Source organism: Triturus cristatus, chromosome 3_2 (assembly GCF_964204655.1).
Source record: "Triturus cristatus chromosome 3_2, aTriCri1.1, whole genome shotgun sequence".
Lineage (NCBI taxonomy): Eukaryota > Metazoa > Chordata > Amphibia > Caudata > Salamandridae > Triturus > Triturus cristatus.
In genome coordinates this window covers 10,837,672-10,909,760 of record NC_140584.1, presented here as the reverse complement: position 1 = coordinate 10,909,760, position 72,089 = coordinate 10,837,672, and the positions used below count along the sequence as shown (strand labels likewise).

Here is a 72,089-nt window from a genome sequence, read left to right as displayed (position 1 = left end):
AGCGCCCTCCGAGGTCTAAAATTGGCCCAGAGAAATTTAGTAAACAATTGGTTCATAGTTCTAAACCAAGTGTTATTAATAGTCACAGGAATTGCCCTAAAAAAACAGCTAGTGCAGCGGCAAGTACCAACCCACTAACATCACTCCAAGGATGGGATCAGGGACAAGATTTGGACCAGATATTGCTGGAGAATTGTTTGCAGGGCCACAGCGGCGACAACCTAATCTTGAACCCTCTGCATCCGGCCACCCCCGGTGACCTGATTCTTTCCCAAACAGGGGTACTACCTGTGGGCAGTGAAGACCCAACGGACGAGGTATGGCGCCGCGGCCAGGGCGACTGACTCCGGAATCTGGGGCTCACGGTTCGATCCCCGGCGCCAGATTAGCCCGGCACCATGTGACTCTGGGCAATAGCTTGCTTAATCTTCCTGACGGCCCCAGCGCCTAGAGACCCTTACGGGTGATAGTTTGCGCTTTACAAATGTGGATTATTATAACTGTGCAGCCAGCCCCACCAGAGGTTCTACCAGCTGTGGCACAGTCAACGCATGTAAGTACTGTTTCTGATATCTTTCAACAGCCCGGGAGGGATATGGGCACTGACGGCCTGCTATGCCAGGTCTATGGGTAAGATAAGGGAGTCTGGCTGTGTTAAGGCACCATTCTAAGGCTGGGGCAGAGGTGGATAAAAGGCAGTTTGCTGAGAGTGAAAGTACTCTCCAACCTGCCCCAGTGAGCTCAGAGGCACCATTAATACAATCTGAGAAAAGCATGCAGCAGGTACCACAAGCAGATGTTGTTTCTACCCAAGGGACTGTGCCCCACAAAAAGTAGAATACAGCTGCACAGTCTAAGTAGAGAAAACTTGTGGCTCATGCTACCACTCAGCCTTTGTCTAAATCTACAAAGCATCGGCTGCCTGGCAAGGCTAGTGCTCAGTGCATAAAAAGCAGCCCACTAAGGAAGTGGGTGACTTCTAAGGGGGAAGTTAAATCAATTATTACTCGAATATCTGCTCCATTCTCAGTCTCTTCTGGTGAGCTACAACACTCCAAGCAACAAAGTCAATGCCCGCAGCAAACATACTCCACTCCGAAAATCGACCCTCCCTCAGATATAGCTCCGGGGACATTCTCCGATCAATCTCCTGTGCTTATGACTCGGGGCTGGTGGGGGAGATAGAAGAGGCTGCACAAGAACCCTCTTTAAATCTATTATGTTGGTCCTACAGGAGCAGCGGGTTGAGGCACAGGCCTATTACACTCAGGCGAGAGCAGATAATGCACAGATATAAAAGTCGCTGGAAGTGTTCTCTGGGCTGATCAGTAATCTTATGTTAGAAGTGAGTGATCTATAGCAAAGAGGGGCCTGTAGTGAGGAGACAGCGACGATAACAACTAAGTCGGTAGAGAGCCATGAGAGCCAGCGCAAATAACTTCAAGCGAAGATGGAAGACATCGAAAATCAGAATTGGAGAAACAATCTGAGGGTTTTGGGATACCAGATGGCAAGGAAGGTGCTGATCCTCTGCAGTACATGGTGCAATTATACAGAAGGGCTTTTCCAGGTCTGAGTGATTAGAAGTGGGATTCAGAAATACAGGGTGCTCATCGGCTCCCCTTCAACCGTAATGCCAATAGTGCTAAGGGGATACAACCCCGGCCTATGCTGATATACATTGGGAATTTTCTTCTGAGGCAGGTCTTTTCTCTTACTGTTCGTCCAACATCTCCAATCTTAGTTGACAATATTTAAATTGTTGCTGGGTCACAATTATGCAGATCTACAATGGACCGGAGATGGAAGTTGCAACAGTTTATTGCTCCACTGACAGCCACCAGAGCACAAGTATTTCTACAAGAACCTGACCACTTAAAAATCATTAAAGACAAACACTCTCAGATGTGCTTCTCTGAAGATGCTGCTGCACAGGCTCTCGCTTGGATAAAGGGGACAAATAAGCATACTTGTGAAGTTCTGTAAAAGGAAATGGGCTAGATTTTCTATGTGTTTTCTGGATGGGGATATCATATAAGGGGGATAAATGAAGAGCGGGAATATTACTCTCTTGCTATTTTTTTTCTTTCTCTTCTCTTTTCTCTCTTCTTGGCTTAAGACATTTGTGCTTCTAGCCTCTATCTGCATCTTTTTCATTCTTTTTGGTAATTTTGTTTCACTGGGTAGTGGGGTTGTTAGCGGGGTTTCAAAGAGTGGGCTGGGGCTCTTGTGTGGGCCTCTTTTCATCAACGGCCCAGATGGGGGTGATTTTTAAGGAACTGAGGTTGGGAATAATGGGTGGTGTGGGAGGAAGGGCCAGGTTGGGAATGAAAGAGTGTGTTTTGCTGCTAATCTGGCTCATTCATGAAGGGTTGGGGTGAGGTGCAGGGGTGGGGGAGGGGGGTGGAAGAAATTGGTAATAGATAGGAGTTTCATTCAGGATCTATTCAAAGCTTTTTAATCAATCTGCAGAGTCTGTACTCGATTGTCAATACAGGGGAAGTTAGATTTTGTTTATAGTCTATAGATAGATAAAATGGCCCAGATTTGATGTTTGTGTTGGAATGTGTCAGGAATTGGCCCAAGAAGAGATTAGATATTACAAACCTCATTTGGTTGCTCTGACTGAGGCCTACCTGGCATATAAGGATAGGGCCTTACTCAGACAGCGGGATTTTGATATTGTTGCTTGTACATCCCAGACTACATCAATTCAGGGGGTGGCTGTTCTTTCTTCTAAAACATTTGCGGGTCTGGTATTCAAAACCTCGGTTGACTCTAGAGGTAGATGGATTTTGGTACAATTGATCTTACATTCAGTTACATTTGTGTTGTGTGTCATTTATGGACCAAATTTTGATGACCCCAAAATGCACAAGTTACTTACCTTCAGTAACGATAGATCTGTAAGAAACATTAGTAGTGATAGATTCCTTACCTTAGAATTACCCCAGGCGTCAGACTGGATTCGGAAAGTTTTCATCAGCAGTACCCCTGCGCGTCGGTAGGCGGCGTCGTGCGGCTCCACGTGCGTTGATGGCGTCGTTGGCGCTGGGATGACATCGCTGGAGCTACTTAGACGCGCCCACGCGCGCTGATGTCAGTTCTGTACACGACTTTCCGAGTCAGGAACGCAGAGCCATGCAGGAAACTGATCACTGGTGCCATGAAACTAGGGCCCTGAAAGGGATAACCTTAACCCTAGAAATCAGTTTGCAGAACGGGGAGGATGGGTGGGGCGGTAAGGAATCTATCACTACTAATGTTTCTTACAGATATATAGTTACCGAAGGTAAGTAACTTGTGCATCTGAAAGAAATATGTAGTGATAGATTCCTTACCCTAGAATAGATACCCCAGCAATACCAACCCCGGTGGTGGGTCTGCGAACCAAGATCACACCAGAAAGTCCTGGAGAACAGAACGGGCAAAGAAGCCGTCCCTCCGGACTTGGCTGTCCAGGTGGTAATGCTTGGTAAACATGTGCAGCGAGGCCCACGTAGCTGCCTGACAGATGTCATGCAAGGGAACTCCCCGTCCCAAAGCAGTAGTGGCTGCCGTCGCCCTGGTAGAATGGGTGTGCAGCCCCACCAGAGGCTCCTTTTTAGTCAAAGAATAACAAGCCTTTATGCACAGAACGACCCACTGAGAGATGGTCCACTTGTACACAGCCCGACCTTTCTTGGCGCCCACGTAGCCAACAAAGAGCTGGTCATCCACCCGGAACTGGTGTGTGTGGCTCAGGTAGAATGAGAGCACACAGTTTGGGTCCAGACGGTGGAGCCTCTCTTCCTCTTTAGAGGGATGCGGAGGCGAAAAGAAGGTAGGCAAAGTGATGGCCTGCCCGATATGAAAGGCAGTGACAACCTTCGGCAGAAAAGGTGGATGAGTTCTTAGAACCACTTTGTCCGGATAGACAGAGAAAAGGAGCTTTAGAAGAAAGAGCCTGGAGCTCACTCACTCTTCTGGCAGAGATGATGGCCACCAGGAAAGCTGTCTTTAAAGTGAGAAGATGAAGAGGACAGTTTTGAAGCGGCTCATAGGGAGCACACATCAGATATGTTATAACCAGAATTAAGTCGCACTATGGCATTATGAACGGAACAGGAGGGAAAAGATGAGTAATGCCTTTCAAGAATCTATTTACAACCGGGGACTTGAAAAGGTAAGGTTGATCTGGAAGCCGTAAAATGGCTGCAATGGCCGAAAGATATCCCTTGATAGTGCCCAGAGCAGAGCCCTGCTGAGTAATAATAACGGCCCAAGAGGCATGCGGTATTCACCGACCGCAGCCCTAAGGTGGCAGATGAAAACAGCTTCTTGCCAAGCTGTTCCAGCTTCTGGGATTCCGTATTCGGAGGTGCAGAAGGGAACACACTCTGGGAAGCAGAGGCTTGGACAACCAAGCTCTCAGGAGTGGGGTGTTGGGAGAGAAAGAGGGGGTTGCCCGGAGCCGGGTGATGGCGGCGGGCCACGTTCCTGTCCACAGGAGCCCCTGTGTTGGGCCTGGACCAAGTGCCCAAAAGGACGTTAGAAAGTGAGTCATTAAAAGGCAGCAAGGGCTCCAAAGAGGTTGCCTCCGGCTGAAGCACTTCTGTCAGGAGGTTAGTCCTGACGGCCACCGTAGGGAGTTCGATGTGGAGGGCCTTGGCTGCCCTACGTACTATCACTGCGTAACTGGCTCCCTCCTCTGTAGCCAAGGTAGGAGGAGGCAGCATGCCATGGTCAGGTGAGGTGTCAAGACCACTGGCCTCCCCCAAATCCTCTACCCAGTCCGATCATAATCACATGTTGTGTGAGAGGGTCCTCAGACCCCTCCCAGTCCTCCCCCGCCTCCAAAGTCTGCGAAACAGGCTGAAAATAAGGATGACGGACATAGGGGAAAAAGGGCCCCATAGGAATAGGCGCCAAGCGGCACTGTTCCAGCACCGTGTCCGGTTCAGGGCTGAAACTGGGGACAACATCGTCCCGAGGAGCAGGTGATGTCAGAGGTGGTGCCGGTGGGGTTGACATTAGTGGAGGGGTTATAAGGTCAACCGGCGTCGACCGGGTCCGATCCCGGATGGTCCTGTGGCGCCAGGGCCGGAGCCACCGGCGATGGAAGAACAGGACCCTGAGTTGGGCCCGCAGGCCCAAAGAGTTGGGCCATGGCAGCAAGAAACTCTTGCACCTGACCAGGCGTCGCCGACGGTCCTGGAAAGGGTGGGTAGGCCGGCGGAGATGCCGCGGGCTCTGCCGGAGCCGCGGGGGTGGCACCACCAGCACCCTCAGCCGTGTCGCATGACGGGCGAGGGGAAGTCGAGGAGCGATGTTGCTTCTTCGATTTCTTTTTGCAATGCTTTGACTTACCTGACCACGAATGCGAAGACTTAGATCCAGAGGAATGATGGTGACGGCTCCCCGACCGGTCCCTCGATCTCCCACGGGACCGGGTCCTTGAGCAGCACGGAGTCGACTGCCGGACTTCCAGCAAATTTCGGGACCACTCCCGCAAAGTCTTCAGCGCCATGGCCCGACAGTCGGGGCACGACTTGGAGTCGTGGTTGCGCCCCAGGCAGTATAGACACATGTGGTGTGGGTCCATCACCGACATGCAGTGACAGTCCCCACAGTTCTCAAAGCCGGGCAACCATACGACATCAGGAGTCGATTGAAATTGAGACAAAAGCCTCGAAAAAACTCAGTCAAAAAGTGACTGGGGGCACTTGCTCTTCCCGGATCTGCGATAAGTAGCTTCAGCGACGTCATCCCGGCGCCAATGAGGCACGCGGAGCCGCACGACGACGCCTACCGACATGCAGTGGTACTGCTGATGAAAACTTTCCGGATCCAGTCTGACGCCTGGGGGTAATTCTAAGGTAAGGAATCCATCACTACGTGTTTCTTTCAGATATTTGATGTTGAGGCGCTTTCATTAGAACTATTGGATTGGGCAGGTAAACTGATCCTTATGGGTGATTTTAATTATGTAATGAATTATAGTATTGATTCTACTAACTGTAGGGCTACATCTCGCAAACCCAGAACTAGGGCCTCCCTTACTGATTTGATTAAACTACATGGCCGATGTGATGCTTGGGGGACCCTCTACTCATTGGACCCAGGCTACAAATATTACTCTTACCCACACAAAGAGTATTCAAAGATTTACATGGTTTTCTCTAAACGCACGCTGGTAGATGATATTGAAATGATGGTTCGCCCAAGGGTAGTTTCAGATCACAACCCCATTTATATTCACTTTTTATTGGACCTGAGGTGGAATAAGCGCAATAGCCCCCAGGTTCACCTTCCCTCGCCATTTACTAACTAATAGTGAGTATATACAGTCTACCTCGGGCTTCCTTTTGAAATTGTTAATTATTAATAGAGATCGACTCTCCTTACAACAGTATGGGATGCTATGAATGCATATGTTTGCGGTAACGCTCTAATACCTGATTAAGCAAAATAGTGCTGCCAGCGAAGAAGCTTATCTACTACTTCAAAATGTTCGCCAGCTCGAGGTATTGCATGCTACTAAAATTACACACGTTGCTAAAGATGAGCACCAAGCGTTTGGATAACTGATAGAAATGCAATTGCGTCCTGGACGCTTTTTAAAGGAACAGGTTACAGCTAAATTTGTGAAGTAGAAGAAACTTCAGTATGAATATGGGGAGAGAGTCGGCCTTGTATTAGCATATCAAATTGCACAAAAACAAATGAAGGGCAGAATTCGGGCCATCAAGGGATTAGACGGTAGGTTTTATTCTGAACCTAAACTTATCCTGGATCAGTTCGCTTAGTTTTATGGTAGGCTGTATAGTCAGTCACAAGTGTTTGATATTGAGAGGTGTCTGGAATATATCCAACACTGCCATTTACCCTCTCTTACAGAGGAGCAGGCATCTGACCTGCAGACAGACCTCTTAAGACCAGAAATCGAGGCTGCACTTATGGCCCTGGCATCGGGTAAGGCTGCTGGGGACGATGCACTCCCCATAGAGTTTTATAAAATATTTTGAGAAATACTGAGTGCAGACTTTTGTCATGTTATACAATTTATTCGGACTGAAGGGACTATCCCAGACAGTTGGAATATGACTAATATTGTGGGTTTTCAAAAAAAAAAAGGATAAACCCGCCGACAACATGGGTTCTTTGTAGTAATCAAGTCCACTCAGTTGTGATGATTTATGTAGGTTTATTGGAGATGGTACAAGATCACAGGTAGAAAAGGATAGGACCAGATGAGGATCTGTTCAGGTCCAGAGGGAGACCAAGTCTAGATCAAATAAAGACCCCACCAGGAGCAGCCAGCAGGCAGCTCAGCCCCAGTCAACTGACATTACTCACTGGAGATTCCCAACATTCTGACTGCATCATCACATGAACATTCCACTGGTGGTAGACTGGCATTGCATCAACATTAGCAGGATATAACATATCTCCCTTTCTTTACCGAAAAACAGAAAACTAGAAACATAAGAGAAAACCTGAGAATGTGACAGCAAAGTGATTATAGAAAACAAGGAGAACAACGATCATAGAATGTGACAGCATAGTGATTATAGAAAACAAGGAGAACAACGATCATAGAAAACAGTGTGAGAACAACCATGGAGAAAATAACCTGAAAGACAATAAGAAACAGAGAAAATTCCAACATAGAAACCAACATAGAAAAACAACGATAGAAACATCATCCCATCTTGCAACGAGAAAAGAAACAAATATAGAAACTCCAAAAGACTGCCCCAATACATACCCACTGGCCAGAACAGGAATGTAAGAAGGCAGAAGAGGAATGAACCAACAAAACTTAGAGCTACAGGATGTGGAAAACACAAAGAAAGAAAACACGGTAAAAACCTAGAAAATGCAGAATCCACAAAAAACACAAGAACTCAGAAGGAAACAGAAAAGAACATAGAAACAAGAAAGAGAAAAATACAAGAGTAATTCCCCTTCTAAACACCACCATCTTAAAGCAATGACAAAAATTGTAATGCAAAGATAACAGTGCAAAATAGCAAATAAGATATAATATCAACAAAACATACTTAGCATTGAAAATATGAAATGCATTCAAATAAAGTATAGACCTAAGCTAAGTATGTGAACTAAACTGGATGGGAAAGAACCCTTGACAAATCTCTTCAAAATAGCGATGTGTTGTGCACAAAACTGGAAACACTACCTACACTAAAATAAATGTAAAAGCAAACATTGTGTGGGAAACCCCACCGTGCACCGAAGACGTAACTGTGTTCAGGTCGAAACCCACACTTATGCAACAGGACTGAAACCCTTACATAAAATTGACAGTGTGTGAGTCGGAACCCTCACATATGCAACCGGACTGAAACCCTTGCAATAGAATTGACAGTGTTTGGGTCGGAACCCACACTTATGCAACCGGACTGAAACCCTTGCATAAAATTGACAATGTTTTGAGTCGGAACCCATAAAATTGATTCATGCAAAAGGACTGTAACCCTTGCATAGATACACCTTGTAGACAGGTAGATTCGAAAGCGTACTGGTAAAACCCGTAAATTGATTTATGCGGAAACACAGTAACCTACGCATAATTGCCCGTGTCATGGACTAGTCGAAAATGGAACAAAACCCCTTTACAACATGTATGACAATAAAAGCTAGTAGTACATTTGTTAACGTTCCATATGACAGTCTGTCAAGATGTGTGCAACCTCTAAAAGAACTAGTGACAATGCAAAACCTGCATACCTTTGTGACAAAAGGATGGCTGTCTTTGACTATGCTTGATGTAAGAAAGAGAACGTGGATTAAAATACATTCAATATAAATACATAAGCGTCATATTACATTTTGTCAGTAGATGGCAGCACAACACATGGCAGTGTATATAGAAAAGCTTAAAAGGAAGATTTCACAATGTTTAACATTACACGCTGCACTCGAGTACAGAAATGCCACCACCAAAAAAAAAACAAGTCACTGTTCATAATCGAATGAGACTTGGTTCCGATAACCCTTGCGATAGCAGGTTTTTGCCCATTACCTTCATGTTGAAGAATATAAAACGCTGAAAGAACATAAAACCTCTGTCAGCTGATAGAGTTCAAACCTCCAACCTCACTGACATCCACGAGCAAACAATTGTTAAACAGAGCATGTAATTGCTGCTTCCACGATCGCTCTACTAACCACATAGAGCTTGATTTAACTTTATTAACACACACCAACTGACAAACGTGGTTGGCAAAGAGAAGATAGATGGACATTTCACGTTACGAAACAAACACTCTGTATGGTTGAATACTCCAAGTCCAAGATGGCGTCACGTTATCCACGTTGTGCAGGGTGGTTCGCGGCACACCTTTGTCTCCAAGCGCCGGTGGAAAACTAAAAAAAAAAACGTCATGAGGGTTCTCGTGCAGCTCCGCGGGGCATCAATAAGACGGTAAGATTGCGCACGCTCACTATTTTAAACTTTGAAAAGCCGCCCAACTGTTTTGCCAGCAAAAATGTAAAACAGACATTTTATCTTGTTAAAACACATTTTAAACAGAAAGTGTCTCACAGATCCTCTCACACACAAGGAGGTAAACTCATTCAAGCAAAATAGCGTACATCCAATTCACGATGAGTGCAGCTCCAGTATGATTGAAAAGTCAAGGAGAGGCATCAAAGTGTTAATACAAGAACAGCAGGTCCACTGCAGGTTGAGGTAAAATAACAGGCTGGCAATAGGACAGACAGGCGGTAACTTTCTTTTGAAAGAAAACAGTTTGGCCTCACAAGAAGGCACAGCAAAAGACGTGTAGATAGCTGTGATTCATTGAGTAGCATAAGAAGTCTTTGTTTTGCTAGACCATGACCAAGACATGAGTTCGTATCACTGGAAGGCACTGGTAGGCAAATTACCTTGTTGCATACATGTTGAAACGTTGTGATGCTGAGAGCAGGAAGCAGACAGGAACTGGTACATAGATTTGAAAACTCTCTGCGCTGTGTAATGTGGAACTGGCACATTGATTTGAAAACACACGTACTGTGCTGACAGAAACTGGAGTTTTGAATTGAAAGTACAGCAAAAGACACGTAGCAAAAGCTGGAAAGTAGATGCCCAAGACTGAATGTAGACTTCACAGACGGTTTTCCTCACAGGAACAACTGGCAGATAACATTTCCCAGACGTTAGGCTTACCCTCACATGAAGGCGCAGCATCGATAGAAGACGTTGAAAGTGTTGGCAGGCTTACTCTCACTGAGGGCACAGCACTTGCGCAGACACAAAGGAACAACTGGCAGACTGGTAGTGGGCGACCGATGGGAGGTCACTGGTGGGGTCAGGATGCCAGTTGAGATGACTTGAGTTGAGTTGATATTTTGAAGTTGCTTGAAGATCTTGTAGAGGTGACAGGAGTAGGTCCTTGAAGTAAAATCGTCGCCAAAATTCTGTAGTAATCAAGTCCACTCAGTTGTGATAATTTATGTAGGTTTCTTGGAGATGGTACAAGATCACAAGTAGAAAAGGATAGGACCAGATGAGGATCTGTTCAGGTCCAGAGGGAGACCAAGTCTAGATCAAATAAAGACCCCACCAGGAGCAGCCAGCAGGCAGCTCAGCCCCAGTCAACTGACATTACTCACTGGAGATTCCCAACATTCTGACTGCATCATCACATGAACATTCCACTGGTGGTAGACTGGCATTGCATCAACATTAGCAGGATATAACATACTTATAGACCCATCTCATTGATAAATACAGATGCCAAAGGGTTTGCTAAAATCTTAGCTTGCTGCCTTGCTCCATTGATCTCAGTATCCCCCCAGCAGCTGTGGTTTGTCCCAGGTAGGGGCATTACGGAGCATATTAATATAGCAATTACTGCATATAGTATTGTGGGGAAATGTAACATGAATATGGGCATGATATTACTTGACGCAGAGAAGGCATTTGATCGTGTCGTCTGGGATTGCCTGTGGGTTTGTTTACCCTCCGTTGACATAGGGGAGGGTTTTGTTAAACTGATTCAGGTGCTTTTCAAGAGCCCTTGTGCTCGAGTTGTGTACGCTGGGCGTTATTGCCCACTTTCACCCCTCCTTTTCCCTTTTCGCTCTATATATAGAGTCATTTTTGCAATACCTCCTCTGGAATATAGGAATCCAGCCATGGGCATTTGAGGGTCGACAACTTAAATTGAATGCATATGTCGATGACGTTACAATTTTTTCCACCAACCCGGCAACAGCCATCCCCCAGATTTGACAGGGAGCACGTATTTTTATTGGATTTTCAGACTACAAACTGAATTTCTGTAAAACACCGGTTCTTTTGAATTAGACCCCCAGTACCCCAATACAGGGGGCTACTACATCAACAGTTTCTTTAGGTATTAGGCTGTGCTCTGCGGTTTTTAACATCGTAAAATTAAACTATGATACTTTGCTATCAGCTACAGTTACCACATTTAAATCTTGGAATAAGCTCCCACTCACTATTATCGGTTGAGTGATTATTATTAAGATGAATATTTTGCCCACATTTCTTTATTTATTTAGGGCAATTCCGTTGATTGTCCACAATTCCTTTTTTAGGTGATCGGAAGGTGCTATTAACAGCTTTTTTGGGGGGTATAAACAAGCTAGGCGTGCTAGCCAGCTTCTGAAATCTTCCTATTGAATGGGGCTCTCACTTCCACATTTTAAGTTGTATTTCTGGGCCGTTTTACTGGTCACTTGCATAGCCTATTGATATATGGTGAAACAAATCAAATACTGCTTTGCTATCAGCTTGCCTTGGGAGCAGAAGCTAGCCTTTTTTTCATCGACTAGATGATCTTAAGTATTTCAAGAGGGTATGCTTCAAAGTACTAAAGGATATCATCTATACTTGGAGAGGGATTTGCAAGCAATTCTCTGTTGGGTTTATTAATAAGGAGACTCCTATATGGGATAATCCTGATTTTTCCTGTATCCTTCAAGATCTAACCTATAGGGTTTGGACAGATTGTGGGACTACAAAAATGGCCAACTATTTGATCTTAATGGTTTTAGATCCTTTTCGGATCTACGGGCAGCATACCAACTGCCTCATCACTCTTTCTTTGAATATCTCCAGCAGAGGGACTACATAGGAACAGTTCACCGACATGTGGAGGGCATCGACAGTTCAGAGGCTTCCTTATATTACTTCAAACCTGGTATTAAACCTACTATAAGCATGATGTATCAACTATTTTCACAGTATGCTATGGATGATACCCCGTTATTAGCTGTAAAATGAAGTGGTCTGCTCTCATCAGAGGTTTCAGCCGAAGAGATTCAGATGGCTTTAGATTAACTGGATTGCTCGGTACACTCCATTAATCTTAAGCTGCAGCAGTGGCATATGCTGTGCTTTTTAAACTATACTCCAGATGTAATTCTAAAGTGGGGAGTACCCCCCTCTATAGACCGTATGTTCAGAACAAGATGTCCTAAATGTAGGCCCCTGGCTGCAGATGTCCTTCACATGTTTGTGTTTTGCCCCTGCTTACAAACATTCTGGGAAGGGGAGGCTAATTTTTATGTCGCTTAGCCTCGGCTTTCCGGTACAACTATCGGCTAAAGAGAAGTGATGGGTGGTAAAAATTAATTAGAAGAAGGTTTGCAGAGATTAGCCATGATTCTATGGCAGGACCGGAGGCTTCAGATTAGGCTTTTCTTTCTCCGTTTATTTTGCTCCAGCAGCTTTAACAAAGATATGTAAACAACAAGAAAACTACATGATGCAAGGGTACAATGTGAGAGAAAAAAGTCCAACAGTCATGAGCCAATCCTGCACCAGGAACACCAACAACTTCTTTTATGGGACTCTCTGTACTCCTCTTTCTTCACGGCTCCAGCAGCATTCAGATAAGTGTTTGACCCTCTCTTCGTTTTGCGATGTAAAAGGGCACTTTCCAGGGTTATTGTGTGGTTCCGCTGGTGCGCACGCTATGTAAAAACACAGGATCGCTAACGCGCACAGTTTTGTTTTCCCTTTCAGGTTTCACGGCCGTGGGAGTGTTTCTCCCTCCTTCGCAGCTGCGTCTGTGGTCTGAGGCTCTTAGCGTGGTTCGGCCCTCCCGCCGCTAGGGGTCCACGCGCTCATCAGTTTTCGTGTGCTTGAAGCGCGTTACCCCACCGTGTAGCCCGCAAGTCAGATTCAGAAAACTTTATTCGATTCACAGACTCATCAAAGCATAGTTAAAACACTAAAAACATTGCTAAGTAAAGCAAGTACAGTACATGAATCCTCATAATATTTACAATCGGCAGCAGCAAAATTATGTATAAGTGTGCTACATTTACATAGTTGGAAATCTTCTATTGTTTTTATCACTGAAGTTTTGTTTAGTACCCTATGTGCAAAATTAAGCGTACATTCTATAAAGTGTCAAGTGCAGGTTTGTTCAACCTTATAAAAAACAATTAAAATACATTTTCTATCATATTATTCACAATATAGGCTGGCACGGTTATATGGCATGGGCTACATTTACATAATTAAACTTTGGTTAGATTTGTAGTAGAAATTTTATTCACCATATACAATTTTTAACAATAAATTTCACAAAGTGCCAAAAGCAAATTAGCGAATACTCTTGTTTAAAAGTTCACTATGAAAATATTTGACAACGCTTCGATGATACCACAGAATTCATTATAATTAAGTCTCAGTAAAATATGCCTTCAGAGATCCTTGTTTTGAAATACACATCCTAATACCAGGATAGTAATCCCTGAGGCTACTCATATTTAAAAATAGCATATAATATCTTTAACATTTTTGCCCTACCTTCATTCTTATAAAATTTGCAGTCAATAAAAATCTACTAACGCCGAAGACAATGAGTTTTGAGGAATCAGTTTTTAATATACGCAATATATAATTACATTTTCTAATATTCATGCTTCTGCCTAAGGGTTTTATTCACTTTCTTCTGGGGTTTGTATATTTAGGACAGAAGAATAAGACATGAGCGATATCCTCCCTGGCCCAGTTAGAATCTTTGTCTCCATTCTGTTGCTGTCCCCATTTTGATGTAAAAGATCTTATCTGTAGCATACCGTACCTGAATTTCAGGTATAACATTTTTGCTAGTTGGGGTTCAATATCGTCTAAAAATTGTTCGAAATAAGGAGTGGTTTTCGACATCAGGAATTGGGTTGTGAGGGTTCCTGATGTACTATTTGAGGTGAGTCTATGCCAAATGAAATTCTAATATATGGTTTTAATTTCCCGCTTTGAATCAGGCGTCAGCAGGCTCGGGTTTTCCCAGAATCTGCTCAGACTTAAGTTAGAGAACCACTTGCGAATGTGCGCCAACCAGGGGAAAGTAGTATGAGTGTCAAGAGTCCGTAACTCACTCAATGTTTGTCTATATGTTACTAGTTCATCTGTGGTCCAGATTCTGATCCAATATGACAGGGTCATCCAGATTGCCTTGTGTTCAAGTCATTTTATACCCAGGTCATATATTAGTGGGATCGGAGGAGTATTTTGGGGAAGTGCCACTAATCTTCTTAAAACCTTATTTTCCCCCACAATTAAAGCAGAGAGATTTTCCCCACCCCACAGCTCTGAACCATATAGTGCTGCAGTTTGCGCTCTGAACTTGTAAACTTCAAGGGCTGGCGATACTGCCTTTGTCATAGTTGCATACTGTTTTTTTTATAATTGGAGCAGAATTTTGCAATAAAATTGTTTTCGATTTCATTATCTGTGGGTTCCATGACATTTTTTAATCAATGGTTACCCCTATATAAATAGAATTCGAAACAAGCTCTAGGGTCACTCCGTTCAGGGCTATGTTGTTTTTAAAACATTTGTGAGGTTTTATAGCCAAGTATTTTGTTTTAACAGGGTTGATTTCCAGACCTTTTAGTATGCAATATTCATGTAGTGAGTTTAAGAGATTTTGCAAGCCATTTGGGGTTTGGGATAACAGAATTGTGTCATCTGCGAATGTTAGTGCGCAAATGTGAGTCCCTCCAAGTTTTGGGGAATCATGTTGTGATTTTTGGAGAAACTTGACCATGACGTTAACATATAAAAGAAACAAGGTTGGTGCCAGGACGCATCCTTGACGCACCCCTCTCTTGACTGGTATTTACTCCGTGAGTTCCCCCCTTTTGCCCCAGTGGACTTTTGCAATGTTACCATCATGAAGCCTAATCAATTGAATTAAAAGCTCCTTAGGTACTCCCTGCTGTAACAAATGTATCCATAGTAGGTCTCTAGGTATTGAATCAAATGCGGTCTTTAAATCGATAAAGGCGACATATAAGTGGCCAGGTCTCAACTTTGTATATTTCCACGCTATAGTTAAAAGTCCAAACACTTGGTCTATCGTGCTACTTTTCATTCTAAAGCCCACCTGGCAAGATGAAAGAACATTGTTTTCGTTCATCCAGTTGGCTAGCTTATCCAAGATTTGCTTAGCGTAGACTTTTTGTAATACTTCTATCAGAGTTATGGGTCTGTAGTTGGCGGGATAGTCTCTACTGCCCTTCTTATGAATCGGAACGATTTCCACTCCCTTCCAGGACTCTGGAATTGGTTGTCACCTGGCAATTGCGTTACATAGAAGGTTTATATATAGCGCCCACACCTCAGGTGCATGTTTAAAAAGGTCCCCGGGTATCTTATCGGGTCCTGGAGCTTTTGATGACTTGATGGCCGCTATCGCTAGTCTGGTATCTTCTATACTAAAGTGTACTGGTGCAACCTCATTTAGAGTCAGCAGTCCCTCGGCACTACCTATGGGAACTTTATCTACCAATTTTGGCGGTGCATACAAATTAGAAAAGTTTCTTTCCCATGTGGAGGGGTCTAAATGGTAGTCATGGGCCAGTTTGTTTCTTTTGCTACCGTGGGCTATGATCCTCCAGAACGTGGACTGATCGCCAGCCTTTGCTGCTACTATCAGGTCCTCCCAGCTTGCATCGTTCCAGTTTCTTTGAGCTACTTTCAAGGTTTTATTATATATATTTCTTTCGTATCTGATCACAGCTATCGCTTTAGATTGAATCGCCTTAATGAGGCGTTGTTTAGCCGCTACGCATTCTTTATTAAACCAAGTATTAGAGGGTCTGGTTTCAACCTTACGGTTAGTTTTCCCTGTTTGTGCTATGGTTAAATAAGGATTTATTTGTGCTTTGGTTAAATAAGGATTTATGTTTTCTATCAGCTTTTGGTGAATCTGGGTTATAGTTACATTTTCAGTACTTGGGTTTAAAAAAGAGGCTAGATGATCACTAAAGATGTTATATATTTTGGTGAGGGGTTCAACTTGGTCAACTATAGTTGGCCATTTTACTGCCCGTCTATTATTGCTTACTAAGGGCACTATGATCTCATCGCTCATTTCGGTTTGTGGCGACGAATGTGTCAGAAACCATTTTCCCACCAAGTCTGAACATAGTGGGAAGTGATCACTTTCTCTTCTGTCATCTACTTTAAAATCCTGTACACAAGTCCAGTGCACTACGGTTATCATTATGTAGTCTATTCGGGATGCAGAGTGACCTCTTGAGAAAGTATTTAAGCATTCGAGGTCAGAGGGGGATCTGCCATTGCAAGACCTTAGGCCTTTCTCTATGGTGAAGTTGAATATTTGCATTGCAGAGACACAGCACCCCACCATTTTTTCCACTCTGAGTGGCAGGATCCCCCTTGCCAAGTCTTCTTCCTCAAAGATGGTGTCTAATCCTAGTAACGGTTTGTAGCAACAATTAAAGTCTCCCCCGACTATAGTGGGCCCATTTGGTACATTAGAATCAAGGATTTCTTCCAGTTGTTGTATTATTAATGATTCTTTAGAACGCTCCCTTGGTCTTATATATATGTTAAAAATATACATCTGGGACCTATTTGGCAAACTCAATTTTAGACCCAGGATGTCATTCGAATTAGTTGGGACGATTTCTATAGCTGCATTTAAGTGTTTTTTTACCCAAATTAGTAGCCCGCCTGACGGTCTACCTTTGCCTAGCTGCTGGGCCTCTATGCTGAATGTTCTGTAGCCCACTTTCTATAGTGGCTCCCTCGCCCCCATGTCTCCTGGAAGAGGCAGAAGTCAAAGTTATCAATATAATCCTGCCAATCAGGCTCAAAGTTTTTTGGGCAGTCCTGCTATATTCCAAGAGACCAACCTCACACCTCCAGATGTTGAGCAGCTTGGTGTGTTAGGCGGGCAATCGATAATGATTGTGTGATCCGACCCTTGTGACTCAAAGATGTTAATTACTTTGCTTTCTTCAAGATCTTTTCTTTCATGATGTTGATCCTGGATGGATCGGATGTCCGGGTTTGTTAGACATTGGTCCCGTATGTCGAAATGGGAGTCCCCCCTCCACAGAATGTGATCTTGTGTGCAGGTTCAGTCAATCTACAGCTTCAAGATTATTTGGGCCCTCTCTTGCTTTTATGGCAAAGTTGCATCTGTCTGAACTGGTTCTGTTCTGTCTGAGACTAATTTTGGAAATGAATCAAGAGTGAGTGCGTAAATTCATGGTAATTACATTTTCAGAAATTATTTTTGAGTATAGCATTAGTTTTATGTCATCCAAGCCCCCCTCCTCCTGATGCAACCGCTCTGCATTATATATAGCGGATCTTATGACGCAGAGGCACTCTCGTTTATTTCTGATCCAATTAATTGCCTTATTTATAAGAGAGTCCTTGTCTTCCCTGGCACCCTGCTTTAGTCTTGGGACATTAGTTAAAAAGACATTATAGCTGCTCGGCTGCCCCCTATTTGCATGATGGCTCATTGGGTAAGGTTCCTGGTTCTGTTGGGGGTCCCTATTCTCCTGCCTGATATTTGGGTACAACTCAGGATTCCCTTGGGTGGCTTGTGCTTGCCTCCTCACTGATTGAACTTCTAAGTGTGCAGTTTTCTGTTGTGCGTGTTGGTGCAAAAGGGGCAATCCATAATAATGATGTGTTTTAATCGCTTGAGGCCTTAGTCTGGGTGGGGAATGTGATATATAAGTCCTGGGATTGTTCTGGTTTATTACTTGGTTTGATGGAAATTTCGGTCCACCTCGGGGTGGGATTCTACCTGGAATATTGTCTATCTGGGTGTTTTGAGATTTGCTCTTTGTATGTTCTACTACTTCCAATACACTGGCCTTAACTACTAGATTTTTGTGTAGGTTCGTTGTGAGCACCTCAATCATGCTTTTAATTACCGTGACCTCTTCCTGGACTGCTTTAAGTTTTGCACAAAAATCCAACGCAAGCGTATGAGTGTCTAGTTGTTGCATATGTGTTTCTTCTACACTCTTGTTGCCTAGGATGTCCGTGACCCTCTATTTCTGTAGTTTGCTTTTCTTTGATATCCTCCAAATTGTGTTCTAATGGTAGGTTTCTATTGGAGCACTCTATATTTGGGATCTCTCTACAAGTAGGAGTTCCCTGTATCATGTGTATATTACCCAATTCAGATGAAGTTGGCTCAGAGCAACTGGATGTTGTCTCCACTAAGGGTTTAGTTAATAATTGTGAAGTTGTCATATTTTGAGCTCTGTGAACCATAATAGTAGGAATACTTGAGTTTAACGCAGTTGCTCTTTCCCTTTTTCTAAAGAAAGATGGAATTTTGCTTTTACCCTTGGTACTAAGCTCCTTTCCACTGGACAGCATGGTTTCCACTTCTTCTATTAGGTCATTGATAGCCGCTAAGGTGCAGGTGTCGGCTGCCGACTTAGCAGGTTTGTGGGTCCTAGCTATCTTCTTCCTATCCGACATCACCACTGCTGCTTTCCTTTTCCCCATTGTTATCCACACACTTTCTAGTGATCCTAATAACTTAGGTAATAAATCGATTCCTAATGAGCTTTGTAAGAGATGAATAATTTTAAGCTTGAGAGCTGAAATGGACCAATAGTGAGTAGTGGGAACAATATTCAATCTATAGGCAACCTTTATTAGATGCTATAAGTAAATACTAAAAATACAAGATGCAACAGGGGCCAAAGCTCCTAATGAGCTTCCAGAGCACGATAGGTGTAATAAACACAGGGTTAATCGTTTTGATTCTTGTATGGGTACTGCCCTTTAGCATTAATGCTTAAGACGATCCTTCGTCCAGTTTACCAGCAATTATATAATAAGTCCATGGACATTAATAGTCATCTTGCTGCAAGGGGAGCTTGCTAAGAGTCGGGTTGAAGAATACTTGACAATTATACAAAAAGCATGCGGGCTATGCAGTGGCACTGAAAGTTGTTTGAAAATCTTACAGCAGCAACCCGCTTCCGGCAGGCGAAAATCAAGAGGCTGGCCCTGCCCGGCCTCTTCTGGACACTGACGGGCAAGGACGGGCCCTCACGGGCGCGGCCCACGTGCATCCCACGCCACGGGGGGAGAGGCTGTGCTTTGAGCACGATGGAAGTTCAGGCGCCTCCCCCTCACTCGCGGCACCTGTGGGTCTCTCGTTACACCCTGGGAGATGTAGTCTCCAATCAGGGTGCGATGGTGTCAGCGCGGGATTCCCGTAGTCCTGGGTCTCCTGTCCCACCAGGGCAAGATCAGCGGGATGGCGGGCGGCAGTACGGGCACAAGGACACAAGAACAGGCTAGTCGTTTTCCTCAGTACGGTCAGAAGAGGAGACTTGCTCGGCTGCGCCTATCGATTCACGCGGGGGAAGTTAGTGCTTTATGTGATATAGCGCTGTTAGCGCTTGGGCAATATTTGCAGAGAGACCCTGCCTGGAGCAAAAACACCCATAAAGCGGGTAAGATCTAATCTACATAAAAAGGACTGGCCCAGGCAGTTATACCCCTCAATACCAGTAGGGAGCGGTGGTCCCAGGGTTCAATTCCCTTATAGGGTTTTGGCAATCTTTTATTGAAGGGTTTTTATTCCCTACCATCACCCCTATTGTGTCTCTATACTGGTGTATAGCTTTAGCTATGGAGGATTATGAGGAGTATTACGAGGAGGAAGAGGAGGAAATCACCTATTTGCCCATAGATGATCAATTCTGTAAGGTGATGGACTCCTCTATCCTGAAGGTGGTGTCTCAAGTGGGTGCGCCACTGGAGAAGACATTTTAACAACTTCAGGCCCAGTGCCAACAACCCCTCCCTGCGAGGGAAGATTCAACGGGGTCTAAGAAAACCCTACCTCCAGGTGGGTCCTCCACTACCGCCTTAGATTCCAAAAGGAAGAGCCCTGAAGAGGATGGTGTAGATTTGGATGCTTTTGTGCACCTGAAAAAGACGTTCATGGATGCACAATCCCCCTCAGCGCCCAGTCAACCAGCGAAGGATCTGGTGGGACCCTCTGGGCTCCCGGTTGCTTCACATGTGGGTGACCCAGATGAGTCCACCCTAGACCTCTGATGGGGATGGCGAATCGAGTAGGCCCTGGCGCCCCACAAAAGGAGATCAGTTACCCCTTCCTGAGGTAGATAGCGACATTCTTAATCCTGATGACCTCCTCCACCCGAGGACTGCCACATGGGTTCCAGCCCCTAAGGTTGGAGCCTATATGGCCGCCCGGTTACATAAACCGTTAGATCAAGAGGTTAGAAGCTGCCTGAGGGTGGAATGTCCGAGATGGGCCCTGGATGGCAAAGTGGCGGTCACACCGGAAGTGGACCCTAAGATGGCCACTTTCCTGGCTAAATTAATTTGTGACCCCAAGAAAGGCATTGATCGCTCGTGGATAGCGTGCCAAGATAAGCTCTTGGACACGGCGGGCCCCTTGGCGAAGATCCTAGACATGGCCGAGGACGCCAAGGCCTCTGGTACGCTCATCTTCCCAGATGTACTATCTGGCTGGGCCCAGAGGGCGATCATTTTTCTAGGGAATGCCAATTCGGCAATATCTACAGAAAGGCGCAGGTCTCTATTCATTAAGATAGACCCTAAACTTGGAGAATTGGCCACCTCAGAGGCTGGCCCTGTAGCAGAGGGCAATCTCTTCGGAGATCCATTTGTGAAAGAGTTGGGCAAGTTCGTAAATATCATCTATTAAGCGGATCTTCACCCCGCGTGTTTTTGGCGCAGCCGGTCGTGGTAGGGGGTGCTCGACCGGCCGTCCTTACAACCGAGCCTCCTTCAAATCATCAGAGCCGCGTAGAGGACAGTGGCAAGATCCAGAAAAGTTTGGTAACTTCTACCCTACCAGATCCTACCCACGCCATAGAGGTGGCAGAGGCAGAGGAAATGATTCCTACAACAACCAACAAGGTGAGACTGCAGTACTTGGGGGATGTCAGGATCGGGGGTAGATTGCAATATTTTCTTCACAATTGGTCTTCTCGAATCTCAGATGCCTGGGTCTTACAAACTGTCGGCCCAACCGATTTGACCGCAGCCCTTGTATTTTTCAAAAGACCAGACGGATTTGAAAGACAAGGAGGTCTCGGAACTGTGGCTTAAGGGAGCAATCCTCCCCGCAACCTTGCACCCTCGGGGCTTTCTCAGCAACATTTCTCTCGTGGAGAAGCGGATTGGGGGTTACCGCCCAGTTATAAACCTCAAGGAGTTCAACGAGTGGCTCTTCTTTAGCCACTTCAAGATGGAGGGGATTCACCTCCTTCGGGATCTCCTACAGCCACAAGATTGGATGGTGTGTCTGGACTTGAAAGACGCCTACCTAATGATTCCAATATTTCCCCCTCACACACGTTTCCTGCAGTTCCAATGGAATTCACAGGTTTTTTAATTCACGTCCCTTCCTTTCAGTCTGTCCTCCACTCCTTGGTGCTTCACCAAGGTACTGAACCCAGTGGTGGAACGCCTCCGATCGGAGAACATACGGCTGATAATTTATTTGGACGATATACTCCTTCTGTGTCAGTGTCCCCATCGGTTACTCACCCAATTACAGAAGGCGGTAACGCTTCTGGATTCCCTGGGGTTTGTGATCAACAAGTCCAAGTCCGACTTCGTTCCCGCGCAGACGATGCAGTTCTTGGGTTTCACAATAGACTCAGTCACAGCCACTTTATCCCTTCCGTCTTTCAAACTTTCCAAAATTCGACACAAGTTGAGACAAACATTGGCGAAGCCCACAATATCCTTACAACACCTAGCCAGGGTGGTGGTGCTTCTATCATCATCAATACAGGCCATCTTCCCGGGCCCCCTTCACTACAGGGCCCTTCAATGCCTAAAGACATTTCATTTGCGCAAGGGACTCGCCTACTCACAGTTTGTACCCCTCTCAGAGGAAGCCAAAACCAAACTTCAGTGGTGGATCTCTCACATGGAGACCTGGAACGGCAGGGCCATCTTCGGATCTCAACCCGACCTGGTGATCGAATCAGAGGCCAGCGGCTCCGGTTGGGGCGCCTGCTGCGGGGATGTCTCTACCGGCAGAAAATGGTCCTCCTCCGAGCAAGATCTTCACATCAATCGCCTGGAATTAATGGCAGGTTCTTTCGTGGTGAAATGTTGGACCAAGGACAAGGTTCAATCCTGCGTCTTGCTCAAGATGGACAACGTGGCAGCAATACACTACATCAACCATCTAGGGGGCACAAGGTCCAGAGCGCTATCGGACCTTGCTCGGAATTTCTGGGAATACTGCCTGTCCAATCAGATATCTTTGTTGGCAGAACATCTCCCAGGTTCATCCAACCTGGTGGCCGATTGGAGCTCCCGCCATTGGAAAGACACCAGTCAATGGAAACTCCATTCCTCAGTCCTTCTGGAACTTCAGGCTCCTTGGGGCCCTTTTTCGATTGACCTCTTTGCCTCCAGACTGGATGCCCAGTTGGTGAGGTACTACAGTTGGCGTCCGGATCCAGATGATCTGGCAGTGGATGCCTTCCTTCAGGGTTGGAGCACAGATCAGGGGTACGCTTTTTCCCCCTTTGCAATGATAATGCAATTGGCAACCCAGGTGAGGAGACAGCAGGCAGATCTGGTGGTGATCACCCCGATTTGGAGATCGCAAGCCTAGTTTCCGGTTCTGATGGAACTTTTCTGGGATTTTCCAATCCGTCTACCCCTAGGTCCTTCTCTCCTCTCAGGGGAATCTTCATCACCTCCTTGCCACAGGCGGTCTTCACCTGATGGCTTAGCGGGTTTCCGGCAACGTTGGCAGGTGCCAGGCCTTTCGGCAGATGCTGCCTCGCTTCCTGCCAAATCCTGGGCAGAAAGCACCAATAAGCGATATCGCTCTGCTTGGTCCTGTTGGTGGAGTTTGTGCCTTAGACAACAGGTGGATCCGATGGGAGCACCCGTTGTCTACGTCCTTAATTTCTTAGCATCCTTGGCGAAGTCAATTAATACCTTTCGCTCAGCAATATCGGCAGTCCACAACCCGTAGGATGGCCACTCTCTTGGTGAACACCCTTTGGTGTGCAAGCTTTTAAGGGGTATACGGCTATCAGTACCCCCCGAACCTCGTTACTCAGTCCTCTGGGATGTTAATAAGATTCTCGACTTGTTCAAATCTTGGTTGTCTAAGTATTTATCTAGAAAGCAAATGTCGGCAAAACTTGCAACTCTTTTGTGCCTAATATCATGCTGCAGGGTTTCGGATGTACAAGCCCTGGATCTTACGGGCAGAGTCTTTACTCTGGACAGAGTCACTTTTCATATTTCTAGACAAACCTAGACTAATTCAAGGTTAGTGTCCTATCCTGCCTTTTCTGATTACCCGAAACTATGTGTGGTCAGGGCACTTAAGGCCTACGAGGTAGCTACAATTGACATACGTCCACGGAGCATCAACCAACTTTTTATAGCCCTCACTAACGAACACGGGCGGTCTCATCCCCCACAATTGCAAGATGGGTTTGTTGGGCTATGCAGGAGGCAGGTATAGATCCTTCGCATTTTGGAGCTCACTCTGTGCGTGGTGCGATGGCATCTAAGGCTTTTTCCCTAGGAGTGCGGCTGGAGGACATCCTTAATGCCACAGATTGGTCCTCTGACTCCACCTTCAAAAGGTTTTACTTTAAACCTGTGGTTTCCCTGGCCTCTTTGGTGGTGGATAAGCTTTAAACTAGCCTAATCTGAAGCCTCTGGTCCTGCCATAGAATACAAAATTTCCTAGCTATCGTAAAGGAAAGTTTTGATTCTATTAAGGATGCGGAGGCGAGGATTAGCCCATCCTTGCACTAACGCCCTCCCAGAACACTTCTGTATCTGTGGTGAGTAAAGTGTTTTCATTTTAAATGATCGTATATATCATGGTGTTTGATCTTTCTGGATTATGATTGCCAATGTTTTTTCTTTTGAGATTGTACATAGGGGTTACATTTCTCAAATTTACAACTATCCTTCGTTAATTTAGGATCGGACACCGCCAAACAAGAGTAAACGGGAAAAGGCTTAATGTAGTCGCAGGAAGAAAGAGGAGTATAGAGCGTCCCACGAAGGAAGTTGTTGGTGTTCCTGGTGCAGGATTGGCTCATGACTGTTGGACTTTTTTCTCTCACATTGTCCGCTTGCATCATGGGAAATTTTGTTTTCTTGTTGTTTACTTATCTTTGGTAAAGCTGCTGGAGCAAAATAAATGGAGAAAGAAAAGCCTAATCCTCGCCTCCGCTTCCTTAATAGAATCAAAACTTTCCTTTACGATAGCTAGAAAAGTTTGTATTATTCTGGTATCTGCCCGACTCTATATAGCCCTAACTTAGGTCTCAGAGGAAGCTCCCAAAGATGCAGAATGAGTTTACCTTCTCAAGCAAATTTATGAATTAGAATTTGCCTTGAATAAAGTAGAAGCCTCCCTCTCATTGAAAGCTTGATAGGATTTGGAAGAATTTTAGATGGGATGTTATTAATGCTGGTAGTGAATATTTGGATTAATCAAATGGTATAAAACTATTAGGCAAGCAAGCTTCTGTTATTCATTATAATCCATTAGGCTGTTAATTGACGAATCTGTGTGCTAGAATCAGATTTATGTTGGGAATCAATTGGTTTTATTCTCCCTGTGTATATGTATTCTCTCATGTTTTATCTGGTACGGATTGTATCTGCTTATTTATTTATCAATTTTGTACTATGACCTAAGAAAATTCTAATAACATTTTAAAAACAAAACAAAAAAAACAATGCAAAGGCAGGCACGGTTGAAAGGCATTTTCCTACAGATCGAATTAGCATGTGCAGAACAGCATCAGACATTGCCATTGTATCATGATTGCACCTTTGCTGGTTAGAATGGTAATTCTGTTCATCTGGTCTTCTGATGGATTTCTCTTCAGCCTTCTTCATATGTTGCGAATAACAATAAAAATAGCTTTTACTGAATTCAAACTTGTGACCAGCAAGTCAAACCAAATTTTGGAAGTGAGTGCTGAATATGCTGAGCTTTTGTGCTGGGGAGGCGAAAGGACTAATCCCTGTGTTTCCCTGTTTCTGACAAGCCGGGGTTTGAAAGTTACTGCATCTAAGCATTTGTTCTTGGATCTCTGTTGGGGAAGGATTAAAAATGTACAAGACTGGTATCCCCATTTGCATTTTTGGATGCTGTTTCTTATAGACTTAAAAGGGATACATCACAAAATGTGGTTTTATCATCTTTTCTGCTTGAATCAATGGACAATACTACCAGTCAGCATCAGAGACCACTAAGAAGTGAAGTCAATTCCCATGTTTCACACCACTAAGAAGTCTACTTGGTAAATTATAACTTTAACTTTGTTAGTATAACCATCTACCCATTATACTCTTTCTGCATGGATAGAGAAGCCCACACACAGTTAGTTTGCTTTATTTGGTATCTATTAAAATGAACTATTTGAGGAGAAAGGTAAAAGGGGAAAAGGCAAACAAGAAACCCGGAGCGCCTATGGAGCATGCCTGATCCTCTCTCTTTTGAGAGCAGCATTTGTCTATCAAATCATTTATTCTGGTGGAAAACAGGTCTATTATCAGCGACCCTCAACTCTGGACAATCTGCAAGAATATTGATAGAAAAAGCCAAAAGTTCTTGCACAGTGGAATCCTTCTGTTTGGGTATACTGTGTCAATATTCAGAGATACTTAAATGTTGACTGCTGGGATAGTCGTGATCTTATTTTTTTTATTCAGTGTTGTATATAGCGCGAACATGACCCAATTAGGTATCAGAGTGCTTCACAGTAATATAGTATTCACTGTTGTAACAGTTCGATAGCAGGCATTTATACATAACTAGAGAGCGTAAAATTATAGTCTAAGAGAAAGAAAAGACATTTACAATTAGAATAATACGTGAACCTAAAGGATACATAATATAAAAAAATTAGTACATTCGAATGAAAACAGCAAATAGTCTATATTTTACAGTTATACTTGGCATATGTCTCTAGCTAAACTTGGTTAGTCTCTCTGAGGTAAATTGGGATTCTTCGGGAGCAAGCAGATTACATATTCGGAGGGATTATGCGATAATCTCTAAACAGACATTGAAGTCTTTGGTCTACTGGTGGTTATGGCAGGAATTTGCTTACTAGAAAGATCTTAGCTTCCTTTGTGAAGCTTGAGGTGGTAGGGATCCTTCTAATGTTTGGAGAAAGTGAAATCCAGATTCTAGGTGCGGCTCCAGAGAAAGCTCTGTCGTACGGTTTCTTATTTTGAAAGAATAGTGGTTTCTGCACTAGATACCTGGTGCTCTGAGAATATCTGCCTCCTCAGGATATCTAAATTTTCTGAGCTAGATACATCTGTGTTTTGAAGTGTATCTCTTTGTGTGTGATACACGCCAGTTTGAGTGAATTCTGACCTCATGTGGCAGCCGGTTCAGAGCCGTGGAGAGACGTAGTCAAATTTTCTAGAACCTGCTATGAGTCTCGCAGCTACATTGAGACAGGATTTTAGTGGAGCTGCTAAGATCTTGGGTAGTCCTGATAGTGTTGTACATCCGTATTCAATCCTCGAGATGACTAATGCCTGGACTGCCATTTTGAGGTTTGATGGATTGATGAATGGTTTCAGTTTTCTAAGATAGCTCAGGTGAAACCGGGCACTTTTAGCCAAGGAGTTGATGTGGATTTGCATGTTTACGTTCTTATCAAGAGTGATTCCTAGTGTTTTGGTTGACTCCACTAGGTTCGAGTGCAATTTAGCATGTGATCATCTCGGTCCATTCCCTTATATCAGAAGAACGGGATATTAGTAGGAGCTCTATTTTTTGCGTGTTTAGTTTAACCTGATTGCTTGTTAACCATTGAACGGTGACCTTTAATGCATCATTCATGTCTTGATCTCCATTAATAAAATATAAATATAAATCTGTTTGTCACCTAGAGAAACCTAGCAAGCCTGTACATTTTTGAAAACTAGACACCCGGGGAAATCCAGGATGGGGTGACTTGTGTGGCTCTCACTTGGTTCTGTTACCCAGAATCCCTTGCAAACCTCAAACTTTGTGAAAAGAAACACATTTTCCCCACATTTCACTGATGGAAAGTTCTGGAATCTGCGGGGTGCCACAAACTTCCTTCCACCCAGCATTCCCCCTACTTGTGTGGGTAGGCTTAGCGCCTGCGAAATAAAATGTCCCAAAATGCAATGTGGACACATTTTTCAAGTGAAAACTGACCGAGGGGACTGCTGGATGGTAGGAAATTTGTGCTGCCACATGATCCCAGACAGAAATGTGAGGAAAATGTGGGGGATCAGAGCAAGCCATACCTTGCTCAACCCCCCCGGGTGTCTACTTTTCAAAAATGTATGGGTTTGATAGGTTTCCCTAGATGGCCGTCTAGCCCGGGACCTAGAACACAGGTGTCATCCTTGCAAAACCAGGTTGTTTTGTGATACATAATTTTGATGTCTCCATAATATGTTTTGGACCCTTCCCTGTTGCAGATACTTGACCTACCCACACAAGTGAGGTACCATTTTTAATGGGAGACCTGGGGGAATGCTAGGTGGGTGGAAATATGTGTCTACCTGGGGATCCCACATCTTTATTGAAAAGCAGGTGCTAATGCACCTGTATACCGGATGCACAGCAATTAGGAAACTACAGACTGTTTCACCATGTACACTTAATAATTAGCATAATCATTACTTGGACAAAAGTTGAAAATTATTTCGACTGTGTGGTGTCGTCATTCTGCGTGGAAAAGAGAAAAGCAGAAGCCAATCACCCAAAGAACACGCACCCTATTTTTTGGTGACCAGTGATGTGCTCAAATGAGGAGAACACGGAAGAAGGAAGAAGAAACAATCACATCCTCCTGGCACTGTACCTCTTGTCAGACTGTGATGTTTGTACAGAAACGGCTGACTGCGGCAAAACCTGGATCGAAAAGAAACGACACGGGGAAAGATGGTTATTGACTCAGCGGTCGCTGAACCTTACTGGTTGTAGCTCGCAAAATACTAACACTAATATTAACGGCACAGAGTGTCCCTTTTACCTCAAATAAGTAGAGAAATCTCGTCAAACCTGTGCGGCAAGGCGATGCGAATGCACTTGTTGTAGAACGGCGGCGAAGGTCCGCGTACGCTGTTGTTTAAAAAGACGTGTGGCTGTATCGCGTCTGACGTCACCCCGTGTATGCTAGCTATAGACAGTGAAAAAAGACTGGCGCAATTCCTTAATTCATGTAACTCCGTGAAGAAATGGATAACCTGAAATATACCCCGTACTCATCATCCGACGGCAACTAGTAGGTGCCGGTCACTGTGGCGATAATATACTCGTGTTGTAATAAATGTCCGTCTCACTGCTCTCAAAAATCAAGGTGAATGAAATAATGTATGCACAATGGAGATCTGCTCTATCAGTAAAATGGAATAGATCATTGTTCACACCTTTAGGACAATTTGTGGATCATTTCCTACAAAAATTTGTTCAGTCATGGCGCAGTTATGTCAAACATATTACGCATTTTTTTAATCTTTTGAACAATGTGGCTGAACAATTTTTACCTTTGTGGCTATTGTGTACTATAGGTGTCACAGCACTTTACACATCAATACCATTAAAGGAAGGCATTGAAGCGTGTGAATGGACACTTCTTCAGTTACCAGAATTATCAACTAACAAAGTGTTCATTCTTGAACTTCTGAAATTTTGTCTCCAGCACAGTTACTTTCAGTGGCAAGACGAGTATTATTTATAAATCAGCGGCACCAGCATGGGTTTTTCTGGGGCCCCTGTTTATGCCAATACTTTCATGTCTAAGTTTGAACATGATCATATCTTCAACAACAGTCAATGGAGTACTAATCTGGCTTTCTACGTACGGTTCATTGATGATGTTTTTTTTCATTTGGACGAATTCACGAGCATTACTTGAATCCAACATCAATGAATTGAATGTCAAGAATGCCCGCATTAAATTTACACACAATATTAGTGTGGATTCAGTGCCATTTCTGGATGTATTAATCACCAAAAATAGCAATTCTTCGACCTCAGTCTACTCCAAGCCTACAGATAGGAATAATTTATTGAAGTATTCCAGTTTCCACCCGCCTTCTTTGTTACGGAACTTGCCTTTCTCTCAGGCGTTACGTACCAAAAGAATAACATCAGATCCCAACCTTTTAGATGAGGCATTGTTGCAACAAAGCACTAAATTCAGAGCCCGTGGTTATCCGGATCATGTATTACAAGCAGCAGTGGTTAAAACGCAACAAAGAGATCGTATAGAATTGCTATCACCCAAACCGGTTATGACCCAGAACAGACAAGTATTTGTATCCAAATATTCCACCAATTCGTCAAACATCAGTAGAATTATCAAATTGAGGTGGGAATTACTTCAACATGAACCGGATTTCAATGGTTTATTCTCTGAACCACCACTTTTTGCATACACACGCAGTAGGAATATCAAAGATTGCTAAAAAGACCACCATCAGTTAACACGGTACCCTTCACGGGTATGCGCAAATGCCACAACTGCATCAACTGCAACAATGTGATGAGTGGGAACGTCATCAATCACCCACATTCCGGTAAACCTATTTCACTCAAATACAATGGAGATTGCAATAGCACCAATGTTATTTACACCATTAAATGTCCCTGCGGACTTCTGTACGTAGGTAAAACTTCACGCAAAATTAAAATGTGCCTCTCCGAACATAAAAGTTCCATCCGGACAAAAAGTCTCAAGTCAAACTTGGCTACGCACTGGTTACAATATCACCACACCAATGCTCAATTGAAGTTCATGATTTTAGAAAATTGTTCCATCTAGACTAGGCACTGACACTCTAAAGGTTTTAGCTCAAAGGGAAGTTTGGTGGACAAAATTCCTTCACACACTGGTACCAGCAGGGCTCAATGACAAATTGCAAATGCTATGTTATATTTTAATTAAGTAGTCTGTAAGTACTGTCCTTTCCATTCATCTATCAACCATCAGTTCATCTACGATTTAAATTTTTGTCTCTCGCTGGCAATTTTTTCTATGGGCACACTTTTTTCCAGGAGTCATTCTTGATCATTCACTCTGTGGTTTATATCTTTGCATGTTTTTCTATTCATCTTTATTGACAAGCATTATTCATTGGAGCACCACATACCTTTTTAGAACATTAGGAAAGACCGTTGTTGATATACCAATTCCTTCAGTATGTTCAGCAGTAATCATCATTTTACAGTCAGCGACAACAAATATCTAATCTCTCCAGTTCATTTTACTTCCCACATTCATTTACAATTTTTTTTGTCAGTGTTTCCGTCTCAACCACGTATCCTTCATCTAGTCCGTTTTACTGATAGAGCGGATCTCCATTGTGCATACATTATTTCATTTACCTTGATTTTTGAGAGCAGTGAGACGGACATTTATTACAGCACAAGTATATTATCGCCACAGTGACCGGCACCTACTAGTTGCCGTCGGATGATGAGTACGGGGTATGTTTCAGGTTATCCATTTCTTCACGGAGTTACATGAATTAAGGAATTGCGCCAGTCTTTTTCACTATCTATAGCTAGCATACACGGGGTGACGTCAGACGCGATGCAGCCACACTTCTTTTTAAACAACAGTGTACGCGGACCTTCGCCGCCATTCTACAACAAGTGCATTCGCACCACCTTGCCGCTCAGGTTTGACGAGATTTCTCTACTTATTTGATGTAAAAGGGACGCTCTGTGCCGTTAATATTAGTGTTAGCATTTTGCGAGCGACAACCAGTAAGGTTCAGCGACCGCTGAGTCAATAACCATCTTTCCCGTGTCGTTTCTTTCCGATCCAGGTTTTACCGCAGTCAGCCGTTTTTGTACAAACATATGGGTATGGTTGGCACAGTATTATTAGTGCCATTTTTGCCTTTCGAATGAGTTAGAATTCTGGTGTTTATCCACATCACAGTCTGACAAGAGGTACAGTGCCAGGAGGATGTGATTTTCTGAGATACTCACATTTCTAAGGTTGTTGAACAGCGAGTTCAGTTTGTGTTTCTTATATTTTAGCAGACTAGTTAAAGTTGCTGTACTTTACTCAGAGGTGTGCGGGCGATAGCTCTCTATACTGAAAGGATATACACTCAGCATCCAGTTTACAGATTACTGCGATTTCAGTAAGGACCATGAACTTAGTACCCAATCCTTTTCCTCATGTTTTCTCTATTTTTTCTTTGTTTCTTCTTTCTTCTTCCGTGTTCTCCTCATTTGAGCACATCACTGGTCACCAAAAAATAGGGTGCGTGTTCTTTGGGTGATTGGCTTCTGCTTTTCTCTTTTCCACGCAGAATGACGACACCACACAGTCGAAATAATTTTCAACTTCATTCACTATTGTTGATTCTTGTCTGGTTACAGGACATTTACAGGTGTGTTCTTACCACTCTGGTCATGCACGTTGTATCTACGGATTAAGTGTATTCTTGCTTTCAATATTACATACAATGAATATGTGCAAATGTTCTTTTGTTTTATCCCTTTAACACACAGGCCCCTGAAGAAGGGATCGTTGAGAATCCCGAAATGCATTGGGCAAAAAACAACTACTACAATCGCCGTTAATTTCATTGTTTTAAGTTCTATGCTGATGCTCTTTTAAGAAAAATTGACATTGATAATTTACATGTTCATCTGGAACTGCATTACTAAGTTTCGTATCAAATGAACAATTTTTGATTTTGATGATCGATAAAGCTCAACAATTAAAGGAGCATATTTCATGTTACAAGAAATGCCATTGTTTGTTTAATTTTTGTCCAAGTAATGATTATGTTAATTATTAAGTGTACATGGTGAAACAGTCTGTAGTTTCCTTATTGCTGTGCATCCAGTATACAGGTGCATTAGCACCTGCTTTTCAATCACGTTGTTTCAGGTTGGCTACCTTTCCCGGTTTGCACGCACTATGTGTTTTTAGATAGCATATGTAGATAAAAGAGTATTTCGAATTTACAGTTGACAAGTCTACTAATGAGTGCGCTTACTTTTACTGATTTCCGATCCCACATCTTTACCACACAGAAATGTGAGTAACGTCTGGGACCAAAAACGCAGGTGCCCCCCTTGCAAAAATAGGTTGTTATTTCATAGATAGGGGGGCTATCTAGAAAAAACTACTAAACCCAGGCATTTCTGAAAACTAGACACCCAGAGGAGTCCAGGAATGTGTGGCTTGTGTGGATCCCCCAACATTTTCTTGCCCTGAATCCCCTGCAAACCTCAAATTCAGCTAAAAAGTCACCTTTTCCTCACATTTCTGTCTGGGAACATTGTGGATTTCCTACCACCCTGCGTTCCCCTAGGTTCTCACTAAAAATTATACCTCACTCGTGTGGGTGCACAAAGCAGTGTCAGCCTAAAAACGTATGGAAAAATAACTGCCCTTCCGGACCCACTATGGTTCCTCCTCAGTTTTTCATTTTTTAAGTTTTTAGGTTTTCTGCTCAGGGCACCTACACAAGTTATTTCAGGAGACTGCGGGAAATGCTGGGTGGTGAGAAGTTGGTGCTGGTGCAATGATCCAACAAATTTTCCACACCGAAATGTGGCGTCATCGATTTTAGATACAGAGGATTTGAATGGTGGTAATAAAGAATTTATCATGGCTTGTATTTCCATGGTCCTGAAGAACAATGTGTTTTTGTTTAAGGATGAGCTCTCTCACCAAATCAAAGGGACTAGTATGAGGGCCACCTGTGCCCCCAGTCTAGCGTGCCTATATGTGAGTGAATTTGAACGCACCCATATTTACAATGAATTGGCACCCTATTATGAGAATGTTTCTCACTGGCACCGATTCATAGATTAAATCATTTTTATATGGAACGGTGTTAGTGAAAAATTACTCAATTTCTTGGAATGGTTAAACTTAGGGGATGAGAATCTGAGATTCATAGCACATTGAAGTAACACTAGTTTCAATTTTTTGGACATTAGTATCAAAGATGTGGAAGGCTTTTAGAAGTGGAGCTTTTTACCAAGCCCACAGATAAGAATACGCTCCTACAATATGGAAGTAATCACCTGAAGGCGCAAAAGGACAACATTACCTTCGGGGAATTCTTGCGGCTTCGTCGTAATTGTACCGCCCTTAATGACTTCTACCATCTGTAAGACCTGGGGTCTCCAGGCCCTATGGGGCGGTAACGTGACACGAGCGGTCGGGCCACCAGAGGACTGTGTGTAAAGCAACCATACAACCCGCACCTCACATGCGACGAGGGACACACACAATAAGTGACGCCACACTGTAGGAGTTATGTAAATACTCAAGTTTATCCAAGTAGATCACGTTAGATGCAGTTCATGAGGTAGCAGTACATTTCATAAGCTGATAATACAGTAGCTAGCGATGTACATATCAGTCAGGAGCTATAAAGGCTGTTTGTACCACATATGCAATTCATGAAATAACAGTACTGCCTGGGGCACAACTACCACTCACGTAGCTGTACACGCGCGTTGGGTGCGCTAACCGGTGACGACCTCAGAACGGGGCACCTAGCATGGAGAACTACTCGTAATCTCTGGCACATAGCACTGTAATGGGGAATATAAATAACAGAGCGCTACTCGTAATCAATAGCGTTCAACACTTCAATATGGCACAGGAATAATCGCGCGCTACTCGGAATCAATAGCACGTAACACTTCAACATGGCATATGAATCACAGAGCGCTATTCGGAATCACTAGCACGTAACACTTCAGCATGGCATGTAAAAACAAAGCGCCACTCGTAATCAATGACTCTCAGTATTTTGGAGCGGAGCATATAACATGAAGCGCCACTCGTAATCAATGACTCTCAGTACTTTGGAGCGGAGCATATAACATGAAGCGTAACTCGTAATCAATGACTCTCAGTACTTTGGAGCGGAGCATATAACATAAAGCGCCACGGGACTTGAGGAGCAGTCTCCGGGCTCCGGTGCAGTTCGTCGGGCACCGCGCTTCAGTACCGCTCGAGGGGGGCACACGGAAAGGATCCCTCGGTGGGGTCTCTTCCGTCGCGAAGTCAGGGGGGGGAATCCCATGGAGAGGAAACCCGGCTAAGGGTGCGGTGTGGCTCCCAACCCGCAGGGGGCGCACCGGGGGCGATCTCAGCCTCCGGGCTTACCTCGGTCTCGGCTTCAGCAGGCGTCCGCTCCCACGATGATGGGGGAACTCGGCCCCGGCCTCGCACACCTCCTCCCGCAGCTGCGACGGCAGCGACGGGGCCCCGGGCTTCTCCGCGGGCCTCGTGACACGGCAGGGCACTTCTCCAGGCCTCCAGGCCACGGCGGTGAGCGCGCTGGCTTTGTCATCACCGGGGGGGGGGCTTAAATTAAGGATGGGGTTCTGTGCTCAGCGGAGCACGCTGCCGGGGGTCCCAGACCAGGGCAGGGAGCGCAGGGATCACAGCGCTAATTCCTGGTCGATCCCCGGTGGTTCTCCAGTCAGCTTTGCATCAGGGTTCAGGGGTCAGTCTGGACACGCAGTCTCAGTGCTTGGTGGATAGGTTTTAGAGTTCAGTCTGGACACGCAGTCTCAGTGCTTGGTGGATAGGTTTAAGAGTTCAGTCTGGACACGCAGTCTCAGTATTCAGTCTTGGTTCTCAGCTGTTAGATGAAGTCTTATTGGCGCAGATGTATCTGGCGCCCTTAAGGGGTTCAGTTACAGGGGGGTTAGGAATGGAGAGGGCAACTAGATCCTTCCTAGTCAGGCTGGGCAGAGAGTCTCTGGGTCCACCTACTGCTGGGCAAGATCAGTGGGTTTCACAGGGTCCCTCACTCACTTAAGAGGCAGCACCTAGATCCTGTCACTCTCAGAGGCATAAGTCCCTGGCTAGGCCCTACCGCCTACACTCCTGGCGGATTCTTCCAGCTCTGCTTCACCCCAATGGCCAACTCACCACAAAAGTTTCCCTCCCTCTCTTAAGTAGCCCTAGGTCAGGTGACCTCTAGCCAAGGCGGCAAAAGAAAAACCACACCTCCCTTCTAGAAGGTTCCAGCACATTCCAGGAGCTTCCCCACTCTACCTATGGGACAAAAAGGCGGGCTGGAGTCGCAACATTGTTGTGGGGTTCCAGCCAGCTCCTGGCAGCTAGGGTGCTACTATGAAAGACCACTCTGCAGTAGCAGGGGCCTGTGGCAGCCATCTTGGGAGAAGGGAGCACCTGCACCTTAACACTGATTGGCAATGAAAAGGCGCCCGGAGACCTAGTCCAACATAAAAATGAGGGTGGAAAAAATGAGGCACGATCAAAAATGGAAGGGGAGACCACCCTAGGGCTGACGGGTCCAACACCATCACTCTGAGATTCTGGAGAAAAAACTGAAAGATAGAGGTTACACAAAAAAATTGATTAAACAATCATTTAATAGAGTGCGGTTCAATGATCGGGACCATCTCCTAGGTACTTCTAAAAATAAAAAGAAAGATCCAAACACGTCTAGAATTGTGTTTGTTTCCCAATTTTCAGAAAGAAGCAACAATATTAAGAACATCAGAAACAGGAACTGGAAATTTTTAAACAATGGATTACCCAGCCTAATACCGAAACCTCTGTTCTCCTTTAGAAGGAATACAAATATACGAAATTGCCTGGTTAGAACCTATAATAGCTGTGATCATGAAAGAGGTTCCACTGTAACAAGAAGTAAAGCGGTAGGGAATTTTAGGTGCGGTACATGCTCCATTTGTCCGCAATGCATGGAAGTTAGAAACTTGGAGTTCAATGGTAAAATGTTAAAGTCCAATACCCTCAACAATTGTCGAAGTAAGAATGTCATCTACCTGCTTGTCTGCCCATGTGGCTTCGGCTACGTGGGAGAGACAGGCAGGGAATTGAGGGTCAGGCTGTTGGAGCACAAATCAGCATTGAGAAATAAAAAAGAAAATGCGCCTCTAACTGAAGACTTCCACAAGATGAACCACGACTGTGATCAGTTTAGTTGGCTCATCCTTGAAAAAATTAGCAGAAGCCGAAGAGGTGGTAATTTAGAAGCGAGAAGAAACATGAACAATGGTTCATGTGCTTTTTAGGGACAATAGATAAGGGATTGAACACCAGAGAGGAATGGATGAGACTAATCATGGAATAAGTAGGTACTAACTATTTCTCAGGCAGCGGTAGCATGGTACATCGCAAATATCTAAAGAAGAAAATAGGTTGCGTTAGTTAGATGCTAGCTGTAACAAAAGAATATTTGAGTCATAAAAAGCTTTACTTATGTGCCAAATTATTTAGTCAATATAATTTTTCAGGATATATATCTCCCCTCAAGCTAGTTGGAAGGGGGCCTTAGTCTACCATCCCCCTGGAACTTTAGCCAATTTTTCTCTACAATTGTTTGAATTATTAGCCCCTCATGTGACCGCATGTAGTAACTTTCTACTTTTAGGAGATTTTAACATCCATAGCGAATGTCTCTCCAATCCAGATGCACAGACCTTCTTGGCAGACCTATCTCTTTTGGGCCTATCCAAGCTTAATGAAGGCCTGACTCACACAGCGGGTCATACTTTAGACATCATCTTTTCCAATTCTTCCAGGATCCAGTGTGAACCCCCTCAACAACTTACCTGGTCCCATCATTCAGTTATCGAATTCCTTATTCAGGATCCAATAGAACCTAAAAAACCTAAATCAGTCACATTTCATACTCTCAAGCAGTGGCAGAAAGTCTCCTTGGAGAGTTTTCAAACCTCCTTTTCAAGGCCTCAAAATTCTGTATTGGATAATATAGAGGAAGCTTTGGCTGAATATAACTCTGCTGTCTCAATGGCCATTGATCTCATTGCACCTTTAAAATCTTTCCCGAGTTATCCTAAACGCCCACAGGCAGTTTGGTTCTCGACTCAGTGCGAGTCCTAAAACAACTTTGTAGGAAATATGAGAAAATCTGGCGTGCTTCCCATGATGAGAAGGACAGAGAGCGTTTTTTTACCACTCTGTCCAGCTACCATAAGAATAAATAAACAGCACAGAAAACCCATATAGCATCGCAATCAGCCCATGCCTGTAATTCCCCTAAAACTTTGCATCAAATTCTTCAGTCATTCATTAGCCCCAAGGCATGTGAAAGCCTGGAGGCTCCTTCCCAATTGCTGTGTAATGATATTGCTCTTTATTTTTCGCAAAAAATAGAGCTTATCTATGAAAAAATCACCTCGGTAGGAAATCAGTTGCAGATCCCAATGGCTTTTGACCAATTGAATCCTATAAATCCTCAGCTGTTAGAGCACTTTCCCACACTTGCATTAGCAGAGGTCGAACTACTGATTTACAAGATAAAATCAGGATCCCCTTCTGACCTTATTCCAGCTAAGGTTATCCCTTCCCTGGCTAAACATCTGTCTCCCTCTATGCAATCTCTTATTAATCTCTCCCTAAAAGAAGGCCATGTACCGTTGGAATGGAAAGTTGCACAGGTTAGACCGATCCGCAAGAACACTAAAGTCCCGTGGACGGATCTTTCCAACCTTCGCCCTATCTCGCGCTTTCCGTTTCTGAGCAAATTAATGGAGAAACATGTCAACACTCATCTCTCCAGCCATGTCGAACTTACGGGCTGCTTAGATCCCTCCCAGTCTGGCTTTAGGCCCAAATAAAGCACCGAATCAGCAATACTAGTGGTCACGGATAACATCAGGATGACCCTAGACAAGGGCCACTCTATGATTTTGGTGCTGTTGGACCTATCTGCAGCATTCGACACAGTTTCACACAGCATTTTGCTCAGAAGACTAAAAGAGATCGGACTAAGGAAATCAGCCTTACAGTGGATGGCGAGCTTTCTATCCGCTCGCTCACAGATTGTCAATTTAGGCCCGTATCGTTCGGGCTCCTACAGAACTGTCCAAGGGAGTTCCACAGGGCTCATGTTTGAGCCCTACATTGTTTAACATCTGTATTGCTCCCTTGGCCAATCTTCTGAGGATGCATGGGTTTATCCCCATATCCTATGCCGACAACACTCAGTTGCTCTTTCCATTCGACAAATGTACCTCTTCTGTGCAGTTGGCCTTCTCTACCGGTATGAGAGCTATCTCCCACTGGATGAAGAATAATTTCCTCCAGTGTAATGTGGAAAAAACAGAGATTATGCTTTTCGGACAGGCCCCTTTCCTATGGACACCAGAATGGTGGCCGATTGACCTAGGCCCCCATCCTACTCCCAAGCTTACAGTCAAAAACCTGGGTATCTGCCTGGATCAAGCCCTTATCCTAAAGGAGCATGCTGCTCAAACAGCAGGTTCCTGTTTCCAAATAATAGGCCTGCTCCGTCGAGTCTTCCCTTTGCTCCCGGACTCTAGCGGGAAAACTTTAGTCCAGGTGCTTGTGCTAAGCCATCTGGACTAATGTAATGGCTTGCTGATTGTAGAAAGGTGGAATCTGACTATATGGTTGCTCCCACTTTTTTACTGGAGTTTTTGACTAGTCTGGCTGGGATCCTGCTATCCAGGACCCCACCCTATCTGCTTTCTCCCTTAAACGACTTGGTGCGCATATTAGATGCACTAGTGATTGGATACTATGGTACCTTATGAGCCCCTAGTATATGGTACCTTAGGTACCTAGGGCATAGGTACTTCACAGGCCTACCAGGGGCTGCAGCATGTATTATGCCACCCCTGGGAAGCATTCGCAATCTGACACCACAAGCCTGCTCTTGCAGCCTGTGTGAGGTAGTGTTAGCACTCCTCACTGAGATATAGGTTTCTATATCTCACCATACACACACATATACACCTATCAGCCACCCCTATGGCAGGCCCTATCAATCCTGAGGGCATGGTGCTTGGTTTACAATGTGAGGGGGTGCCTCTGCCTGAGCAGGGCCCCTTTGCAGCTACCAGAGTCTATTCTCTATGGCTGTTTGTGGATGCGGTTAAACCATATACTCTTAAGTGCATTAAAATGCTAACTTTGGTATGACTGCATCAAAACATGTCGTGTTTGGTGTCAAACAACTTGGAATCATACCCAGACATCAGTCCATGATGTGGCAGCATGATCCCACCCTTCTAGAGGGGACGACATGTAAAATGATAGAAATCCTATAGAGCCCTGGCATCACACAATAGATGCCACCAGCACAGACACTGGGCTGCCCTCCTGCTGCTGACTGAAACTCGCAGTGGAGGAAGCCCAACAAAAGGCATCCTGTCACAGAGAGGTGTCACCACCTTCCAGACAGGATTTAGTGTATTGGGGCTGGGTGGGTGCACTCCTAGAGTGCTTTGAAGTCCTGCACTGGGGGAGCAGTAGGCTCCTCTGTGCATATGCCAGCTCAAACCGGTTCAGGGGCTACCTGCCCCTGCTCTGGTGCGAAACTGGACAAAGGGAAGTGGGTGTAACCACCCCCTCCCCTGACCCTCCTAAAGGAGTGGTCATAGAGCTAGTCCCTCCCCTATCTTCCCTATAAGATAGCAAACTTTGCCATTGCAAATCAGATAACCCTGGAAGACGCTCTACAAAGAAGAATCCTGGCCCTTCGATGTTCCACTACCTTTGGAAGACAGAAGAATCTCCCTTGGAGTCAAGGAGTGACCCCTGCTTGGCAGGCACCAAAAACCTTAATCAACGGTTGCAAACTTTCCCGCTCCCGCCGGAGTTCGAAGTCCCTGCTGCCCCGGAAGTGGATTTCCTGACTTCTCGACAGCCATTGTGAGTCCCCAGCAAAGCTGTGGTGAGTGGACCCCACGAGTGACGAGGAACTGCAATACCCGGGGACCATGCACTATTGTCGAGTGCAAACTCTTCACGACGTCCTACGGATTTGTGCATTGGACCATTTGTGACCCAAGCCTCCAGCAGGTTTTGCAGCGAAAATTAGAGGCCTACCACGTCCCGAGTGACCGTGGGCTCCTGTGAAGCATTTCCTGAAGAGGCGTCTTCGCGATCACTTGCTCGTTGGCTTGTGGGTCCCCTGAAGACTTTCTCATCAACTAAAAGGACTCCCCTGGTTGCTCCAGGTCTGCCCTCACTTACCCTTGCTGGGTGAGTCCCTCAAACCTTGCTGGTCTGCACCATCGACTTTCTTCAGTCTACACAAGACTTGCAGTTGCCAAGGCTTGTTGGCTCCAATCCAGTTGCCGACATGGCCATCAGCTGCAGACGTCATGGGACACTCTGAATCCAGCTGCTGGTCATCGTCGATCCCTCCTGGACCTCGTGAGCGAAGAGTCAAAACACCATCGACGACCTGAAATCACCCGACATCCGTGGTCAGCCATCTTCCTGGCCACCGGTCACTGGCAAGTGACTTTGAACACTGTCCCTTCAATTTTCAGGTCAACTCCATCTTGAATCCACCTTTGAATTCCACCGAACACTTCTTCAGTCGACGCAAGCAGCATGTCTTCTTTGGTCTCCATAGAAAACAGCGACGCGACCCGACATCAAAAGACACCTATGCACCCGGCTTCCCTGGGTGAGGTAACTCGTGCACTCGGGTGCCCTAGTGTGTGTTGGCCCTTGAAGTACTTACCTTGTAAGTGGCTTGCTTGTAGACTTCCTCGAAGTACCCTAGAACTTTAAAAATCCAACCGCGACTTGCACCATTATAATCAATAGGGAACCCGCGGCCGTGTTCACACACTGCACGCGTCTCCCGTGAGCCTATTACTTACCTGCTAACACTGCAGTAGTGAAGCCCCAGCGATTCCCCATGCCCTAGGCCTTGTCATTTTGCAAGTCGACATTCTTATACCATTTTTTAGTATATGGTCTGGTACGCCCCTACGGCTCCAGCCATATTTGTGCTTAATTTATTGTGAAACGTTGACATTTGAATGTGTACCTGGCTTCTAATCTCATAAAGAGATTAGTAGAGTGTGTCTAGTAATAAATACATATATATTTGATATATATACCTGTGTGGTGTCCTTTCATTTGGTAATTCAAGAGATTATAAGGTAAAACAAGCTGCTTTACATTCCTCTGAGACTTAGCCTGGAGGCTGCTCTCCACAGCTACCACTAGGATAGCTTTCTTTAAAAGGTTGTCTTAAACCTATCTCCCATAAGAGTCGAATTGGACTGGTGCAAGGTGGCCACTATAACTAGTGACCAGCATATGCCAAGCCAACTTCTCACATTGATCTCCGCCAATGATGCCTCACTCAGCAGACTACAGGTAGTCCAGAACACAGCGGCGCGATTGGTCCTCAATGTTCCCTCCAGGACCCCTTCCCACCCTCTTCCTATGAAGTTGCACTGGCTCCCTATCTGCCAACGGGTCAGATTTAAAATCTGTTGCACCATCCATAAATCACAGCTTAATCTGGGTCCCTCTTACCTCTCGGAGAAATTCACGCCATATGTACCTTCTAGATCTCTCCGCTCGAGTGCCAAACATCTTCTTGTGGTGCCTCGAGTAAGAAAGGCTAGATTAGGAGGAAGAGCTTTTTCCCGTTTTAGCCCACGATACTGGAATGAGCTTCCCATGATTTTGAGACAATGCACTGATCACCTACAATTTAGGAAACTGCTCAAGACCACTCTTTTCTGCGCTTGATTCTGCTATAGCTGCAACACACCCTCATGGCCCGTTCTAAAGCGCAGAGATACCCCTTTGGAGGTCGATTCAAGCGCTATATAATAAATAAATAAATAAATAAATAAATAAATATACGGTCCTCGGTCCACCAGTTGCAAAATTTGACATAATAAGAAATCATATTCTCTTTGGAATTGAAATGGATCGAGAAGGTAGGTGTGCTAGGTATGGAGGCACCTATATTTTAATATATCTATTCTTTTCGTGAATTGGTTATTTCGACTGGGGCATTGTTTATAACATATTGCCGTGGCAACCCGGGCGCTGATATGCTGGTGGCTCGCTATGTTGTTATTTGCGGGTGATTCTAGTTCCGGGATAGTGTGGGTAGCAACATTGAGAAATAACAAACCTTGACTAAGACTTCCGGTTCATGTTAGGCAGAGCACAACACGTGAGGTTGATGCCTGTGATGATGAGAGTGGTTTCAGGTGAGGCTCATTTAGCAACGGATATTTAAATGTGGCGGATCAGATTCGTTTTCGACCACACGCAGGTAGTGAAATGAGATTTGATGGTGGAATCCATATTGCGCATTGCGGGTAAGGCGAGAGACGCAGTAGTGAGTTGGGCACACAGGTGTCAAGCAGTAATAGACTTATGGCACCCCGTTTAGTTTTATAACAGGAAAATTCCCTTTTTGTGTTTCAGGACAGCTAAATATCACAGAGTTGCATTAAGCGCTCAATAATTTGAAGCTGGTCTTTTTCAGCATAACATCCGTGTATTAGCACCGATCTATTGACGATGGGCACAGCGTTTTTTTTTTGGATCAATATATACCTAAATATGAGGTAAGAACGGGTAGGGGCTTATCATCTATTACGTACAAAACCCTCTTTCTCTCTCATTTCACAAATTAATTTTAGCTTTTTCCCCCTTTCACTCCATAGATTATATTCTGACTGAAAGATAAGCCTTGTAAGGGACCCTTCTATGTAGAGCCTCCAATTAATCTTATAATGGAGTAACCCTCAGCAGGTATGCACATTTTCTCAAATTACATTTTTGGAGCCTGACCCCTTGGCGTGTGAGAATCAGGTTAATCCTAAAAGTGATGGTTTTTCCAGATTCCTGTAAAGATACTCTAACAATCAAGATCCCTGATTAATTGGATCCCCATTGAGGCAGCGGCCAACAAGCTGTGGGCAAATAGTGGTGTACTAAGGTAGTTAATGTATCAAAGTGTGATATATATAAATTATTGATAATCTCTTAAAACCGTTATTTAGAAATATTGATAAAGGTGTTGTCTATTAGTTCCTCCTCTCGGGCCCTGGTATTTTTGAAGAATCATCTTCCACTACCACACAGCCCATGTGATATGCAGAAAAAGATTTTTTTTTTTTTTTACAAAACAAATGGGTGTCAAACTGTTATAGTAGATTGTTCTGTTTTGATAAACAATTGTAGTAAAAGTGTTTGATTTTATAATGAAGTGGCATATGTTCAATAGTGCAATAAACACAAGTAATATACAGAGTATGTATGATAGAACTATCTTCTAATATAAAGAAGTCCTGATACATATCAATGCATTTGTTTTTGACAGGATTAAAGCTGACATTATTTAAGAGAGAATTATATTTTGATGTCTTGATAAAGATGGAACTATAATAGTAAACGCATCGACGCAGTCCCCACACGATCCATATCAGTGGCTGGATCCATAGATACCTAAGTCAGGCCGGTTCGGGACCCAGCTACAACATTGTGTAAATGGATATGTACTTGTAAATGACAAAGTATATTGTCTATTGTGGATTTTTCTCTCTTTTTTTATGGTTGTGTTGTATTGCATTTTGTAGTGCTCTCACTAAAATTCTCTTTCAATTCATTATTGTGACACCTTGTATGTAACAAAACAATCTTTTTAATTGAGTCATTTTTAATCGTCATTTTAATTGTGATCTTTGTGGGTTTTGCGATATGAATTAAAAAAAATATTTTTTGATAAAATGTAAATCTTTTTAGTTCTTTCATGTATTTTGTTGATTTGTCTATTACATGGGCTGTATGTTAAGTAATTTCACTGTGGGTATTTATCAATAGGAGACTTTTTATCTACATGTTTATATAGCGACCAGAGAAAATAGCTTTTTAACCTCTTCAGTGCCCCGCCCTTTCCCCGCCCTGTGCCGGGCATTGAATTAGCGGGTGGGGTTCATGACGAGATAGTCTCGTCATGGAGCGCGGTTGCGCTGTGCCCATGACGAGACTATCTCGTCATGGGCACTAAAGGGGCTAACCACATCAGAGAAGGGCAGGATAAATGGGCCCGGAAACATCTGGAAAGGTCACAGTCCCCACATACGGTGAACCTGACAGCACTCGGCTGGTATTCCTTCGCTGGCCCTGGGGTTGATGACCGACTGGCCAGCTGACATCCAAGGGGAAACACGTAGTGGTGGTACGGCGATGGTCAGGAATAAGGTGCTACACCACTGCAAAAGAACAGACTTGACAAATACACAGTGCCAATGGCCACGCAGAGAGAAGTCTCCCCATGGGAAAGGGCGAAGGGGGTCGCCCCGCGCCACATGAAGTGAAACCCACTCTGAGTAAGATTATGGCAGCAATTAAAGACCTGCTTGGGACACTGGAACCCAAAATTGACACTGTGGCAATTGACCTGAATCTCGTAAGAGCAGATGTCAGAGGTATTGCAGAGTGATTTAAAATGACAGAGTCCCAGATAAACGGCCTCTAATTTAAAACTAAGCACCTGGAGGAGCAAGTACAAACCCTCTATAAGGAAATTGTGGGCCTTGCAGCAAATTTGGCTGACCAAGAAGGAAGGTCAAGACGCAAAATTATTAGATTTGTTGGTGTGCTGGAAGGTATGGAGGGCCCGAGTGTTGATCTGTTCCTGGAGGACTTGATTCTAAAGAAACTGTGTCTTAAGAGGCTCTCCAAATTTTTTGCAATACGACGTGCACATAAAGTGCCAGCATCCCGTCCAAAACCAGGTGGCCCGCCGCTGACAATTATAGCAAGAATATTCAACTACAGGGACCGGGATGAGATCCTTCGGAGGGTGCGTACATTTTTCAGACCTCAAAATTGATAATGTTGTTATAAGACTCTTTCCTGACTTCATGTTGCAAGTTCAAGAGCAGAGGCAAAGCTTCGATACAGTGAAAAGAGCCCTCCGGGACAAAGACATTAAATATATGAGGCTCTACCCAGCTAGACTAAAGATAATAAGCGAAGGCAAAACATGGTTTTTGACACCCTAGAAGCGGCCTGGGAGTGGGTGGAGGGTTGGAGGCCTGTCCATCGGCAGGGATCAGGTAATAGAGGCCCGGAGAGTTGAGCGATACAGGGCTGCTCAAGATGAGGTGCGACGTGAGCATAACCAGCCGCTGACGGAGGATCCGGAGTAGATCGACTCTGTGCCCATCATTACAGAAGGGTAACACCGCACTGATATCTCAAAGTATGGTACTGGTCACTCTGTTAACAAATCAGTATCAGCTCTACAGATGGGGGCTTGGATGGGGTGGTAACCCCAGAATAGAAAATTTTAAGTAAGGCTGCCTGCTGCACATAACTTTTAGGAGTAATAACAATGTTGATAGAATAAGGAAGAAATCTTGGGCTGGCGACTGGCCCTCTTCTACAGTTAAGAGTGCCAAAGTTTATGTTGGGCGACAGGCACTCTGCAGGTTGGTGGGGTGGGCAAGTTGCAGCTCATTAAACAGGGTAGCAGGGAGGGGGGTTGGAGGTGGAATCTCAGTGGCGTTTGTTCATTTAATGTTATGCTCGTATTGTTAAAGCATCATACTGATATGGAGGATTTGTGGGTAGAGGGGTCACCAGGTCGGCCCCCATACTCAGGGTAGGAAAGCTGGAGCAATTTCGCCACATGCACAGAGTGGTGCAACACAGACACTCCTCAAAAAGGAATTGCTCACACACACAATATGAAACTTCACATATGGTCGTGGAATGTAAATGGGTTAGGCCACAGGATTAAGTGTACCCTGGCGTTGCAGCATATTCGACGGTGGGCACCCAATGTTGTGTTACTCCAGGAGACACATCTTAGAGTGACCAGTTATAAAGCCCTAGTTCGGTTGGATACACCTTGCTAGCTCACTCAGGGTTCACGTTGGACTCACAAGGGGTAGGCATACTCCTCAAGAAATCAATCCCCTCACACCGCACTGCACTTGGACCAATCCGCAGGGTAGATTTGTGGCTGTGACTGGCACATTGGGGGGGTGAGACTCTAAATCTATGCTCTCTTTACATCCCACCCAGACTTCAAGCGGGAACTCTACCAGATTTGGGTGCCACCCTTCTGGCCTAACCAACAGGCACACTAATACTGGGGGGGATGTAAACGATGTAATGGAAGCACCTTGGACAAATTAAGTGAGGTGGGTCCGACGGGAGACGAGGACCATTTGCATCCTTTACAGTAGTTAAAGGGCTGACGGACATCTGGCGGCAGCATAACCCAGCAACCAGGCAGTACAGGTACTTCTCGTCGGCACATAACTTCTACACCTGGCTTGACTACATCTTGACACATACGTTCTCTGATAAGACGGAATGATTTATGCAAGGGGCATCTCGGACCACTCGCTGGTGGGAGTACACTTCCAGGGCCCCCAAACGTGCATGCCACAGATCCCTAGAGTAGATGTTTGGAGTATCCAAGAGAGGGAAATAAAAAAGGAAATTAGGGAGGCCTCTACCCAATATTTTGAGGACAATTAAGGCACAGTCGATTTTCACTGCACACTCTGGGAGGCGTGTAAAGCAGTGTTACGAGGTCAAGTACTGGTCCTTATAGGGGGAAATGAAAGGAGGGGAAATTAGCAATTGAGGATCTTGAACACAACATCCTAGTGCTAGAGCAACGGGTGGGGCAGTAAGTATCAAGTGCATTGTATCATAAGCTGAAGCTAAAACAAGATGCGTTCCACGCCTTAGCGGAAAACAGAGTGCGTGTATATGCCCAGGCAGTGCAACACCGGATTTATGATGTGGGCGATAAATCTGGAAAGCTCCTAGCCTGGCTGGAGCACCGAGACAGGGAGAAAACATGGGTACTGGAAATTACAGATGATGGCTGGGCAACCTACACTGGGAACTTGGCGATAGCAGAGGCCTTCGCCTCATACTACGAGACACTATATGCCTTCTCGGACCCAGCATCAGTGCTAGACAGCACAGAGATCCTCGGGTCCCTAGACCTGCAGACATTAACTCAGGACAACATGGAGGAACTTGACTTGGACTTAACGGAGGAAGAAGTAGCAAGAGGCAATACGAGGATTGCAGTCAGATAAAGGGGCGGGACCAAACCGACTCCCCCCTGAATTGTTTAAAATAGGTGCAACTGGAGTTACAAAACCGATCCTGGCCATATTTCTAAAAGCCCAAGAGGAAGGAAAATTACCAAGGGATCAGAGACTTGCCACAATAGTCCCAAAACGGGGAAACCCCCCCACTCGGTGTAGTTCATATTGCCTAATATCCTTCCTGAATGTGGAACCCAAAGTACTCGCCAAAATACTAGCAATGCGACTGAGGGGAGTTATTACAAAAATAATCCATCCGGACCAATCAGGGTTTATGCTACACTGCAGCACCCAGCTCAATCTCCGACGATTATATGGGGTACTGAGCCAACCAGAGCCTCCGTTTACAGATAGCGAAGCGCTGATGGCTCTGGATGCAGCAATGGTGTTTGATAGCATCCAATGGAAATACATATTCACTGTGCTGCCCAGGATGGGCTTTCGGTCAAAATTTTGTAATTGGGTTTAGGTCTTATATCAGGAACCGCTGGTTCAGGTACGAGTAAACAGTACCACCTCCCGAACATTCCAGATTGGAAGGGGGATGTGTCAAGGCTGTCCCCTCTCACCCTTAATCTTTGCACTAATACTAGAGCACCTAGCGGCATGAATACGAGGAGACTAGTTGATCCGGGGGACCCTGATGCTTGGGGGCTAGGAAGAGCATATTTCTTTATACGCGGATGATATCCTGCTTTATGTCACCCACCCATACCACTCTGTGAGCAGGCTGCTACAAATCTTTGGGGTATTTGGAAACCACTCTGGATACAGGATTAACTGGCCTAAGTCATTGGTCTTTCCATTATCGGGGGGGACCTCCGGCTCCCATCAGACTGTGAGGCCCCGATGGTGGAGGAAGGGTTTATGTATTTGGGAATCCGTATCACTGGAGACCCGCAGAAATGTTTTAAACTGAGCCTCGACCTGCAGGGAAGAGCCGCGCACTATAAAATGATGTCCCTCCCACGCCTCTCTACGTCTGGTAGAACACGCTGTTCAGAGTACCGCCAGAGGTGTTCCGTAAGATGGTGCACAAGGTGCGGATCCTAGTGTGGCAGGAAGTGGCCCCCAGAATAGCCCTACGGAAACTGCAGAGGGGGGTATACGGTGGTGGCCTGGGAATCCCTGATGCTCGACTATACTATTGGGAAGCGCAGATAGTAGTAATCAATGATGGGGTGTATTTAGATCAGCAGGAGCTGGCCTATATCGTGGACAGACATGCGATGGGTTTGGGAAATTACGAGCAGATCCTGTATCAGAAGAAGGGAGAAACTAACCACCTGGAGCATACGCAGTTGGTAGTGAGGGCATGGCGGGAGGCCAACCACTATCTTGGATGTGGTAAGAAACTGACAGGAAGGACCCCCCTGTGGCACAGTGACACTCTGAATGAGATTAGAGGGCTAAGGGGCTTTCAGCAATGGGAGACACTGGGAATTGAGCACCCACTACAGCACTTAATATATGAAGTAGATTGATTATAATAAAGCATTTGCCGGTTTTCTACATATACGGAGGAATAGTGATTTTATCTAGATAGAACTAGCAAACTATAAGTAATAAGATACACCATATGAGTAGTAGTAAGTTCAGTAGCGGTGTTTACTAAATATATCACTTGGTACAACTGGATGTGTGGGCTCAAGATTGATTTATGGGTGCTGGTTTAATATTGTTAAATATATAGAAAGTGCACACTAGAGGTACATTTGGAATACTAATCTTTAAATGCAGTAACTAACATGTAATTTAAGATAGCACAACATACTAGAATGTGTAAGTCTCAACAACTAGCCACCGGGGTTCGATTCTGACTAGGGGATGTGTCAAGAAATATGTTCTATGCATAGATGTTTTTTTTTTCCCCTATAAGATCAAGACTATTTCTATAGTAAAGGTTTCTAATTATCTCTTTTTTGTCAAAAAAATTCACTATTTGCCTGTCTTGGGCTAAATATTTAAAGTGTTTTAGTTAACAACATACTACCGTGCAGAAATCACAGGAATATAACCCGCTTCGAAAACTAAATTCATTGGATAAGAAAGATAGCACAACACTTAAGAATACGAAGGTGACAATGATTAGGCACCGGGGGTTCGATCCTGACCTGGGGATATTTTATACCATAATAATAATTTGTATTTTGCGAATCATGACATTTCTTTAAACTGTATTCCGTTTGTCCAAATTTTAACATATACTAATGCGACAGCTTAATGTTTGAAACATTCAATCAACAATTTAATCAAACCGCGAATAAAACGATTCTTTTTTATGGCAAAAAACATTAATTACCTTTCCCGCCAACATCAGCTGAAATAGACTAATTCGGGGCAGAGTATATAAAGCGGAAGTAGGCAACAATGCACTATCCGCTCTACTCGCAGGAGAAACGGTCGGATGGACGCCGATATGCCTAGCGGTAAGGAGATTGCCTAAGTATTAAGATACTCAATCCTGCTAGAAACAAAGTAGAATTGCTCACTTTATTTGCGGTTTGATTTTTTGTCTAAGAATATGGATAGGTATTTCGCTATCCATTGGGACACTCGTTATTGGTTCTAAGGAGATTGCCTAAGTACTAGGATACTCAATCGTGCTAGAAATAAGTAGAATTGCTCACTTTATTTGCTGTTTGATTTTTTGTCTAAGAATATGGATAGGTATTTCGCTATCCATTGGGACACTCGTTATTGGTTCTAAATGACTAAGGAGTACACAAATCATTGTTTGAAAAAGACTATCTATGCACCCGATCTTTAACTTTAAAAAAACAGTAATTTCTATTGCGCTAGATAATATGAGGTACTCACAAATTAACCAGAATATTGGGGTCATGAATAGAAAACTTTTGATTTGAATAACAAATATTTAGTAAACACTTAGGGCCATGTTTTCTTGCTTTTCTGATTATTTTAGATCTTATCAAGGAGCGCTAGACTAAGGATTTATCCCCCCAGCCCCCCCCATCCCCCCAGCGCCTTGAGACCCTACGGGTATGTAGCGCGCTTTATAAGTGTCACTGATTGATTGATTGAACAGACATATACTTTGAAGTTTCGTTTTGCATTCAGCAATATATTTGCAATAACTACCAAGGTGAAAAGATATTCTAAATACTATTAGTGAAAACTCTTAAAAAGTAAAAACAATAAGGTTATGTTGTTTTAGGAACCTATAACTACCAAGGAGATTCAACAACTCCACGGAAGATATTCTTTAAGATATATCTCAAGAATTGGGATTAGCTATTGAATAGAGGTAAAAAATGCTCCAGCAATAATAAGAACTGTGATTTTAATTTTTAAGCCAATAGTGTGTACAAATAGAAGGGGTACATTAATTATTCTAGCTATTATAACAATGCAACCCCTCCCCCCTCTATGTGGGCAATGAGTGATTAATTTGAATAATGTATAACGATAGAGTTCAAGAAAATGGTAAAACCATTGTTGTTAATGAAATGAAGTAAAGGATGTTGTCTTTCTTGTTTAATATGCTGATAGATGTATTTATTTACATTGGCTGTGAGGAGACAAAATCTGGATAACAATATAATACTTATATGTGTAGCGATATTAAGTTGTTATATTTTTTTCTTTGATTCTAAAGTGTATTAATTTTGTTTATGTGACAGCCCTGAAGAAGCACAGTGTGCGTGAAACATGTGTTGGCATTTCTGTGTTATTAAGAAAAAGAGAATATATATTACATGTTATATATGCATGTTTGTATTATTTAATATATGTAACATTATTTTCTACATATTTTAAAAAAATCTATATTTTGTACATCAATATTTTTTACAACTGTTTTTTCTATATTTTTATACTTACCATATAAATATAGGATGTCAATATTTTTGACATCGATATTTGTGGCTCGATATTTGGTTGAGGTTATTTTGGGCGTTGATATTCTATCAGTGAACCGTCATGGAGTCTGGCGGCGAGAGTGCGGTGGGAGACGGTGTCGAAAGCTGCGTAGAGGTCGAGTAGGATCAGGATTGCGGTGTGGCCTTGGTCGAGGAGGGTGCGAATGTCGTCTGTGGCGGCAATCAGGGCAGACTCGCTGCTGTGGTTGATGCGGAATCCGGATTGGGAGGGGTCGAGGATGGAGTTCTCTTCGATGAATTTCGTTAGTTGGACGTTGAGGCTCTTCTTTGTGACGTTGGCTGCGAAGGGGAGGAGGGAGATGGGTCAGTAGTTCTTGAGGTCCAAAGGATCTGCCAACGTTTTTTTGAGAAGGTGCTTGACTTCTGTGCGTTTCCGGTCGTTGGGAAAAGTTCCAGTTTTAAAGGAGGTGTTGATGGTGTCATAGTTCTGGTGCGATGGAGGCGGTTGGTCTGTGGAAGATGTGTGGAGGGCAGGGGTCCGTGGGTGCTCCTGAGTGGATGACTTTCATGGTTGATTCACTGGCCTCTGTGGTGGCTGGGGTCTAGGCGGAGATGGTGGGTTGACTGGCGTAGCTGGGAGAGTGTGTGGTTGCGCAGTGCAGTGTTGGTTCGTTAAAGATGTCGTAGAGGGACTTGATTTTCAGATGGAAGAAGGTGCTGAGTTTTTGCAGAGGTCCTGGGAGGGGGTGATGTCCGTTGCTTTGCTGAGTGGTTTAGTGAATTCTTGGATGATGCTTGTTGGACCTGGCCCTTTTGACAGGTTCACCCCCAAACTTTTTGCATTTATCCTGGCCTTTTTCCCTATGTAGTGTTAGTAGTTTTAGGCCTATAGGCACTTTTAGCACTGTGTCTCAGTGTAAATTGTGTGCGCTCTGTGTTACATGTAGTGAGACTGTCCTGCCCTCCCATAGGAATGCATGGGGGATATGTGTGCCCGTGGTAGTTCCTGAGGTGAGAGGAGTGCAGGGGCGAGTTTGGTATGTGCGAACTCATGGGAATAAATGCTGCGCAATGGTGTGCGCAGATTTATGGTGACTGGTGGGGAAGTGCCACTTCTAGAAGTTGGCATGTCAGTGTGCTGTGTGATGTGAATTGCCTGTCTGGCTTGTGATTGACAGGAGCTGAGAGGGATGGGGAATTCCAGGAGCCAGGGTGAGTCTGCCCGGTGGTGAATGGAGAGATCTGCATGTAGATGGGAGGGAGGAGTTACACCTGGGACCTGAATGGGGCTGGGCCTTCCCTTCACAATGCTGGCTCCACCTCCTGTGGTGCGTCTGATGTCCCTGGCCTGTGAATACAGAGGGGAGCTGAGCAAAACAAAGTACTCCTGAACCAGTTGTATCTGGTTTGCCCCTTGCCCTACAGTTGCAGAACAAAGGAAAATGCTGTATAAAAGAAGGGGCTGTGACCCCATGAAAATGTTCTTGTTCGAGGACTCGAATCTGCCAGGGGCGTGCTGCTGCTGGGGCCCAGGGGAAGGCTTTCCTCCCTGGGCTATGCCCTGCCCCTGGATACCTTGTTTGGGACCCTCTTTGCTTTTCTTGACGCCAGAGGACTTGCTCTTCCAAAGACCAGACTTTGTTCTTTTGCCCCTAGCGCCTGGGAGCGCTTTGTCTTGGTGTCGTGATGCCTGCAGTGGCGGGTGCCCACCCTGATTATTTTTATATTTTCCTCGTGGGTGCTGACCCCACATGTTCGCCTGCTAATTGTCGTGAACGCGGGTGCCCACCCTGCCTATGTTTATCTTTTAGTGCGCAGGTGCCCATCCTGCATCTTAGTTTTATTCTATAATTACTACGGGTGCCCACCCTGCTTATTGGAGTCCAACGCGGGTGCCCACCCCGCTGCTACATTTATTTTCACGCTCGAGGGAGCCTACCCCTCATCTGAACCGAAGAGAAATCGCCGCCGCGGCCCCGATCGGCTGAAGCGGAAGTCAGGCAACGGTGTGCCTGGCGGCGGGCGGGACTTCCGGTTTTGCCGAGGAAGTCCCGCGCATGGCCCAGCAGCCTGGGGAAGACGTTTGGAGCCCTGCGGGCTCCCCTGCCAAGTCCCGTGTCCCCAGGAAGGGACCGGGTGAAGGATCAAGCAGGGGGAGCCTCGCGGACTCCTCTCAGAAATGCTGCCGGTCCTTGGAGCAAGGAGATCACTGCAGAAGTAGAGGAGTTCTCCAGCAGACCCCGGTGAGTAGGGGCTTTGTCCTTGTGTGTCCCAACCTATTTCCTGAGCGGCCCTCGCCTAATAGGGGGTCGCTCCAACGAAGGGGGCACATTGTTGTTTAGAGGGGCCCCTGAGCATTTTCCGTGCCTCAGCATGGTTTTGGTTTTCACAGCGGCGCCGCAGTTGCGGGCCGCTGCCACGATATGGGGGCATTAATTATTTTCCGAGCCCCGTGTGGCTCCAACGCTTGGGCATGATTATTTCAGGAGCCAGTGCGCTCCATGAGGGCATGTTAATTTCTAGAGCCTGAGTGGCTCCAACGCTTTGCATAATTGTTTTCAGAGCCCCATGTGGCTCCAACGAAGGGGGCACATTTGTTTAAAGGGCCATTGAGAGCCCATGCCTCATTTTTACATTCTCAGCTGCCCAGCAAGTAGTGGGCAGCTGCACCGTTTAGGTTGTTCATTATTTGGGGACATGTCTTCTACACTGGGAGCGAGATGCACTCCTCTGCCCCAGTACATTCCTTTCCCAGCTGCGCAGCACTTAGTGCCAGCTGCTACGTTTAGGCCTGCGCAAAGTGCGCACCCTTGACTGTCGCTGCATTGGCAGCGCGACCTGACATTTTTGGACCTAGGGCATTTGAGCCCCCTTGAGAGGGCCAGTTGGCCTGGAGAACTGGGAGGTTAATAGGGCGCCAGGCCCTAATGTGATTATGTGGTGCTAGGAAATGTAATGTATGTAGAATGATTTAAGCACCTGTGTTGATACCTCTAAATGTGTTTTATGATTGAGGTTGGTTTGCATATAATGGTTTATGCTAGTGAGAGTTATTCCCTAAGGTAGTTATGCTTAGGAGGTTAGGGTCTAATGTGTTTAGACTTGTGAGAGAATTGCATAATGTGTTTATGATGGTGAGGTTGGCACAGAATGTAATGTGCGCCTGATGGGATACTGAGCCTAATGTAGTTGATGTTACAGGCTGATGCTAAGTGCAGTGATTACCAGTAGCACTTGTTGTGTTCTATGTTCATGATAAGTTCTACCTTTACTAAGTTCACTCTGTGATGGTACTGACAGTGGTCCAGTGGGCCCAGTCAGGTGTAAATAATCCCTTGTAAATATGACCTAGTGCCAGGTGCCACCCTGTATAATATCTATCTGCTTACTATTCTAATGTGTTATGATAATACAAAGGCTATTTTTATATATAACCTTGTGTGGAGTTTCTTTTGTGGTGGGCCTGGGATGTTGTTGCTGTGTGCGTGCGCAAATGCTTTACACATTGCCTCCGGGATAAGCCTGACTGCTCGTGCCAAGCTACCAAGGGGGTGAGCAGGGGTTATCTTTGGCGTGTAATTTCCTTGCCCTGACTAGAGTGGTGGTTTCTGCCTGGCTTTGGCACACGCCTTAGCCAGCCAGAAATCCCATTTCTAACCATGCTGAAAAGTTTCTCGAGTTGCTGGAGTTGGCGGTGATCTTGTTCTAGATGAAGGTCCTTTTGGTAGATCTGATGAGTTGGTAGTGTTCTGTCATGGCGGTTCTTGTATGTGGTGCAGTCTTCCGAATATTTGCTGTTCCTCCAATTCTTCTTGAGACGTCTACAGGTGCGTCCGGATTCCTGGAGGTCAGTGGTGAACCAGGTAGCCTTCCTTGGGCGCTGTCTGTCATGTTTGCTAAAGGGGGCCGAGTTTGTCTGCGCAGTTGGTGATCTATCTGTGTAGTTCTTTAGTGGCGAGGTTGCAATTGGGCAGGGTGGGGCATCGCAGTTGAGGGTGGAATAGAGGTGCTCCTCTGTGACCTTGCTCCAGTTTGTTCATTTTGGTCGGGGTGTAGTTTTGGGGGCAGTGGGTTTGTTGAGGTGGAAGTGGATGCAGTGGTGGTCCATCCAGAGGGGCTGTGAGGTATGGCTGAAGTGGACGTTGGTACCTCCTGCAAAGATAGGGTCGAAGGTGTGTCCTACCTTGATGGTGGGGGAGGTGACAAGCTGCTGTAGTCTGAGGTTGGCGAGGTTTCGCTGGAGGGTGGCGGAGTTGAGGTCATGAGGTCATTGAGGTTGTCAAGGTGAAAGTTGAGGTCTCCGATAAGAATGTATTCCATGGAGGCTATGGCGTGGGGTGCGACGATGTGGGCTATGGTGGTGGTGAATGGTATTCGTGGTCCGGGGGGCCTGTAGGCAAGGGTGCGTTGTAGGGTGGTTCTAGGGCTGGTCCGAATCTGGAAGTGAAGGTGTTCGTGGGGATGGAGATGTCATTTGTGTGGAGGTGGAGAGTCGAAGGGAGTTCTTGTGTGCGATGGCGAGTCCTCCACCTGGGTGGTTGGGTCAGTCCTTCCTCTGGATCTTGTATCGATCGGGGATGGCGGTGGTGATCTCGGGGGCAGAGGAGGCATTGGTCCTGGTTTTCATGAAGAAGGTGATGTCTTGCGAGAGAGTGTTAAGGAGGTCCCAGATCTCTACTGCATGTCTGTGTAGGGAGCACACGTTGATGAGGATGCACGTCAGGGCTTCATCGGTGCTGGCGTCCGGTGTGAGGTTGTGGCTGTGATGGTGTGGTGAAGCCTCGGCTGCAGTGGCGGCAGGAGAGCTGGCCATGGGTGGTGTTTGGTGTGGACAGCTGGCAGTTGTTGTTCCTTCTGGGGTTGAGTGTGAGGAGAGTAGCTGAGTTGTAGCGGTGGGAGCGCAGTAGTCCAGGGTCTCTGTCGCTGGTCGTGGACGGGCGCAGATGGGCTTGACTTTGGTGCCCCTTCGACATGCCAGCAGTATGCCCGCTGCATGGCTGCACAGCTGCCGCCATTAAATAGGGGATGGGGTGGAAAGCGGAGATGGGAGCGGGAACGACCGGGGGGGAAGGGCCGCGGGGGCAGCAGCGGCTAGAAAAGTGCAGTGGAAACGGACAGTGTGGATCAAGATGAAGGGCACAGACACAACAACGACGAGGAGGGGCAGCACATGGGCCAAAACAGAGTCACAGAGGAAAGAAACAATAAACAATATACCATACAATATAGTCACAGCAGATAGACGGCAAAAAGACCAACACCAGGCTCAAACACCTACCGGCGAGGAGTCGCGGCAGTAGCATAGCAGCGGAGCTGCAGGGGTAGAGAGCAGGAACCCTGGCCAGGAGGTCACAGGTCCTGGGGGCAGCAGCGGCTGGAAAAGTGCAGTGGAAACTGACAGTGCGGCTCAAGATGAAGGGCAAAGGCACAACATCGAGGAGGAAGGGCAGCACAAGGCCCAAAACAGAGTCACAGAGTAAAGAAACAATGTACAATATACCATACAATATAGTCACAGCAGATAGACGGCAAAAAGACCCAACACCAGGCTCGAACACCTACTGCCGAGGAGTCGGCTGTAGTAACGCAGCAGCGGAGCTGCAGGGGTAGAGAGCAGGGACCCTGGCCAGGAGGCCAGGGTCTCTGGTCCCTAAGTTAGCATGTATTTGTTGCCTGACTGCTCAGAGATGATCGGTAAATGAGGCATCTGCTGAGACAGAAGTGGAATCTTGTAAGGCCAAAGAAAAGCTCTTGGATGATCGCCATATAGACAGATAAAGGAGGTATCCTTGGATTCACTATTGAGCACATTCTCATAGTAGAATTCTACTAATGGCAAGTAAATAGTCCAGTCACTTTAGGTAGCACTGCAAAAACACCGGATATATTGTTCCAAGCCTTGGTTGAGACGTTCAGTCCGACCATTGGTCCTGGGGTGGAATCCTGAAGAGAAGGCCACATCTATTTGAAGAGATTTGCAGAAGTGTCTCCTGAACTGAGATAGGCCCACCAAACTCGGTGGCTGTTTTGACACTGAACACTGCAAAGACATTCTAGATTTCTGTGATCAGTCCTGACTTCAATGACTCATTGGTACCCATTAGGAACTGTTTTTATTTGCGACAAGCTAATTTCATTGCTAGTAGTTCTCGCTCAAGAGCGGAGTAATTCCTCTCAGATTCTGACAGGATATGGGACAGACAGAATACTGGATGTCCCAGCCCTTTGTCTTGTCTGTGAAGTAGAACAGCACCCACTGCCCTATCTGAGGCATCTGTTTCCACAATACATTTCTTGGCTGAGTCTGGATGGCGCAGAATAGAGGCCTAAGTGAAAGGCTTTTTTAGGGTCTGAAAAGCCTTTTAGGGCTTCAGTCCATTTAAACCCTTCTTGAAGATTTTCCTTTTTTTAGTGTTTGAGAAATATAGCTTGTTTGATTGGCAAAATTATCAATGAACTGGCGATAAAAATGTGTTCACCCCAGGAACATTGGGTTTCTTTGATGGTTGATGGAGATGGCCAATCCAGTATAGCCTGTATCTTCTGTGGATCTGTGGCAATCCCCTTCTTGTTGATTTGATAACCCAAATATTCTACTTCGGTTTGGTCAAATTCAAATTTTTCTGGTTTGCAGAACAAACTATTTTGATGTAGCCTTTCTAGAACTTGAATGACGTGTGTGTGATGATGATTCAGATTGGTAGAATAAATAAGAATGTTATCTAGGTATATTAAGACAATTGGATTTAAAAGATCTGCAAATACACTGTTCATGAATATCTGAAAGTTGGAGGAGACATTTCTCAGCCCAAAAGGCATGGCCCGATATTCGAAATGACCTTAGGGTTTTTAAAAAGTGCACTTCCACTCACTCATCTCCTTCTTTGACTCGAAGGACATGATATTCTGTCCGGAGGTCTAGTGTGGTGAATAACTGTGCCCCTCTCACAGATTCTACGATGTCTTTAATTAAAGGCAAAGGGTAACGATCCTTAATCGTTATTTTGTTCAGTCCTCTAAAGTCTATACACGGTCAGGGATCTTTGGTCTTTTTTGTCGCAAAGAAGAGTAGTGCCCTGGCAGGCTATGAAGATCACATAATTAGGCTGCTTTGTAGATTTTCTGCGGGATACTGCTTCAGTGTCTCTTTTTCTGGTTCAGCGAGGGAGTATACTCATCCGAAAGGTACCATGGCCCCTGGCTCAAAAGGAATAGCACAGTCCAACTGTCTATGAGGAGGTAGTGTCAACATTTTCTGTTTCTGAAACACATTGGCATACTATTGGTAAAGATCAGGGACTCCTTGTACTGTGTTCATAGATACACACTCACATTCTTTCACTATTGGCATCTCCTTAGGTGACCAATATTCCTCAGTTGTGTAACAGAGTTGTTGACAGATATGTGAGGACAAGGAAATCGTACTGGTTTCCCAATTTCTATAGGGATTATGCCTAATCAACTGAGGGATTCCAAATATCAGTACATGATTGGGAGAGGCTATAAGATCAAAGGACAAATATTTCTGATATCTGCCAAAGGTCAGCCGTAATGATGGTGCCATTTCTTTGACGGGACCTGAGACAAGTGGGGTTCCATCCACGGTATGCACCTGTTTAGGTGTTTCCTTAGGGATGCAGAATATTTGTTTTTCTGCGGCCCAGTTCTCGTCTAGATATAATCCACTGGTGCCCCAGTCCAACAGAGCTCAAACTCTTTCCTCTGTACCATTAGGCAATCCTAGGAGCGTAGGTAAGAGATAAAGAGAATGGGATGTTTCTAGTAAAGAGCAGATGGAAGGTATATCAGACCATCCGGCCCTCTCCCTTCCTACAGAGGGCGAAATCTGGCATTTCCCGACAGTTTTGGATGAATAGGGCATCTATGAATCCAATGACTGGAGGAACCACAATGTAAACATAATCTTTGTTTCCTTCTGTGGCCTCGTTAAGCTTCAGACAAGGGCCTTAGAGCTAGACCTATCTGCATGGGTTCTTCTTCGGTTGAAGGAGAGGTTTCAGGCAGCGATGTATCTGTTTTGCGAGAATTAATGAAATAATTTTATAGAGCACACAATACCTGAAGGTGTCCAATGCTACACAGACCATAACAAGAACCTGCCAGATGGACACCTCTGAAAAAGCTCATTAATCTATTGAGTAAACATCCACAACTGTTTTCTGAATTGCTGCATGGTGGGTTGCGAGTAATCGACAAGGAGTTCCATAGTTTTCCTCCACAGTAAGAGAACAGTCTTCCACCCCATTTTGCTTTGTTTATTCTTGGGACTTTAATCATTCGTGCAGAGCTCGTTCTGAGGTTACTGCTGGTAGTGTAGAAGGAGAACCGATCTTGAAAGTTGGTCGGGCGAGCCCTGTAGAGGGCCTTATGGATTACACACAGAGCCTTGAAAGTAATCCTTTTTTCCACCACGAGCCAGTGCAGGCCATGCATCAGGTGAGATATTGTTGCAAACTTAGGGACCTTCAGCAGCGTTCTTGCTGCTGCGCTCTGCAAGGACTGTAGTTTCTGTATCAGATGTTTAAGGGTACCTAAATATAAGGCATTGCAGTAATCCATCTTTGAGAAGATGAGAGCCATCATCACCGTCTTTTGTAGGTCAAAGGAATAAACAGAAGATTTTCTATTTTTTTTTTTTTTTAGAACCTTCAGCATAAAAATACCTGATTAGGTAACAGCAATGATTTGTTCTGAAAAACATAGTTTGGTATCACAAATTACTCCCAAATTTCTTGCCTTCTGAGCTGGCCTTGGTAATGCACCTAGGTCTGAAGGCCACCATGGTGCGTCCCAAAAGGTGGTCTCATTTCCAAAGCGCAGAACCTCAGTTTTTTCTGAGGTCAGTTTGACACAGTTTCTCTGCATCAAGCCTGCAACCTGGGACATAAATCTATGGAAATTACTTGCCTCCTTTTTCACGTCCGGTAAAATAGACACCACTATTTGCGTATCATCCGCACAGGAGAATACAGCAAAACCATAACTGTTAATGAGATTAACAAGGAGAGTGACATATAAAAGTGTGGGGCTAAATGCAGACCCCTGGGGCACCCCACAAGGGGGAGAGAAAGGCCTGGAACTTGCGTCTCCCATCTCTACCTGTTGTTGTCTCACGTTAAGGAATGAACTCAACAGTGTTAGTGCAGCATTCCTAAAACCAAACAAGTGAAGCCGTTTGATGAGAAGTGTGTGGTGATCCATATCAAAGGCATCCGGGAGGTCTAATAAAATCAGTAGTGCTCTACCGTCCTTCTCAGCCACTCTTTTTAATTCCTCCGATGCTGCTGCCAGAGCTGATTCAGTACAATGGTTTCCTCTAAAACCATATTGAGAAGAATCAAGCAACTGGTTGGCATCTAAAAATGTTAGTCTTTCCTCATTCATTGCTTTCTCTAGAACCTTGGCAGGAACAGGAAGGCGTGATATGGGTCAGTAACTTTCCACTTGCTTAGGGTCCAAAGAGGGTTTTTCACCAATGGTAGGATGGTGGCCCTTTTCCATATAACAGGAAATTGCCCAGAAATCAGTGTCTCGTTCAATAAATCCATAAGTGGTCCGGCCACAGTGCTGGCCACAAGGTTAATAACCTGAGGACAGTGGTCCGAAGGGGCCCCAGATTTAATGGATCTCATGAGACTAGTAATTTTTTTCCTTGGTAAAAGGTGAGAACATTTCAAATCTTGGTGTTTCTAGAGGCCCAGGATGTAATCCAGGGTTCAATATTTCAGCCTGAGCTGAATCACCATCTAAAAATTGTATGTTCAAGGAGGAGGAAAACGCTTAAATAGAATTGACTTTAAGATGGAAAAAATCAGCCAACTGATTGCAGAAGGATTAATCAGTATTAAAGATGTTACTGTTATTCCATTTGGACAGAGATTTAGCTGTTTTAAGAGTTCCCTGGTAGAGTTTATCGCTGAGCTAATTTTATCCGAAAAATATTTGGTCTTTGCTGCTTTATTTAAATCCTTAACCTTCAAGAGTAATTTTTTGCACTTAATTTTTTCTTCAATATAATATTCCTTCCTCCATTTGCACACCTGAAATCTGCACTTCATTTGCGCCGCTTTTAACTCTTGCAAGAACCACGGGCTGATGGGTTTTTCCTATAGTTCCTAATGTTTTTCCTGTGCCAATCTTTGGAACGCTGTGTCTCACCAATGTGTATCATTTATTGCGGCATTGTTGACATTGTCTGGAACACGAACTTATTTAGAGTATGTTCTTCAATGCCCCTGCATTAAGATTTTTCCACGGCCTATATTAAAAAATTGTGGCTGTATTGTTAGATATCGCTTTATTACAGGGAACTTTTATTGCAAAAAAGATAGCCTTTTGGTATGACCATAAAAGTGGCAAGATTTTTTTCTATTTTCAGTTCTTTATTGTTTGTGAAAATTCCATAAAATTTATGATTGGCCAAGTGGTTGGGTTCTTCGATTAACTGGTGTAGATTGAAGATCTTCAGAGTGTCAACTAAGTGATCTGTATCCGCGTTAGTAGAAAGTTCAAGGTGGAAATTAAAATCCCCTACAATTGTAAAACTCGAGTAATTTGTGCAAGATTCCATAAAGGTCTGAATATTTGGGATAAAACTAGTCCTTGGGCCTGGTGGTCAATAGACTAATAGTCCCTGAAACATATATAAATTGGTAGTTTTTATACTAAAACTGAGTGCTTCACAATCTCGATGGGGTATTGGCTAAAAGATTGCATTCATTGAGCTTCGATACACAATTGTGATTTCCCCCCCCCCCCACCTCTCTTATCTGTTCCATCCAGCTTTTCAATACTGACGCCATTGGAAATGACAATTTTAATATCTGGGTCAGAGAAACTGTCTGCCCAGGTCTAAGTAAGAAAGGTGATATCTGGATCATGTTGAGACATGAAATCTGGAAAATCATATTTATTTTAATGAGGGACCTTAAATTGATTAGCATGCACGAGTATATGTTCCCTGCCGCTTGCCTGTCTGTCACCTCCACAGCAGAGATTGTAGAGGTAGCATGACCCTGCTGATCCTTGGGATCTTTCTTAAAAACAGAATTACATGCTTGACATTCGTAGCGATCTGTACTGAAGCCCCACTCATTGGGGTGGTAGAGACTAGTTTTACCACTATAGCATAGTTCCAAAAGTACTTTCCTTGTGTACCTTGCTACGGGAGCAGCAAGGCCCAGACACGGACAGGTGCAGACGGGCTTGCCTTTGGCGTGACCAATGCACATCCAATGCGCGCGTCCGCTGCGTGCCCGGTCCTTTCTTTCGATTTATGGGCTGGGTGTCAGAAAAGCTTGACCGTTAACCCCTAAGATGGTGGCCAGCCCGGAAGTAAGTAGCCAAGTGGTGCGAAGAACCAACCCTTGGCTCTCTCCGCACAAACGGGAGGATTCTCACAGCGGACCGGAGAGTCAAGGGAGACTATGCAGGCATGTTGTTTTCAAACTTTTTTAGAAGTTTAAAAAACATGATGCCCGAGGCACTGCAGCCCAAAGTGACAAAACAATTTAGGAGCAGATAGTGCTCAGCTCTGTTGAGCACCATTCTATTTAGCAAAGCGGGAGAAATAATAATTAAAAAGCTTAAAGATGCCAGCTCCTTACTATAGTTTCGAATCCGCCGCACGCCTGATCCTTACTTTCCATTTATTGGCTAGGTGTCAGAAAAGCTGGACTCTTAACCCCTAAGATGGCGTCCAGCCCGGAAGTGAGTAGTCAAGTGGTGCGAAGAACCAACCCTTGGCTCGCTCCACACAAGGGTGGATTCCCTCGGCAGACCAGAGAGTCAAGGGAAACTTTGCAGGTATGTTGTGTTCAAATTTTTTTGGAAGTTTAAATACACGCAATGCTCCCAAGGCACTGCAATCCAAAGTGCTGAAACAATTTATTAGCAGATAGTGCTGAGCTCTGTTAAGCACTATTCTATTTAGCAAAGCAGGAAAAGTAATCATTAAAAAGCTTAAAGATGCCAAGCTTAAAAAACACACTTAAAACGCCAGCTCCTTACTGTAGTTTTGAGTCTGCTGCATGCCCGGTCCTTCCTTTCCATTTATGGGCTGGGTGTCAGAAAAGCTAGACAACTAATCTCTAAAATAGCGGCCAGCCCAGAAGTGAATAGTCAAGTGGTGTAAAGAACCAATCCTTGGCGGACTGGAGAGTCAAGGGAGACTATGCAGGTATGCTGTCTTAAATTTTTTTTTAAAGTTTAAAACACACAATGCCCTCGAGGCACTGCAACCCAAAGTGCCAAAACAATTTAGGAGCAGATAGTGCTGAGTTCTGTTAAGCACTATTCTATTTGGCAAAGTGGGAGAAATAATAATTAATAAAATAATTAAACATGCCAAGCTTAAACGCTTAAAAATGGCAGCTCCATACTGTAGTTTCGAGTCTGCATGTGATGTTCCTGTGTACTGCTGGACACAAGTCTTTTGCTTTTCCAACTGGTGTCCATTAAGACGGTGTCAACAGATAAGGCAAAGTCCATCAGACCCACCATGGTGTCAGGTCGAGGGGAATGCACCGGTTCGTCTCTGATTTTTTTCATGAAGACATCGGCAAGAGAGGATATCTTGGGTGCGTTCCACCCAAGTGGTCTCCATGGCTAGCTGTCTGAAGTGAATTATATAATGGAAAACATCTTGGCTTCCTTGTTGGATATCGCACAGAGCTTTTTCTGCTGAGAATTCCAGACCAGGTCTTTCAAACATCTGTTTGAAATCAGAGACAAAGGTAGATAATTAGATACATGTGGATCCTCTGTGGCTACAAAAGGTTTCGCCAATGCTGGACTAGATAAGGCACTGATCAGATATCAGACCTTGTTTCTATCTACTGAAAACTGGATTGGACAAAATGCAAAGAAATGGTCAGAGAATCCAAAAATTTCTTCAGTTTGTTTGGGTCACCCCAGTAATGAGGAATGGTAACTGAGACCGTTGTTACGTCAGATGTCCTAGTTAAAGAATCTGGCGTAATGCTAAGTTTTCATCCCAGAGTTGTTGCAAGTCCCGAGCTTGGTGCTGGACTATCTGCATTATGGTTTGTGCTGCTTCTGCAGATCCTTCCTGAGACAATGGTTGAAGAACCTCCATAGTATCGAGATCAGAAAGGGGTTTTAGGCATTGCAAACTATCATGATCGGAAGGTCTCTTACCAGCTTTTGTGTGCTGGGATGGTTCCCGATGTCCAAAAAGGAACTGAAAGCACCAACAGGAAAAGAAGATACACTAGACCGGGGCAGATTGCACCAACAAGTACTAGGACACACCAGCAGGAGCAGGGAGTGTTGCAACTCATGGAAATTAAAGATTCAGCCCCTTATATACTCATAGACAAGAAGTGATGGAACAGGAACTAAGCAGTCACCATCTTGAATAAGGAAAAAGTAGTGAAAAAGATAGGAAAGATCGCCATCTTAGTATGGTGCAACAAACCTCTTCTCAAAGCCTTCTGGGAGCAAGACTGTGGAATTATGGAAAGAAGAAAGGCAAGTAGATTGCCCCTATGTAGAAGTACAGCTATCTGAATATTACTACATGTGTTACCCAGACCTCAGGTAAGAAGTGTAGAGCTTAATTATTAGTCTTACAAGAGGTCACAACCCCAGAACTGGAACCGCAACATCTCCTGGACACTGCAGGCAGCCTTACAGCTCCACGACATGCCCGAAGGGGAAAAATACATCATAGACAGGCATTATGCCGCCGTATCAGTGAGCTCTTCGCGGGACATACCTGTGACTTTTTAACAACAATAGCTGGCCACTGCAGGAGACCGTGACATGATCGAGCAGAGACTTGAGGCACTGCGGGCTGAATCACGGCCCTCTGCGGTGTGGAGGAGAATGTTGTGGGCCAGACCGCAACTTGCGGTGCTATGGATGAGGATGCCGTGGATTGCACACTGGCCCGCGGCATAAAAGTCTCTGATAGATTCAAAAGTGACCCAGATGTTGGAGAATGGGGCATTACTTTGTGTCCCAGAGCAGGAAAGATAAGTAGGCTTTGTGAGTACAGTTTCCCTTGTCAGAAAGAAGGACAAGGGATGGTATCCTGTCATAAATTTAAGGGAATTTAACAAATTCCTGATTTACAGACACTTCATGATGAAAGGTATCCATCTTTTGAGAGACATTTTACAATCAAGGGATTGGTTAGTGAAGTTAGATCTCAAGTACACTTATTTTGCGATACCCATATACGTGGACAGCCAGAAGTACCTGCATTTCAGTTGATGGGGTGTTCTTTATCAGTCCCTTTGTCTCTCGTTCTGGCTGTCCTTGGCTCCGTGGTGTTTCACCAAGGTGCTGCGTACAGTAGTAGCCTTCCTCAGACAAAGAGGAGTTTGGCAATTATGCACTTGGACAATATTTTGCTAACCTCCCAGGACAAACTAGAACTTCTAGAACATTTAGCATGGACAAGTGAGCTACTAGAGAGTATAGGTTTGATAGTGTACACAGAGAAGTCTGCCATAGTTCCCACTCAGAAACTAAAATGTTAGTGTTTCCAGGTAGATACTCTATTATCTCAGTTGATTCTCTTCCAGAAGAAGATGACAAAAATTAAGAAGGAGGTGAGAGCAGTGTTGATGAAGGATGTGGTTTTCTCAAAGGACCTTGTAAGAGTTTTGGGGCTCTTGTCATCTTCCACTCAGGCCATTTTTCCTGGCCCCTTTAAATTATAGGAGCCTCCAGATGCTTAAAGCTTGGGGGCTGAGAAAAGGTTCATGGAATGGGGACTCGCTTCTCCTATCATTGGACGCTTGAGAGGATCTAGAGCAGTGGTCGAGGACTCTCAAGGCTTGGAACGGCAAGGGTATTTTCTGGAATGTCCCCGAAATAATCTTAGCATCGGATGCCAGTAATTTGGGCTGGGGGGCTCGCTTGAATGATATACTGGTGGAAGATGATCTAAGGAGGAACAGGTACTTCATAAAAATTGCTTAGTGATGCTAGCAGTGTTGGATGCTTTAAAGTGCTTTAGAGAGTTGTTGGCAAACTCTGTCACATTGACTCGGCTAGATAGCTTCACAGCAGTATCTTATATAAACCACTTGGGTGGTGCAAGGTCAAAGGTTCTGGCGAAGTTGGTGAGATGAGTTTGGTATTTTTGTTGGGATCACAGGATTATGTTAAGAGCAGACTTTATTCCAGGCCTACAGAATGTGAGAGCATATTGAAATTCCAGATATCTCAGGGATTTCAGTGATTGGAATTTAAATCCAGATGCTTTTGGTCTGATTTAGGAATTATGGGACCTGGTTCAAATAACTTGTCTGCGATCAGACTGACCTTTCAGTTTCCCAAGTATTTCAGTTGGAGGCCAGATCCAGAGGCAGTAGCAGTGGACGCCTTTCTGCAGGACTGTGGAAGGAGTGGTGGTTAGGCCTGTCCCCCCTTCTCCATGATTCAGTGTTTTATGGAAATTAAGGTCTGAAACCTGCAACATTATTCTTGTGACACCCTTTTGGATGTCATAGGTCCAGTGGTGATGCAACTCGCAGTCACCATATCTCACTTGGTCCCGATATCATAGGTCTTTTGGTGGGTTCAAACAGAGAGGAGCACCCATTGGTTCAAGAGAGAAAAGTGCGCCTTCTTGTCTGGAAGATTTCAGGGGTAAAAGCAGATATTCAGGCCTTTCAGGAGAAGAAGTTGAGGGTCTACTGGATGAGTCTTGGGGCCCCAGGAACAAGGAAAAGATATAGAGGTGTTTGGAAGAAATGGTGTAGTTGGTGCATGCAGAGAGGCTATGATCCCATAGAGGTTCCTGTACCTGAAGTAGCCAATTATCTAGCGGTTTTATATAACTCGGGTCTCACATATAGGACAATTAACTGTTATAGGTCTGCGACTTTCGCTGGTCATGCTTTGATTAATAATTTTGCAATTGGGAGTGATCCTCTAATAAGAAGAGTGATGACGGGTGTGAGATTAAGGAGACCTCCCAAGGCTCGTTATGAGTAGCTTTGGGACGTCAGTCTGAATTACAAGCTCTTTATGGCCAGGTAATTAATTACCTCTCAATTTCCATGAAATTAACAACCTTACTTAGTTTGATCTATTTCATTTAGAAGGATTTTGAATGTTAAAGCATTAGAGATATCTAATTGATTTTATAAATTCCATGAAGGAGTACATTTTAACATTTGGAAGAGAACTATGGCTTTAATCACTATGATGTCGGTCGGAAGAGAGTCCAGCCTGCATCATTGCAGTAAAGGGACTGTCCGACAGGTAATCGGCAGTCCTGACCACCTAATTAGGATCTGACCACCGTGGAGGCCTTTGAAAGCATGTCTCTTTGCATTGAGGCTTGTGCTGCGGCCCAAAAAACAGCTGCAGCACAAGCCCCAATGTTAAAAGGAATGCTTTTAAACATCCACACACACTAACCTCAGCAGTGTTACCGAGGGTGGGAACCAGAGGCACGGGGCCAAGGGGCAAGCCAGCCTCCTCTATCTTATGAATACACAAAAATGGGGGGCGTGGCTAAGCGCCCGAGGGGAATGGCGGCACCGGAGTAGCGCTCCGTCGGACCGGGGAGCAGCTGGCGGTTCCGTGCGCACACCGAAGGGGAACCTCTGCTGTATAAGGACGGCGAGCATGCCCTGAACTTACTTTTGCTGCCGTGATGGCATTTCTTTAAGCGTTGCTGTCCTTTCTGTCCTGGTCGCGGCTCTGAAATGGCCGCGACCGCCATTTTGTTTTCTCCAATGACCGGGATCTCTTCAGCAATGCGTCCAGCGCGCATTGAATTCCTGGAACTTTAACTATGTCGGTGTTATTCATGGCAGTGCAGGCGATACAGCAGTTTCAACCAAGCACTTTCAGGTGACTTTCTTTTTATTTTCATGGCTTTTTCCTGATTCAATGGACGTTTCTGGCTCTCTTCAAACCCGGCAGCCATTTTGAGACTTCTTTCTGCTTTTCATGGCTCTTGGCATTTTTTGCTCTCTCTGGCCTAACATATTTTTTTAAATTTTTTTTTAAATTTTTTATTTTTGCCATCCCTTTAACTGCCTCCCTGTTATTTTTCAAGTTCCTTGGACTGCGTAAAGTGCCTGTTTCGTTCTCAGTTTTTGAATTGTTCCTGGTATATTTGCGCTTCATAGGCGTGTCGATGTCTGACTGTTCCACTAAGGCCCATAGACGCAATTATATTAAGAATTCCAAGCTCTTCACAGAACTGGCTCATTTTGAAGCCTCTCAGGCTCTGTCTGTCGATGAGATGACGTCGAACGTAGAAGCCTCTTCACAGCCCTCAGCAAAAACGATGTCTAAGAGGTTGAAAAAAGATCCACCTTCACCTCCCAAATCCTCTACGACCATCTCGATGGAGTTACTCCTTGAAGAGATACGAGCCTTGCGCCCTTTTATGGAAGAAACCAACGCTAAGCTGCAGGTCCTTACTGACAATTGGACTTCAATGAATGAAAGAGTGTCGTCAGTGGAGCGTGATGTCTCTTCTCTTCAAGAATCTGCCACCAAAACCACCCATTAGCATGCGCAGGTTTCCTCTCTCTAGAAGCAGGTGGAGGACTTGGAAAATCGAAATAGGCGCAACAACCTTCGCCTTTATGGCCTGGTGGAAGGATGCGAGGGGAGTGACCCTGTCAATTTTTTTAAGTCATTCCTTCCCAAGCTTTTACACCTGCCCGAAGACATATCGCTTAACATCCAGCGTGCCCACAGGCTGGGTCGTGTTTCCTCCTCTTTATCTGCGCCAGTGAAACCCAGAGGTGTAATGTATTTCCTGGAATACACAGATCTGCTGAATTTTTTCTCAGCGGCCAGAGCCTCTCCTCGTCTTACATGGTCGGGTTCCACCTTGTTTTTCGCGCAAGATTATGCCAGAGCTACCGCAAATCGACGCAAGGCTTTCGTGGATATGAGACCTGACCTTCGCTCACTTGGCGCTCGATATGGTCTCTTCCACCCTTGCTTATTTAAAGTAACCTATAATAATAAAACTACGACATATGAGGATCCTACGCGACTTCGAAGTTTCCTGAATTCTTGCAGTCAGCATGCCATGGAGCTTTCTGGGCCTTCTTCTTCTCTTCCACCGTGACTCTTATTGATGCTGTATTATGCTGCTCCAGCTTCAGTTGAACATTGATTTCTCTTACTCAATTGTTCTTTTGCTGAGTTTATATTTTTCACTGAAATGTTTGCTATTTATGTCATAATCTCTAGGTTTGCCCTATCCATTGTGTGTCTTTTGTTTCTGCCATTTGCCGTTGTCTAACCCTGTTATTTTTCTCCCCTTGTAGTTCAATGTTCCACGTTCCGCCCTGTTCCCTCTGGTTTGACGCCTCACTGACCCCGAGTGTCCTGCCTTCTCCAGTTGGCCTTACCTCCCTCCCCTCATATCCACGTGCGTCTCTACATATTCCTGTTCCTCACCGTACCTCCCCTAACCCACCCCTCGTAAGTATCCCTCATATCCTTTATTATATGTCTATTTTTGTTCTATTTCTATTGACATTGATTTTTCCCTTCATGTTCTCAGTTTTAATGGTGTCAATACCTTTTTCCTCTTCTATCTCTCTTTCCTTGTTTTTTTTTTACCTTTTATTGGCTCCCTCGATCATGCTTCTTTCTCACTCTACATTTTATTTCCTTATTACTTCATCTCTCCTTTGACTTACACCCATTCTCTTTTCTCTTTGGTTGTTTTCTCTCTCAACATACTTCTTTATTAGTCTTATTGTACATGCTCTTTTTTCTCTTTTATTGCACTCTTATTATTATTATCTTTGGACTTTATTCTATCATTTCACTGATTTTAATAACATCTTGGTTCTCCCCATCTTTTTGGCTTCTCTTAATTTTCTCTCATTCTTCTTGCTCCTATCCATTCTATTTCTTCTCTATTTCTTTTTGCTCTCTCTCTCTCCTATGTTCTATATTTTTCACGAGGCTTTTTGTCAATGCTTTATTCTTTCTTTGCATTATTCCTTTAATAATCTTTGATGTCAATACGTATTGTATCCTGGAATGTTAAAGGTCTTCACTCTCCCATTAAGAGGCAAAAAATTCTCTCTCATCTTGCCAAGCTGAATGTAGACATCACCTTTTTGCAAGAAACACATTTGTCTGATGTCGAAGCTGCTAAACTCAGGAGGGGTTGGGTTGGTGATGTTTTCTCTGCTCCTGGGGATGGTAAAAGAAATGGTGTGGCTGTTCTAGTTCGTAAATCTCTCTCTTACTCTTATCTTCTGAATCAGACCCCGAGGGCAGATGGCTGTATGTCAAACTTTCCTCGAAAGGCACTCCCATCTCCCTTTTCAACATTTATGCACCTACTGGTGGTGACCCGGCCTTTTGGCGCACAACGGCTTCCCGTATTTCTGAGTACGTTGATGATAATTTTATTATGGCAGGAGATTGTAATTTACCTCATGACCCTTTTTTAGACAGGCATTCCAAAGCATCTTATATCCCCAATAAATCGCACAAACTGTTTGTTCAAGCAGTATCCCAACACAAACTTGTTGATGCTTGCCGTTTATGCAATCCTACAACTAGGGAGTTTACCTTTTATTCCCCATCCCACCAATCGCAGTCCCGCATTGATTACATTTTTCTTTCCCATCACATCTCTCAGTCCCTCACTCACGCCGATATTGGCCCCATTTTGTTTTCTGATCATGCCCCCGTTTTGGTTAATATTGACGTCTTGCCCAAATCTACTGGGCCAAAGCGATGGCGCTTTAATAATGCTCTCCTTCTTGACCCCAAGTTCACAACCTCCTTTGTTGAATTCACCACAGAGTTTTTTGCCATTAATGACACGCCCAATCTCCCCAAGCATGTTATTTGGGACACTTACAAAGCTGCAGCCAGAGGTTTCATCATTGAATTTGTGGCCAAAAAGCGTAAATATGCCCGCAACCGTACTAATGATCTTCTCCTTACAATCAAACAATTGGAGCACTCTTTTTATACCTCTCACTCGCAGGATAGTTTGACTGCTCTCATTGAAGCAAAGATGCAATTTAATAAACAATCCACTGATGATGCTTCGTTATATCTGTTGAAATCTAGTTCGAAATTTTATGGGGGTAAGAACAAAGCGGGGAAGATTCTAGCCAATTATTTAAAAGTTAAGCAACATAAACTGAATATTGAGTCTGTTTTTGATGCTAATCTTGTTTTAAGGCGCACAGATGCTGATATTCTAGAAGAATTTTCACGCTTCTATGCTACGCTTTACTCTTCTGAAACTCATCCTACTCCCCAATCCCTCGCTACTTTCTTCTCCAGCATTCAGGCTCCCCCCAACTTCCCTGTTGATTTATCTACTCTCGAAACACCCATCTCTAATCTCGAACTACACACTGCACTTCAGACACTTAAGAAAGACAAAGCCCCGGGTCCGGATGGATTCACAGTTGAATTTTATTTGCAATTCTCTAAATTACTTCTACCCAGATTACACTCTCTCATTGATTCTTTTACCCTAAGCGGCACCTCCTCTGGCACTTTTTCTGACGACCACATATGCATAATACCCAAAGAAGGAAAAGATACCCAATTTTGCAAGAATTATAGACCAATCTCCTTAGTTAACATTGATTACAAAATCTATGCTAAGTCCCTCGCCATAAGGTTAGACCCCTTTCTTCCTGAATTATTAGCCCCTGAGCAGTCTGGATTTGTTAAGGGTCCTTTTATCACGGATAACACTAGACTTTTGTTTAACGTCCTGTCTAAATCCTCATGATTCCAAGACTCTTTAGCAGCAATTGCCTTGGACGCAGAAAAAGCGTTTGACAGGGTAGAATGGACTTTTCTTTTTTCCGCCCTCAGATGGTTTGGGTTTGGTCCTAATTTTATTTCTTTTGTTTCTTTCCTTTACTCTAATCCTAGAGCGGCGGTCTGTGCTAATGGCCTAATCTCTCCTTTTTTTAATTTGGGTAGAGGAGTCCGTCAGGGCTGTCCACTTTCCCCTTTCCTCTTCAATTTGGCCTTAGAACCCTTCCTCTCAAAGCTCCGCCAAAATCCC

General features: G+C 44.7%; 1 long non-coding RNA gene across 2 annotated transcripts; it reads left to right on the top strand.

Moving 5' to 3' along the window:
- Positions 1–42,284: 42,284 nt before the first annotated feature.
- Positions 42,285–43,807, top strand: LOC146856678 (uncharacterized). Of its 2 annotated transcripts, XR_014979488.1 has the most exons (5): positions 42,285–42,434; positions 42,544–42,686; positions 42,786–42,873; positions 42,963–43,060; positions 43,445–43,807. It is a non-coding gene; the product is annotated as an uncharacterized LOC146856678 (long non-coding RNA). The 2 variants fall into 2 exon arrangements; XR_014979487.1 differs by lacking the exon at positions 42,963–43,060.
- The last annotated feature ends 28,282 nt before the right edge of the window (positions 43,808–72,089 follow it).